At 35.9% G+C, this 72,089-nt stretch overlaps 2 protein-coding genes and 1 long non-coding RNA gene across 7 annotated transcripts in view; 2 read left to right on the top strand and 1 right to left on the bottom strand.

Moving 5' to 3' along the window:
• Window positions 1-31,474: 31,474 nt before the first annotated feature.
• On the top strand, window positions 31,475-56,917 carry LOC127853267 (uncharacterized). Its single transcript, XR_008036543.1, has 7 exons — window positions 31,475-31,594; window positions 33,842-34,012; window positions 37,746-37,825; window positions 40,823-40,871; window positions 43,521-43,612; window positions 43,835-43,930; window positions 56,385-56,917. It is a non-coding gene; the product is annotated as an uncharacterized LOC127853267 (long non-coding RNA).
• On the bottom strand, window positions 51,417-64,927 carry LOC127853266 (uncharacterized). Of its 5 annotated transcripts, none has more exons than XM_052387619.1 (8): window positions 64,902-64,927; window positions 62,556-62,711; window positions 61,296-61,447; window positions 57,375-57,408; window positions 56,344-56,481; window positions 55,224-55,308; window positions 53,340-53,530; window positions 51,417-52,483 (listed from the first exon to the last, which is right to left on the bottom strand). In XM_052387619.1, the coding sequence occupies exons 3-8, from the start codon at window positions 61,364-61,366 to the stop codon at window positions 52,160-52,162; spliced, it is 843 nt and encodes a 280-aa protein (XP_052243579.1). In that variant the 5' UTR covers window positions 61,367-61,447; window positions 62,556-62,711; window positions 64,902-64,927; the 3' UTR covers window positions 51,417-52,159. The 5 variants fall into 5 exon arrangements, with proteins under 5 accessions (XP_052243579.1, XP_052243580.1, XP_052243577.1 ...); XM_052387620.1 differs by having other exon boundaries at window positions 61,296-61,422; XM_052387617.1 differs by having other exon boundaries at window positions 62,582-62,711.
• Window positions 64,928-71,399: 6,472 nt separating this feature from the next.
• The window catches only part of LOC127852644 (tryptophan 5-hydroxylase 1-like), a 14,053-nt gene continuing 13,363 nt past the window's right edge, over window positions 71,400-72,089 (top strand). The window contains 1 exon segment of the mRNA XM_052386596.1: window positions 71,400-71,467. Within this exon segment, the coding sequence (XP_052242556.1) occupies window positions 71,400-71,467 (68 nt within the window).

The following is a 72,089-nucleotide window of genomic DNA, read 5'->3' as shown; positions in this document are numbered from 1 at the left end:
GTAACACTGAATAGTAGAAGTCATAAAGAAATGCCGTTTAAATGAGTTCATGTAAACCGGTTACACATATTAAGATATCTTAAAAAAAAGTGATGACTGAATAAAATTATATGCGCGAAAGAATAATAAAGTGCATTGAGTTGAGCAACAAGTTACTGGTGAAGGACCAAAATAAATGTCCATCGCCAAGTGAATTGGAAATGCTTATCATAAAATAAATCTACTAAATATTAAACACACACTCTTATGGTCTGTTAGGAAGCTGTAATGTGAAGCCTTTTTTTCAAATGATTAATTGATCACAGTCTTTTGAAAATAAGAACGGTTATAGTAAATAGGAGCACTACAATCGTTAAAAGCGGAAGAGTGAATGATAACCGTGATATTGTTTAGCAGCAATAAGGTAATGTTTTCATAACGGCTAATTAGCGCAGCGCTGAACTAGAACTCTCCTGTTAACATGTTTCGCCACTATGCCCATTTCTAGGCCAATAAGTGCATAATGCCCTTTACAAATTGTTTATATTGTTCATAACAGGGGCAAATGTGTTTACATTTGATTCAATACTATTTAGTGAAAAACTGATAAGATCAGCTGCCTCCCGAAGCCAATTAGTCCAAAATCTAACATTATTTTTTCTCATTATTAAAAAATCATCTTATTATCAGTACGCAACATAATCTGAAAATTAATACAAAATTGTCTTTTCTTGATTATTTCTTGCACGATATCATAATTTGAAAAAATTTGAAATATTATGGCATTTTGAATTTAAAATAATAATTTGGACTTCTAAATTACAATTAGTGTGACAGCTAGTGTATGATTGCTCAATTCACTAAATTCACACATTGCAAAAACTTAATTTTTATTTAAAGCAATAAAGATATTTAATCGCTCATCTTTATGAAAAACGAAGCATTCATAAGAAACAAACATACAAAAATGAATAAGCCAGTTATACTATACGACTTAAAACAATGACTTGAGTAAATAACCAGTATTTTATTTAATATAACCTTTTCATAACACTCACGGCGCAGAAAATACCCTTTATAAGTCAAACACCATGCCCCTAGGTAAGACCTCCGAGATTGAACACTAACCAAGGTAAAGTACACGTGTTAGGCCTTGCATGTATATAACACAAGAATAGTATTATTGCTTCTTTCATGCGAAGAGAGACAGCTAAAAACAAATAAGGATTCTGTTAAAAATCTGCTTACAGCTTCCCAAGTCTCATGCAGCAATAGTGGCAACATGAAGTCCACGGTGTATTCCTTGTAGCTCTGGTAACGCCTCAAAAGTGGGAACAATGCTTGGTTGCTACTGGTAACTGGCGGTGCTGCAACTCTCTTTGATTTTCCATCATTTTCAAATTTCACTGAAAAATTCAACAACTTCATGCCAAACAAGCAGACGAGAATGTGAATTTAAAACTGGAGCTTGAAGCAATAGTGATGAAGAAAATGCCTTTTGTAATATGTACAAAGTTAATAAAAACTATAATAATTTTATAACAAGAAACCGTCGGAGATGGGTGATGCTCCCCAAAGTGTTTTTTGTCACAATATTGCACTATATATTCAGATAAAAGGAAACGTCTTGAGGGCATAGTAGTTGGGGGGACAAGAATTTTTTATAGAAAATTTCCAAGGGCCATTACTCTGTGAAAATCATCCGACCAGAACCCGCTGATAATATGCACATCTCCTGTTGATAGTGAAGCTTCCCATAAAGTTTTCCGGTCATTAGTTGCTGAGAAATAGCCCGGACAAGAATTGCACTTTATGTACAGTTAATGGAAAATTTCCAAAATTTCAAAGGGCCATAACTCTGTAAAAATCATCCGACCAGAACCCACTGACAATATGCACATCTCCTGTTGATAATGAAACTTCCCATAAAGTTACATTGAATTCCGGTCATTAGTTGCTGAGAAATAGCCCGGACAAAAATTGTGGACGGACGGACAGATGAAGCAGCGACTATATGCTCCCCCCAAAATAAATTTTGGGGGAGCATAAAAGTAAGAACAAGGGGCACCCACATTTTTTTTTGAGTCGGAATAAAATGAAACATAATATGGAAAAGCCCAGGTTCACGCAGTGGTTACCATATTTCAACACACTTGCAGCACAAAAATGACATTTTCCCCCTAAAAAAAGTCTAATAAACTTCAGTTGTGCAGAAAACATAAGAACCAAAATATGGGGGTGTGCATCTACACATTCTGTTAAATTGCTTTTTATATGTTTGTAAAGCTTCAGCCCTATGGCAGCAATACATTTTGACAAGACTGCAAGAGGACTAAGGTCACTCTTATGAGAACTTCAGCATCTTAATTAATCTAAGCAATTTTTGTGATGTTTGCATAGTAAGTGAGTCTTCTGATATTGCTTTTACCTTGACCCATGTTTCAATACGTCTAAGATACCCTTAGAACAAATTCAAACTAAAGTTCCATGCTGATTGAGCAAAAACCATGTGACTTTTAAGGTTTTAACAAGGTTTTGCAATAGAACTTTAAGGAAACTGCCCCATAAACTTGTAGCTATGTTTTTGAGCCGACTGGAACCATTTTAAAACTTGGTAAATATATCATTAAACAAGTGTTCTGAGAAAGTTTTATGATGTTTGGATAAAAAATGAGACTTACTTCACTATAGCAATATAAGACAAGGGACAAAATTGTCACAAAACCAGGTTTTCAACTTGAAAATAAGTCTGATAAAAGGAGACAATTCAAAATGTGCATTGTATAACCTTTTGTGTAAGATTCAATCTATTTTTACTCGTGGCGACCTTGATTTCAATTTGAAAAAAAAATCTGATAAAGGGAGACCAACTCAAAATGGGCATTGTTACTGATTGTTGTTCAAAGTTACCCCACTTGTTTCAAAATCAATCTATTTTTAGTCGTGGCGACCTTGACCTTGGAGATATTGACGTAATTCTGTCGCGCGACACACCGTCCAATGATGCTGAACAAATGTGCCAAATGATTTTTAAATCTCACAATGAAAGACATAGTTATGGCTTGGACAAGCTCATTTTTGACCTTTGAACACAAAGTGAGACCTTGACCTTGGAGATATTGACATCATTATTTCGCGCGACACACCGTCTAATGATGGTGAACAAATGGGCCAAATGATTTTTATATCTCACAATGAACGACAAAGTTATGTCCCGGACAAGCTTTTTCTGCCGGACCTCCCGCCAGCCTACCAGCCCGCCGACATTCGCCAATCTAATAACCAGTTTTTTCCTTCGGAAAACCTGGTTAAAAGTCTGCCAAGCCCAAGGGTGGCCATGCTTTCTGTAGGACCTGAACCATTTTCAAACTCAGCAGATATATCATTATAATGCAAGTTCTGGGTAAATTTGAGAATTATGTCAAGGATCACAATTGCAATATAAGGAACACTTCCCCAACCTATGGCCAGCATGTTTATCAACTGACTGAAACCATTTTCAAACTCTGATATATCATTAGAAACAAATATTATAAGCACATTTCATGAAAATTGGACTAACATGTGGCAACTACATGTACTAGAAGTTTCCACAAGGTTTCACCCTAGCCATGTAAGGAAAACTGCCACAACCCTAAGCGGCCATGTTCCCCAATGAACCTGAACCATTTTTGAAATTAACTAAAAACTCGCGACTTTAAGCGTGCTCACAGGGAGTGTCGGTTTAGAGTTAACACAGATGCTCTGGCGTAACATATAAGTAACACAAGTAAAATAAAAGCATAATATAATGTCTTACATTTTTCATCAAACCATTCTGGATTCCACCTCAAGATATCCTTCAAGAAGTCGTCCCAGTGTAACATCAGATTTTTGTCCACCATATTGAGAGGCATCATCTCCCTATTGGTCGACGAGAAAGTCGCTATATGTGTCGTGCTTTGCTGAAGAGGCTGAAAGGGTTGTCTCCCTTGTGGTTGCCCTGTACTACTAATCAGATGACAGTCGCTTGATGAATTGATGTTGTAGTTGGCAACAGAGCTGGGGGGCATGGCTGCTGGTTGAACATAACTTGATTTCTGCCAAAGGAAATTGCATAAATAAAAAATGAAAAATGCATGTATTAATACATCATTTTTTTAATTACTTCACCGCATAAAATGGGCTAGAAAAAAGCAAGCACAATTGGTGATACATTAATAGAAACATACTAAATTAAACATAATAACAAACTTTGAAGAGTAAATTAAATTGTTAATTATAGGTAGGTCAGTCAGTTTGACGGCAAGTTTATTCCTAGTGTAACTGTTAGTTCAGAAGCCAATAACAAATGCCATACATCTTTTTGTGATAAGATTTTAACTGACGTTTTTGCTTTTTGGACTTCTTTTCTTTTGTCTGTAGAAGGCAATTATTCTTCTTATATGAAGATTTAACCTTTCTTTGTTGATAATCATGTTGTTATGGACATAAAGTTTCTAAGCTATGCATACACAGAAACACAGGGCACAATAGTGGTTCATTACCTTAAGTAGAAGCTCTGAAGGCACATGTGTAGACGTACTATGACTAATCTGAGGTCTACTTCTTGGCCTATCAGTTGGCACAGAAGGCACTGACGTTGCGTTTGTAACAGCCCCTGATCTAAAAGCACTACTGACCCGAGAAATATCATTTGAAATTAGTCTATAAGGCATTTGAATATTCGTTGAAGTAATACTGCTCGTAATTGCACTGTCGTTTGAAATTGGAACGCTGGGCACTTGAAGATCCTGTGAAGTTTTAGTAGTGGGCACTTGAATATCAGTTGAAGTTCTAACACTTTTCACTCTGTTTTCTTTAGAATTTTGACTACCAGAAACTCTGATATGCGAATCAGTTTTGTGTCTTTGCCTACCAACAGTTTCATGATTCTTAGGATCCTCTGATTCAAATCTTACTCTTTTTGTTTTAACTTCAGTCGAGTCATCTTTGTTTTTTCCAAATGAAGTCAGTTCATGGGCTCTTTGCTGATCAGGAATGCCAATCATTAAGTCAGCACGAGATATTTTTGGTTTGGGTACTGTATCTGAAACTGTGGTCCTGGGTAAACTAACAACTGATGTGGTTGCTATAGGGACACTTGAGATTGTTGTGCTTGCAATAGATATATCTGCTGTGGCTGTTCTTGTATAAGTGCATAAATCTGAAGAGCTCAAAACTTCTGCTGAAAATTTAAATCAAATTAAAACAAAACAGTTTGAAGTCAACAATACCAAGCTTAATGGACTTGAAAGTTAAAACTTGTTTCAAAAGCCATTAAGTATATTTCAAAGTCCCAAGAACATTCATAATTGGGAACTAGATATTCTACTTTTATAAGTATGTATATATTTCATATTGTAAAGGATTTGTGGTACCTTGATTATAAACAATTACATGTGTAATTAACTGAAAAACATGGCAATTATAATGATGTTATCATAGTTTAGTAAATACAATTCTTTAGTATATACACATAGGTTACAAAAATATGTAAACTAAAGAGTTTGAAGTTTGAAGAAAACCCATAATTAGACATATTAATAGCATAGGAATGAAAATTTTAATGACATAGCCAACTGCTCAGCCCAATAAACGCTTTATAATAATCTAGGTTGTACCCGAAGAATGGCGTTTTCTAGTAAGCAGGCCTGTGGAGTTAAGAATTGGTAGGCCCTTTTCTACTATCTGGCTGCATGTGGGCAAGTTAACATCATCCACATCAGTAGCTGCAAAGCAACAGTATTTAATATAAGCAACATGGGCGGCTTTTAAAATATTTGAGAACAAGCAGATGTTACAAGATAGTTTATTGATAAATTAGGGTCCAAATTTCACCAGTGTTGACTTTAAAAGAAGGTAAACATTGTAACCACTTAAACCTTTCTAATTGGAAGTTTGTGCAAATTACATTATGAATGGATGTTAATAAAATTATTGTTCAAATGGTCAACCTTGGATATGTTTATTTTCCTATAAATATTATTGAGTAGGCATTTTTTTATATATTAAATATGCTTATTATACTTACTTACGTGACATGCAAAAGTTCAATGCTTTAAAGCATACAATACATGTTATAAGTACAACAAATTTGGACCTATTTGCTTTAGGAAAAGCATAAAATAAAATGCTTTATAGCATCCAATACAATTGGCAAGTACCACACATTTTGACCTATTTGCTTTATTTTATTCTGTTGTTTAAGAAAGCTTATTATAATGATATATTTAATTTGCACTAAGTAGCCACTCAAAAAGAAAATACTCCTATCAAACAAACAATCGTACCTGTAGTGGGAATCTCTCGGCGTCTGTGTTTATCGGGAATAATTCCAGGGTTGACTTTAGTATGAATGCTGCGTTCTTTCAACTTGCTTTTGGCTTCTGCCATTTTCGCCTTCAGTTTATCTTCCGCACTCTCTCCACGCTTTCTCCTTTTTTCTTTACCTTTACCAGTCTTGAAGCCTTTTTTTGTTAAAATCACCTTATTTGACAGCCACAAGTCAGCCTTTGTTGCATCTAGCATGCCCACATCATTTCCTGCAGTAGTTTTTGTAGTTCCACCTGTACTTGTCGAATTAAGGCTACTTCCAGACTTACCAACAAGTACTCCAGAGGCCCGCTTGTCTGCAATAGATTGGATTTTATTTGGTTCTGTGAAACACACTGATTGCTTTGATGATAAAGAAAGCCTATGCTTCTTAGCTGTAGCAGGACTTTGCTCTGTAGATTCAGATTGAATTTCACTTCTTGGGCGTTTTAGCTGGCTAGCTGAAGATGGGCCTACATCAGAAGTTGGCTCAACTTGTTTATCAATAACTGCCTCTGTTGTTACAGCGTGTGTAGCTATTTGGTATGGGTTCATTCCATCCCCCAAGTCAGGTAAGTCATCAAGGTCTAAATCATCTAGTTGAATTCCCACGCAGCCATCAGCACTGCTCTCACTTTTGCTGTCACTTATGTTTTTAACCTGATCTTCCATTCCATACGCATAATAATCGTCGTCATTCATAGTATTGTTATCTTCTTCAGAGTCAATCTGAGAGGCATCATCATTATCACTTTTGACCACATTAATTTTATCACCATCTGAGTCTATCTGAGTTGCATTAAAATAATTTTCGTCATTATCTTCATCAGGCAAATCATGCTCAGTTACATCAATTTGTGTAGCAGCACTATACGGATCATCATCTTCATAATCACTTGTATTTTGAACTTGAGTAGCCGTAACGTTTTTGCCACCAATAGCAAGTTTACTGAAAGTCTGTTTACCTGGCTTAGAGGCATCACTTTCTCTTTGGTTCTCATCTGAAGAAAGCACATGGTCATCCATCTGTTTTCGGGCATTATATGCTTTTTTAACATATTTTTTTCTGGGTGCATTGGTGATCCGATCACTTTGCTTTGAGGCCGCACTTCCCCTTCTGTCCTCATCAGGAGCAGAAACAAGATCATCCATAAGCGTCGGTGTTTTATATGCCTTTTTAAGATCTCGTTTTCTCGAGTCAAAACCAGTTAAAATATTGTCAGATGCATCAAGATTTTTGTTAATCTGAGTTGCAATTTTATAAGCATTGTTCTCTTTCAATGAATCGCTTTTTATCTGACTGCAATATTTGTCTGCTTTGAAATTATGTTCATCCGTATCAGTAAAAGGTCTCAATCTATGTGAATACTTTTTGCCCTTCCAAGATGAATCAACTTGTGTTTGCACATTTACATTGTCAACAGCATAATTATCCTTACCACTTAATGTTTCAGGGATGACCTGAGTAGTTTCACTATATAAATCCTTATTTTCTTCATCAGAAAAGCTGGAGAATGAGATTTCTATGTTCCCAGACAAAGATCTTCGTTTAGATTCTACTTGTGTACACTGTATATATTCAGCTTCTTGTGGATCATCAAATTCAAAATCAGACAGTTCTGTATCTGACAGTTTATGTTCTGGGGTGCCTGACATCTTATTCTTATTTTCTTCTTCCTGTACCATTTCCTTCCTCTGGGAAAGATCATTGATATGATCAATATTTTGGTTGGTAAGAGTGCAAGCCATTTCGCCAGAATTACCGTTTTTATCAGATTTATTCTCAGCAGTAGTTCTATTTAATTCATTTATATCAACTCCAGTTATTTCCTCTTCATCGCAATTTTTGATAGTATCTGATTGAAAGAAAAGTTCAAAATGTTCATAATTAGGCATGTCTAGGCACGGCTCTTCATTTTTTAGCTCATTCTCGACAGCCTCACTTTCTTTTGAATCTTGTGACAAAAAGATATCCTCATCTGAAGAAATATTTGATTCACTATCATTATCAGTAATCCAGTCATCTGGATCAAAATCATTTCCCTTATCAGACCAGTCATCAGAAAAGTTTTCGGAGTCATCCACATTTTCACCATGAGTTTTCCTAGTTTGTGAGTCTCCATTAAGGCCGTCTTTCTCCTGCTTCACTTTAACAACAAAGCCTTGTGACTCTTTAGCATTATTTGTGCTTCTCGTTCCATTTTCTGATTCTTCATCACTGGACACTAAGTTAATCACAGGATGTGAAATGGACATTATAAGGTCATCATCGCTGTCGATCAGAAAGATAGTATCAGGCTCTTGTGTGTAACCGAATTTTAACCAAACTGGCTCGTCTTTTACTTCAATATCAATCGGGCCTGCTGCAACTTTATGCATGTTCTGATCAGTTTCTGGAGTGTTATTCCCAGCATAGAACTTCTTCACATTATCATTGATGATTCTTATTGGATAACCTGCAATACCTTGCTCCAAAGGGTTGCCATCATAATTGTGGTTTGGTCGTTCATCATTCTGTGTTTGTAATTCCGTTTTTGATGTATCAGCACTAGACTGTTTAACTTTAATGTCATCTTTAGATGTTTGAATGTTTTCTATGTCTTTGTTAAAAGGTTTTTCTATATCAGTAAAGAGATCTTGAGATTGACTGAAATCTTCATCATCAGGCAAAGGCTTTACAAGATTTAGTATCGGAACGTTGTCCTCAATGTCACCCTCATCTCCTGACTCATCCAGTAGAATTGATGAAGAGTCTCTCATTTTAGCATTTCGGTTTAAATCACACTGCAATTCTTCATCTTTCATTTCAAAATGCTCACAATGAGCATTTTCCAAAGCACCCAGTACTGTCTCATCCTGTTCTACGTTATTATATTCCAAGCCCATTTCAACGCTGGAATCAATATCTGTTTCAGCATAGCCAGCATCATCGCTTGTTTCAGAAATTGTGGTTGCATTTGAATCAACCCTGTTTAGTTGTGGCTTTGTGATTATTACATCAGCATCACTATTTCGAAAATTGTCCGCCATATTGATTGTTTTAATTGTATCCTCCAAATGTATTGCATCATTAGAAATCGATGGCAATGAAACAAGATTTGTTTCAGACAAAGTTTCGCTTGTTTTATTTGTTTTTGTCTTTCTGCCTTGCATATCAAAAGTGTCATTATTTGCTATTATTTGAATGCAAACTTTTAACGTAGACGCATCATTTAAACCAGTTTTACCACTGTTAGCTGGAGCAGTGGCACTTTCATTTTCTGCGGTGATAGAAACAGCAGTGTAACATTGAAGACTTACATTTCCATTTTGATACACATCAACTGTTGTTTTTGGTTCTGTAAAGTCAATTTCTGACCCAGTAAACACAGGAATTTCAGGTGGATTTATAAAAGATATTTCTGAACTTGTTGAAACATGTTTACTGGACTTACTTTTAGCATCCACTGAGACATTAACCTCGTCAGAATGATCACTTTCTTCAACTATATTCATTTCATTATTTTTGTCACTTTCTTTGTGTTCAACAAATGTATGAGCAGATATTTGTGTGTGCATTACATTATTTTCGTCCTTCTGTTTTATTGTGTGCCCTTTCTGACTGTTTAAATAAGCCGTATTGTTGACATTTTGTACAGAGAGTATTTGTTCCTGCTTTGAATTTGAAATACATTTCTTTAAGAAAGACAGTTTGTCTTGAAACTGTTTATTGGCTTTTAAGTCATCAAACTTAACTATTAATTTCTTAGCTAAATCAGACATATTTTCAGTTTTAACCTCAACCTCAGATTTTGAAATACGCCTGTTCAATTGTTTGGACAATGTTGATGTTTTCAAATCAAAGTCATTTAAACTTAAACCACTGTCATTGCTACGTGTGTCTGAATGTTATTCTGCCATGGTTTGTGGTCTCTGTGGACAGAATCATGGCCTGTTGCACATTTTTTTCAACATCTGGTAGCTTTATGCTTAGCTTGGCTTGCTTCAGCAAACGTCCCTGAAAATAAATGAGTACCATACATATAAATCACACAAATTGCATCTTTATTAAAGCACTTAAATGTACAGGAATGGTTTCATTTGTTTCTTTGTGTACTTGGATTTTACTGGAATCCTATGTTGGGGAAGAATGGTCTTAGAAAGGATTTCGTTACCAATACCAACACAGGTAATAAGGATGGGCCAGATCTGAAACCAGCAATCCTCAGATGTATACTTTTGTGCTCTACCAACTGTGCCAGACATCCCATTTAACACATTCCCCCTTCAATACCTATTTTGACGCATTTGTAGTCCCTTAGAAAGTTAAGTTTAATTCAATACCTTTCTCACTAGGTTCAAGTTTTAAAGGCTTCATGTCCAACCCTTATAAACTGATGAGCAGCAAACAGCATAAAACATGAACAGACTGCAAACTACTCTCAGGCTGTTCTGGTTGTATGCTGTTTGTACATAGCCATTTTCTTTTTGCTTCTGAGAGGGAAAGGGTTAATAAATGGTTTCACTTTAATTTCAGCATTCAGTTCTGTAGTGTCATGATGTCAACAAAACAAGAGGGCTGTGATGGAGTTCAAGGCACACCAATCGCTGAAGACTTAATCTGCTGACTAAGCTTTGGTCTTGACATAGTCAAGATAAACCTTTTGACCATGTTTTTTTCATGATTAAATCAGCATGTAGCTTCTAGAACACGAACAAGGTTTTTCTAAGATTTCACCTAATGACCTAGTAGTTGGACATACTTGACAAAGGTACAAACTCAACCTAGGTATTGTCAAAATAAACATTCTAACTGAGTTCCATCAACAGTGAGTAATACATGTGGCTTTCAGAAAGGTTACAGAGATTTGTGAATTTTAATTGGTGGCCTAAATTTTGGCTACACATGAACCACATTCAAACATGTCCTATATATTGTTAAGATAACAAGTTTAACAACAATTTTATCATAAATAAGACCTCTTCAGTGGTAATAAGCTAATAATATCCAAAACAAGTTTTTTTTAAAGATTTTACCTGTTGACCTTGTTTTTGAGACATTGTCAAAATGAACATCCTGGCCTAAATTCATCAGTGAGTCAGTATTGAGTCATAAATGCAACTTGTAGAGTTGTAAAAAGGTAAAGGTAAATCCCCAACCCGTTGGCGGCAAATGAAACAATGATTTGCCTACTAGTTTAAGAATGAATCAATATAGCTTTTATGACCTTGGTAGAGGGACACCTCAGGATAATTTCTGTGAAAACTTTGAATTTTGAGTCTAGAAATTCGCCATTACTTCATTAGAAGTTTTATGATATATTCATTTGAATTGAAGGAATCCCTTAAAGGATCACAACATGAACATTGTTGCCAAGTCTACTCAAAGTCCAACACGTTGTTCCAGGGAAGAGGTTATTTTAAGGAAAATATTGACGTGGGACAACCAATGAAATGATGAATGAAGATGTTGACAAGAGTCAAGAGTTACATTTTAGTACTTCTTGCACAAGATTTATTTCAGTATATAAAATACATATGGCATGGTACACAACATAATTAAAAATTACTGCATAACACGAAATACAAATATCAAGTGAGCTAAAACAATTAATTGTATACAGTTTTTACACAATATATCAAAGGTTGTAGGCTTGAAACATTTTTTAAACTAAGATGGATAACTGGGCATCAAAAGAGGCAAACGTACAAGACATGTTTGTTGCCTTTCTTTTATATCAGATTAAGCAAGCCAGGTATCGATTTTGCGATTAATAAGTCACCTTCAAAAGATTACAAAAAGATATGTCGTGTAACATCTGAGTAAATGAAGGCACCAAGAAAATGCAGATACCCTCATAAAACAGGTTATGACAGAGAATTTTCGATTTAAGCCCGGTACCTTATGGTACCTAAAACTGACCTAACGGACAGTTGAGCATTACGGTCAATTGAAGACAATGGGCAGTCTGGATTCCCCCCCCCCCCCCCCGACGAAAATCACTCTATAATACATTTGAGAATAACGGTCAATTGTCAAAATGGCAAACGGTCAGTATAATTCAAATCGCAAGGAATGTTTGAACTGAAAACAACGGTCACGCGTCAGTCGTTTCGAGTTGCGAAAATTAAAAACGCAAACAAAACAGGTGAACGTAACAGAAAGAATGTGTATTAGAAGCTATTAGTGGCTGCATTCATAACGACTAAGCATGAGCGCGTGACAAAGTCAGTAGATCTTTATCGCTGATAAGGTGTTAAAAACAACACTAAGCTGGCAAGTGTTGTTATAAGAAATCGATAAAAGGATTAGTGATGGTCTGATCAGGAAAAATACACATTGAATTGCAACTTTTATATGAACTAAATATTGTTTAACACGATTTTGGCGTCTTTTTCTTTGAATTATAACGATACAGGGCGACTTCGATCGCAAACCATAGTTTCCATGGTCTGACTAAACTGAGATCGAATTCACTTTGGTTCGACTAATCTGGTCACATTGGATGAACTAGACAAAAAACGGCCATTCCTCTGGTTCAAAGATGGCGGCAAATGGTAAGATGTGTGAACGCTATTTTTATTTTCGTTGGAATTTGTTCATATACTTGCATCCCGAGATAATTAAGCTGTCCATATTTCTTTATCGATGTTTTTATGCTATATACATGTAATATAAATAAATATTTGGTGACAAAATGCCTTATTTAAGTGGATTAATCTGTTTATGTACAGCACCTATATTGTTTCTAAGCACGAACTCGGAAGCGTTAGAAATAAAGTTATGAAATAAACTCAAATGTACACTCAAAAGAATTATTGACTATTCGCTTATGCTTTGACAGCGTTTGCAGAAGCTGGCTATAGCTATCAAAACTTATTAGCCAGGGCACTTAATTATCATGATATGAAATATAATTGTTCAGTATAGTATATAACGGTTACCTCAATTTAAAACCAATGTTGTTGTTTGTTTAATGTACGTAATATATATGCTTGATTTGATATTTTGTCGGTCCATTAAGACAATCTTTCTTTTTAGCTCAAGGCGTGCCATCCCAACAGTTGCACGTTTGAATGTTCAGCATGTTCGAAAAGCATGCTCTACACATATTTACGGTCATCAGCCCCACCAGATTCTAGTCTGTCTTGTTTGTCGCAAGGACGTAATTACACACCTGGTCACCTGTCAGGAAGTAGAGAGAATACATCTGACTTAGAGTATGCATACTACCCTGTTTTATAAGATTTTAGTTGATCACACAATAAATGTTTGTATTTAAAGAAGATACTATGTGCTTCCTTGGTTATATAATTGATTAATATTTTTTATGAAAATCAGAGGATATCCGATAGCGTTTTTTTCCTGGAGTATTCACATAACTAAAAGTGATTGGTCGTGAACTTATTTCAACACCAATCTCTAGTAGTACAGTTACTGTCAGTTACTGACTTACAGTTACTAATGTGTCAGTTACTACACATGCATCCCATGCTTGCATGTCCAGGATTTGAAATGAGTACATGGAGATCAACAGTAAAATTCCCTCCACCTGAAGTTCCTTGTTGATCCAGCTTTTCCAAATCTATGGCCTTTACAATAACCCACCATCCATCGTCCGCAACTGTGGAGCTGCTAGTATCCAAGAGGTCAGAAATCAATGGCAAGCAAGCCGGAAACATTTTTTAGATTATCTCATAGAAATTGGTACATTGTGTATGTTGTTTAAACTTACATAACATCATTATGAAATTAAAACTTGTCAAAGCTGAAATTAATGATAACTGACTATGCATTTGTTATATATTTTATGAATTTGGCAGCATGGTTTTATAGGATATATTTAACCCTGGCTATTGGTTTTGTACTGTCAGTAGATGACCTTATTATTTGAAATATTGCTTGAATTTATTTGTGTCAGTCACTGAGTGTGGAGGCGTGACCAAATGTGTTCCCTTATGGTACTGTTGTCATAATGTAATACTTGTGCTAATACATACTTACTAATTGTATACAATTTATTAAATGTTAATACGTGAACTGCTTATAAACAAAGCGCTGAAATATCAGCGTAAAAATACTCGTGAACTTCAAGTGACATGAGATGCCTTGAAATTGTTTTTTTAGTTTTAAGTGTGTAAGTTATATTTTTTTATTGGAGACATGTGATGAACTATGGCGATTCAATAGTTTTGTCATTACAAAAGAGGATACAAAGTATGTGATTATAGGTCACTCCAAACCAGAATAATTGGTGAAAACAATATCCTTCAAATAACTGCATAAACATTGGGATATGCATTTTCTAGATTTTTCATCACGAGTCAATAACATGAACAGGAATTGTTAACTGTTTTAGGTATTATCTGTCAAAGTTGAGTGCGAGCTGCACATCATAATTATGATATTGGGTCTTTTTTCATGAACTATGAAATCTTAGCACGATGCTCTATAATCTGTAGATAAGTTAACCTTTTCCATTGTTTATCAGTCTATTAACAATTATTTATTGAAATAGTCTTACATATAGATGATACAAGTGTTGTTTATTCATAGAGAAATAACTGATGGAACTTGAAAATAATTTGATATGGAAAAATTTGATTATAAAGAACCTTGATTTTGAATTTTATTATAGTTTTGTTCCGTTAATATAGAGTATTATGTTCTGCGTTCATTATGTTATGGATTTTGTTGTTGTTCTGGTTTCAAATACATAAATAAATCACATGAAGAAAAGAGAATCTAGTAGTTAAAATTTTATTTATTATTACATAATTCTATAACACGGCAAAACATAATTGCAAGAATGTTGAGTGAACACATTTATTCAAATAAAAGTTTCGTTCAACCCAATACAATAAAATATGCATCATTTAAAATGGACAAATAATAAATTATTACATATAACTGTATCATGAATCACAAGTTATAGAGCATTTAGACGGCTATACTCTTATAAGTTGAGCCTTGCTCTGTGAAAATAGGGTTTAATGCATCTGCGTAAATTGTTTTACCAGATTGCCTGTTCAGTCCACACTAATCAGGGAGACACTTTCCGCTTTTATCGTATTTTTCTTTGAGCGAAAAGTTAGTAAAGGCACATGATAAGCCTGTGCGGACTACACAGCCTAACACTATGTACATGCATTAAAACCCCTTTTTACAGAGCGATACTCAAGTATTTATTAAATGATTTATTAAGTCTTCTTACATTATAATATGTTTTCAAGAAAAACTAAGTCAGCACTCAGTAAAACATGTTTATTTGATAGAAAACGCAGGAAAATGAGTTGTACTTGAAGTAAAATTATTCAGGAAATGAACATGAGGTTCCAAGCTTAACTAAATAGCACTGTCATTTCAAGCAATATATCGAATAAATGTCTTGCTACTCGATAGTGTGCACGAAAATCGTCGATATGTTTTTCGTATACGCATGTAATTTGGTACTGTATGATATTCTTGTTTTGAGAGAGTATACCCAAAATAGTTAGTATACTGTAACCTTTAATAACCTAATCAAACTAAAGCACATTCGATCATTTATCCTACCAGACATGCGTATAACAACTTCCGTTTCCAGACTAAAGTTCGCGATCGAAGTCGCCCACAGTTATACCACGGTTTATGACAGCGAATTCGCTTTTATATTCGGTCGGACGTGACGTAAATTACATTTGACAATCTTTACTTAAACATACATCCTTATAAATGTAATATGAACTCTGAGATTTACTGGATGAACGAGATGCATGTGTTAACAACAATTCTATTGTTTATAAAGTCATAGATTCATTTTAAAAATAGTTATGAAATTTAATCAATTTAGAAGACATTTTCTGTACTATTTATTATAAATAATTAATGTTATTATGCTTAGGGCTTAGTTATCGGCAATGAGCCTTTGTTTTACACTGTGTGCGAACGAATGGGTGGGGTGACGACGTGGCAATACTACCAACTGACCAACCATCTAAAAAGTATGGTGTACTGACTGGTCCAAAAATATTCTAAACCGTCCCGAACGGTTTATAAACTGTCCCGGACAGTAGGAAAGTTTTGGACCGTTTGCGCGCCGTTTGCGCGCATAAACCTTCCGGGACGGTTTAAACTGTCCGATACGGTATTATTACTGGAGTAACGACGCTATTTTTCTCGGACAAAACATGCATTTCAAAATATTCAATCAATCATTGCTGCCAAACACGTCAGAGTTAAATATGAATATTTTAAGAACTCGAAATAAATGTATTTGCCAACAAAGTATTTCTGATATATGTAACGAATTTCATCTTTTACAGTGAATTTTTGATACATAAAAGGAAGCAGCTTTAAAACCGAACAGGTTTAATAGACTGAATAATACTTTTTCAAGTAAGCAATTGACAAAAATACCACAAGCAAAGCCGGAGATTGAAAATGTTCTAAATTATTTACAGGAATACTGTTTTTTTTATTGACCCCTCTTCAAAACCTATGCCGAACTATAATTTACGCCAGGAAACCGTTTCCTAAACTGTATCGGACGGTTTGTTATTCACAAAATAAATCGCCCGGTACGGTTAACAGACGCACGAGCGGTTCAAAATTATGTAACTGTCCGATACAGTTTAATTAACATTCCAAGACGGTTTAGAATAGTTTTGGACCAGTTCGTACAACATAAAAAAGTGGTGATCAAAGAATAGCGGTCTCTCGTCAACAGCGGTCACTTTTGCCATTTCCCTTGACGACCGCTATTCTCAGTTTTGACTGTACAAAGCCCTCAGCCTTGCTGTTTAACAAGAGACGTGTTTGTCAGAAATACAATGCCCCCTACTGCGTCGCTTTGAAGCCATATTTTTGGCATTTGATCTTGAAGGATGACCTTGACCTTTCACCACATGCATGCAAAATATCAAGTTGCTATCTTCAATAACGCAAAAGTTATGGGCAATGTTAAAGTTTTCAGACGGACGGACAGACTGACTGACGGACAGTTCAACTGCTATGTGCCACCCTTCCGGGGGCATAATACAAACAAGTTATTGTCACAAGTCTAAATACCATATGATATCCTTGGTGTGGCCAGTTTTGAGGGTGGAAACAACAATGTAGGACACTATTCAAAACAGTCAAAACTAGTCAAAACAGCTGTGGTTTGTTTTATTGATATGTCGTATGTCTAAAACACATGCATGTTGAGGAAACTCAACATTACATGTATTACACTATCATGATTTATTTTAATAAACTTCACTTGTTTGGGCTATCACAGCTCACTTTGATAACATCGTCATATACGTAGCTATAGTTTATTTATCTACATAAAATGGAAAATTAGTTTATTCCTTGTTGTATTTACCTTTGTTCGAAAAACAAAGAAGGCGCTCACACGGATATGTTCTCAAAAAATATGGAAAATAATATAAGGCAAATTATTTAAGTATTTACCTTCGAAAATACCAATGTGAATAGCTTTCTTCCAGGTATTGTTATACTAATTAAATATTGACACACGTGTAACTGTATTTAAGAGCAATGTAAAACAAATAAACTATCATGCTTAAAAAATAATTACATGCCCAAATAAACATATAAACATTTGGTAGAATTGATTCTACCAGTGTTGTTATGAACATATTAATCAGTTATCAAATATCAAACATCATTGAAAACATGTTTAAATCCTCTTATGGGGAAATATATGATCGTCAACCGACAAAATCACATTAATTAGCAGTTATATATTCACTTAATCACAATAAGATGTAACATAACACTTCATCTCACATCTCACTGCTTTACACGAAAACATCTCTTTCTATGAATAACTATTTCTTTTAAATAATAATAGAGCATTAATCACCATATTATTGCATTTATTTTACTTACATTCAAATCACAGTTAATTTTATAAGAAAATGTGAAAAAAACAAGAACTGTAGCAAGATTTTAATTGATCTTATAGTACAACCTGAGAACAGCGGTCAGGCAAAGGAAATGACCAAAGTGGCCGTTTTCCACAGGTGACCGTTGTTTTCGGATCACAATTGTTAGATGGTTGGTCAGTTTGTAGTATTTCTACGTCGTTACCCACCCAGTCTTTTGCATATAGTGTGAAACAAAGGCTCATTGCCGATAACGAAGCAAAATTAAATAATTAAATTACATTGAATTATACAGAATAATATCTTATAAATTGATTTAATTTCATATTTTTAAACAAAATCAATTTTTTATGAACGCTAGTATAATTGTTTACTCATGCATCTCGTTCATTCGTAAATAAAGCTTGTCACGTGCCATTGACGTCACGACCGAACAAGTCTAAAAGCGGATTTGCTGTCATAAACCGATAGTACGTTCATCCAATGAATGCGACAGTTCGTATTTCATTCATTTGAATGTATTTAAAAAAAATGATTGACGCGTGTCATTGACGTCACGTCCGAACAGTTATAAATGCAGATTCGCTGTCATAAACCGACAGTACAGTATAACCGTATCGTTCCAATTCAACGAAAAGGAAGCAAACATCTTGTTAACAATATTTAGTTTGTTATAAAAGTTGCAATTCAGCGTGCATTTTTCCTGAATAGCCGATTACTAATTCTTTTATTGCCTTCTTATAATAACTTTCGCTAGCTAAGAGTTGTTTTTAACACCTTATCAGCTATAAAGATTTATTGACTTCGTCACGCGCTCATGCTTTGTCGTTGATAATGCAGCCGATAATTGCTACTTAAACACATTTTCATTGTTACGTGCACCTGTTTCGTTTTTGTTCTTGATTTTTGCGACTCGAAACGACTGAAGCGTGAACGTTAATTTCAGTTCAAACATGACTTTCGTTCATATAACTATCACAGGCAATAACCGCTACAAGATGATTTACCGCAAAATAGACGGACAAATGATTGTTTTTTTTATTTTCGCGACTCGAAAACGACTGTCGCGTGACCGTTGTTTTAAATTCAAACATGAATTTCCGAGTGGAATATAGTGGCCGTTGGCCGTAATGGACAGATGACCGTTACTCTCAATGTTAATAGAGAGTGATTTTCGTCGGGGGAAATAAAGACTGACCGTTGTCTGCATGTGCCCGTTATTCTCAGGTGACCGTTAGGTCAGATTCGACTGACTGTATTTTTGTTTGGATTGTATTTCATTCACTCGCATCATTGGTTTCATTTATAGCATTTTTTGAAAATATTCTTGATCTTTATCATTCCTTTTTCTATTAGTATGTATTTTTTACTTTATCACTAGTTTCAAAATATATTCCAAATTAAACAGTTTTTTTCCTTTTCCACATAATTGTTGTTCTTTCCTTAGTCTTAGCCTAACATGTAACGGTTGTTACCTAATTACAGGTCAAAATTCAACTGGTCCTAAAATCCTTAAAAACTGAGAATTTCTGAAGAACATGGTGTCTGTAATTTTTTTAGAGATATAATGCATTGACATGTTGTCTGATTTAACTTAAGAGATGGCTTAGAAATGAAAACATAACCACTAGCTTTGAACTAATTAATAAAGCCAATTAATCCAAGTTTTCAAGACTATCATGGGGTCTGCTAAATTTCTGGTGAATTACTCGCATTTCGCTTCGCGACAAGACCTTAACACATGGCAGAGAAATACTTTTAAAAAGGTACCAGTATGGTCAGATTGAAAAAATAAGCATCAATTTCAATCAAAAAGAAGATTGTCATTTTTCTTCAAAAGTTACCAAAATGCAATAAAAAATACAACCTTTCCTAAGAGTTACCATAAACTAGACTCATATACACATACAGGTTATTTTATGAGATCCTTTTTGAATAATTCTCCTCAAATTTGAAATTTCTTCATTTTAAAATGAGAAAAATGTGTAGGATTTTGACTGTAAAGTTGCAGCGAAACCCTTTAAAACCGGACTCTACCGGGACCAGGGGAAAATTCTGTTAAAGAGGAGATTCCAGTTTAGAGGGGAAATCAACTTTCCAATATTTAGAGGGTCATTATCATATACATAGCCTAAAGCGGACAAACACATTACTTCAACCTTGTTATTGAGTTTATTAACAACAATCAACCATTTTAATTGTATAACACAACAAAGTACTTTGTCATCTGTCGATACAAAATCAATATCTTTACTTATGTTTTATATATTTTTTAAACATAAATTATTTATCATCTAGATTAATCAAAGCACTGAAGGCACTGAAGTTGTTTGCTATTGTTTAATCTTAGACGCAACTCCGTTTTCTAAATTATGTCTTAGCTTTTTATGCCCCCGGTAGGGTGACATATAGCAGTTGAACTGTCAGTCCGTCTGTCTGTCTGTCAGTCTGTGTGTCCGTCCGAAAACTTTAACGTTGGCCATAACTTTTGCAATATTGAAGTGATATATGGCATGCATGTGTATCTCATGGAGCTGCACATTTTGAGTTTTGAAAGGTCAAGGTCATCCTTCAAGGTCAAAGGTCAAAAAAACAAATCGAAGGGAAGTAATAAGCTTCAAAGGAAGATATTTATATGTACCTGCCAAATGATAAAAAAAATAAAAAATAAATCAAAGCGGCGCAGTAGGGGGCATTGTGTTTCTGACAAACACATCTCTTGTTATATCGTTAGTTTGAAATGAACACAACCCATTCAAATTTATAAAGAGTGTGTCTGAAAGCACAGGTCGAGATGTTTTTTAAATCATTAATAAAAAGACAATTTAAGCTTCATTTTTAGGTTATTTTACATTAACTTCTTCATTTCTACACCAATTTACTTCAAATTGATACTGAACCTCTCTATGACAATACGGTCGATCTCAACTATGCATGGCCCCATTACCAACCCTGGGGCGCCCCGCCCACTTAGACCACACCCACCCAAAATTGCCTTTTACTATAATTTCTTCATTTCTACACAGATTCACTTTAAATTGATACTGAACCTCTCTTATGACAATACGGTCAATCTCAACTATGCATGGCCCCATTACCAACCCTGGGGCGCCCCGCCCACATAGGCCACACCCACCCAAAATTGCCTTTTACTATAATTTCTTCATATCAACACCGATTAACTACTAATTGATACTGAACTTCTCTTATGACAATACGGTCAATCTCAACTATGCATGGCCCCATTACCAACCCTGGGGCGCCCCGCCCACGTAGGCCACACCCACCCAAAATTGCATTTTACTATAACATCTTCATTTCTACACCGATTCACTTCTAATTAATACTGAACTTCTCTTATGACAATACGGTCAATCTCAACTATGCATGGCCCCATTTCCAACCCTGGGGCGCCCCTGGGTCAAACATGCGGCGTGGGGATACGCGTCGGCCTCTGCCGCGCAATTTCTAGTTTTACTATATAAATATAAGGAAAATGACCCCCCTTGAGGTCATGTATTTTTACCGATCCGAACCATTTTCGAACTCAACCGTCATATCCCAAAAACACATGTTCTGACCAAATTTTATGAAGATTGGACCAAAAATGTGACTTCTAGAGTGTACACATGTTTTCACTTTATACATATAAAGAAAACTGACCCGCCCCCTGGCGGCCATTTTTTCACCGATCTGGACCATTTTCGAACATGTCCGAGATATCAAAACCAATGTTTTGACGAAGTTTCATGATGATTGGGCAAAAATTGTGACTTCTAGAGTGTTCACAAGGTTTCTCTATAGCCATATAAGGAATACTGCGCCGCCCCCCTGGCGGCCATGTTTTTCAACGGACCGGAACCATTTTTCAACTCAACCAACATACCATTTAGACAAACGTTTTGACAAAGTAACATGAAGATTGGGCATCAATTGTGACTTTTACAGTGTTCACAATGTTTTTCTTTTTTTGACCTAGTGACCTAGTTTTTCGAAATCAGTCGAGGTATCAATGGGACAAATGTTCTGACCAAGTTTCATGAAGATCGGACAATAAATGTGGCCTCTAGAGTGTTCACAAGGCAAAATGTTGACGACGCACAACGGACGACGGACAAAAGGCGATCACAAAAGCTCACCATGAGCACGTTGTTCTCAGGTGAGCTAAAAAGCGTCTAGTGTAAAAATCATGCCATGTGCGAAAAAATTGAGCAGCATGCCGTTTCGTTTTTTAAAATTCTCTTTTTATAGACTTTTCCCCTATACGGGTTTGTAGCAAAAAAACTCGAAGGATTTTTTTATTCGTTGCACCGGCGAAATACAAACCAACTTACCTCGGAGAGAGATTTCCGAATTAAGTGGCATCCGGGTCGTGAGGTAAAAACAAAAGCTTTTACAGATCTTGTATCTCCCCCAGACGGCGGTTTCGTTGGAAGCGAGGATGAGATCGTCAAAAAAAGATTCTGAGAGAGCCGGATTAAGGTAATTCGTGTCACCGTACGATAAATACCATGGGTGTCGCACAGTAAATGCGCGGTTTGCGTGGTAACACGCGGTGCGCATCTACTATTCCCTTTTCATCAAGCGCCTGTATTGCCCGATCAATAAGGGAATTGCCAGATACGTGCCGAAAGTGTTTCACGATCGTCACGGGGACAAGTTGCTTTATAGCGCCTCATTTCGTATTGACTTGCAACCTCGCCCTAGACCGTTACGCACACACTGGCCAGGACTCCTTTCCGACTATCAACCTCAGCGGTCCAAAATAAAGAATAACGGAGAAAACGGTCAGTATTATGTCGAACCTCATCGCCTCGCCCAAACGAGTCCGCCGTTCAAAAACAGGGAACAAAATCGGAAAAGCTTAGGTGGTAAAACAAGTGCATTTATCAATGCTCCCTACTGCGCCGCTTTGAAGCCATATATTTTACCTTTGAACTTGAGGGATGACCTTGACCTTTCATCACTCAAAATGTGCAGTTCCATGAGATGCACATGCAGGCCAAATATCAAGTTGCTATCTTCAATAGTGCAAAAGTTATTGCAAAAGTTTAACTAGGGTTAAAGTTTGTGACAGACACATACAATGACAGACAAACACATACAATGACAGGCAGACAGGCCAAAAACAATATACCCCCGATCATTCAATCCGGGGGCATAAAAGAAAAACAGGCACGCTAACCTAAAGTGTCCACGCAACCTTTTTTCCGCGACAAAGCTCGTGCGCCGGTGCGAACCGTATTGAATTCCCCTTTTTTGCGATACTTGCGGTATACGTTTATGAAACCGCCTTCTCGCCGAGGTCTCGCTTCCCCCCCCCCCCCCGCCCTCCCCCGCCCCCGTGAAAAATCTTAAAATTGAATGGTCGAATACCAATGTCACTATTTTTAATATTAAACTTAATTTTTATGAAAAAACGTGATGCATGTTTCCCCTTTAAAAAAGATAATAACTAGAATGACTCATGTGACCAAAATGTTATCATTTTATATAGCCGCAGCGTTCCAAAATTGGTCACTGTGACCAAATATTGGTCACCGTGTGACTGAAAACGGCTACAATAACGGCTGTGACCAATTATGGAACGCTCGAATGCTTAACACATATAAATCATAAAATAGACTTTCAATGACTGAACAATTTGAAACAGACTATTGAACTTAAAATTAACCTAACGTATGCTAAAAATAGTTCAGCTGTCTTATCTGATGCTTAAATATAGAAAATATAGTTTATGTAAACACCGGGCATAGTGCCGTTTCCTATTTGTGAAACCTGACGTTTAACTGACCCAGCACTCACTCTGTAATTGTAACTGAAAAATGATCCTTTCTTGTAAGAAAAACTGTAAACAACTAGTCTAGAGTCTAAAAACAGTAGAGAAGTATGGTTGACTAGAAATGACAAATATAAATTTGATTGAAACTTTTTGTAACAGTGTAAAACATTACTTTAACAAACACACACACACATATATATATTTATACAAATTAAAGTGATTTTATTAAAATGTTTTCAATATTTCTGTATCTCTCATATATATTTTTTAATTATAATTTCTGGCCCACCATACTTTTTCAAGTGTACTATATTTTGACTCGAGTTGTTTACATGTTTTTCTTGCACAAAAGTGTCCTTTTTTCAGTGTTTCTATTGTGTTATATTTAATAATACTCTAGCATTATCATCTACGGTATTGTAGGTTCCCGCTGGTGTCAATGGATTTATGAACAAAATAAGAAAATACGGACTACAATGCCCAAACAGAAAGTGGTTTGTAAGGTTAAACATGAGATTATTTACTCTTTTTGAAAGATTTCATTAGAACTGGTTCATTTATCACTGAAGTATATGATGTTTTAATTGTGCACATTGTTCAAAACTTTATATAGAATGTTAATATAAGGAATTATTGTTTTACATTACCCCACCCACTTCTGACCATTTCAGAAAGTGATATGTCCTTAATAATGTAAATAATCGTTGCTTACCTTAGACTAGATTGTAAACCGACAGTAATCACGACCGTACTCTGCGTTTTCCGGTTTATCTGACGCTTTTAAGAAGCACAAAACCAATATCTATTATCTGTGGGTTTTTTGTCCGTAAAGCGATCGATGTCTTGAGATATACGCCCCAATCGCACATTCTCGGCCCTTTCCGTCAAACATCGGATAAGTCCGATTATGATAATCTGCGAGGGGTACCGAATGATATACGCCCGTCATTTAACTTCTCACTCTGGATCAGCAGACGATTTATTTCATAAATCAATCTCTGGGTTAATAGTCGCCATCTTTCGAACTACTTTCAAAAGTACAACAACAACAATAACAGTAGAAGACAATTTTAATTGCGAAAAGTTGAAAAATTGAGTACATGTGTCACGGTTGTTGAGTGGAATAGTATTATTTTCAACTGTGTACGAAGCATGTGAACTGGTAGTGGAATAACCGAATTGTTGGTGGAAATGGAATTTAGAAATATATCTAATAATTCATCATTTTTCATGTCATGATCGTGTAGAATTATCATCAGCATCATTTCTGTGGAACATTGCAATATTCAAAATACAAGTGTTTCATAGCTATGGTGCTTTTGACATAGTTCACTAACCATCAAGACTGAAATGATTCATGCACACAGGTAAAGTAAATAATTGGATTTGTGCAGAATGTTTATTTTTTACAAATTATTATTTAATTTAACCAATTTATTTTAGATAGATTGCACTGAAACTCATAGTCTAAAGCTTAGTAAGACACTTAAGCCAGTTTTCTGAGAAGAAACAATACTTGTTCAGAGTATAGCAGGCTCATGCGGACTCTGGTTTATTTATTTGGCCTCGGCCTTTAACCTGGGTCGCTTTGATTTCAGGTGTTTAGCCCCCATATCAACAAGGCTTTCTCGACCCTATATGTACTTATTCATATTGTTTAAAGATTTTGAGAACCCTCGCTCAGTGCCAGTGGGGATAAAACAGGGACCTTCTTATAGCTAGATGAATGCATCAAATATGCCAGCAACACTTTATAATCAATAACTTTATAATTGATGATTCTGTTCTTTTAACTACATTACTAATTTACCAAAACAATGTGATGTAACGTAACATAGATTAATACATAAATTAATTATGTATCCATATATAACATAAACATTATATTATATTTAATTACAGATAGACATTAGGTTGATTTCTTGCATGTAGAAACTGGTTCAAATTGCCGGGTCAGTTTATCAAGAGAAAGTAAACATGACCTATCCCTGCACTCATTGTACAGTTCAATAAGTCAACATGGTGAAAGATCAAAGATAATTTATATCTTAAGTCTGTATGTTTAACGAGGCATTTATTTGATGGAGTGACCAACACTGTTGACATAAGGGATTTAGGGTGATGCTTTGTTTGCATTTAAGACTTTATATTACCATGTTTGATAAGCGTGTAAAAACCTGAATATTAGTCTCTCAGTACAGTACATTAAGATAGTCAGTTAAGGAGACTTGGTTTGGGTTTCGAGGAGAACGGATCGGTAAAGATCCAATCATGTAGCTATCAGACTGTATTTGTATAACCAAAAATATTAAGTATGTTAGACATTAAATTGGACTAAAAACTGATACGTGGTGTTGTTGAATATTTTATCCTACATTATGCAGAGACATGCGTGACACGAGAAAATGGTAGTTAATGCAAATCTCGTCATCTTGGCAAAACGCGCATGACGAGATATCGAATGATATGCTACACACCGGTAATTAAAGAGTAATGAACATTGTTAGTAACTATGTGTCGTCCATGAACTATGAACGATTACGTGACAGTGAAACACATTTTTATGCTCCCAAAGGAGGGCATATAGTGATCGCACTGTCCGTCTGTCTATCCGTCACACTTTGCATTTAGGTTTCGAAAAAATGCTCATAACTTCTATGTCGCTTCAGATGTAACATTCATATTTGGTATGCATGTGTATATGGACAAGGCCTTCCCATACACACACAAATTTTGACCCCTTTGACCTTGAACTTAGGGTCGGCGTTTAGGTTTTGAAAAATGCTCATAACTTCTATCAAAGCGTTTATCGGGGGCGTATGTCATCCTACGGAGACAGCTCTTGTTTTTGCTACTGTCCTCTGCACAAACCATGATATATCTGCATATATGCATCCAACCAAATCAGTAAAACTATTTGTCACTTAATTACAGTAAACCTATTGCATGTTAACTTTTCAACAATATATATATATATATATATATATATATATATATATATATATATATATATATATATATATATATATATATATAATTATATATAACAGATCTTGAAAAAAACACACATCAAACTTCAAATTGTTTTAGTAAATTATAGGCTTTAATTGGTATTGTGACATTGACAACACTCATGCATGCAACTATACGATTATACAACTATGGAACACATTATTCATGAGAAATTCCAATACATCAACATCAGGGCTTTTTTTCCTTCTTTAGGACACGCCGAAAAACGGCCCTTTCCCCTCGGATTTTTTTTCCCCCTCAGCTGGTTAATTTTCCCCCAGACTTCATTTTTTTCCCCTTTAAAAAAAATGTGTTTTTTTAACTTTAAATACATAAGTTAACCTGATCCAGTGTAGAAAAAATAACATATTGCATAATTAAATTATCTGTTGCCTTGAATTTGTTTTAAAAACAGCAAAATATGTTAAATTGATAATTTAAGACTTTCCTTATTTTCCCCAAAATCTGGAATTTAGCGTGATTTTTTCCCCAAAATCCGGAATTTCGCGCAATTTTTTTCCCTCAAAAAAGGCCAGGCTCTTTCCCCTAAATCAGATAAAATCCCCTGAACATAACGTCTCAGATTTAAGGCAGATAATCTAGTGCTTTTTTGCTGCCATTTTTACTATTACACATTTTTTCATTTTATGTTATGTTGCATTGATCTTGTTTCTAAATTAACCAAGCAATCATGTTAAACTTTTGAAGAAAGATGTTGTCTGATAAATATTGAAAATATAATCACTACAACATGAACAAAATTCAGTTGAATACTGTGACCAAGGAAGATTTGCCAAAGAGCAATTCAGATCATGATTTAAATTAAATACAAGTAATATGAAAGTCTGCCTATTGGATCCCAGTTATGACTTATTTGTCAAATCTGCACATTAATTTGCCCTTGGCCATGTAGAATTGGGGACTAAATACCATCAAGTCATGTAAAAAGGAGCAGGGTATAGCACGCTGCTATTGGTCTCTTGAGCTTTCACATGAATTTTACGGGTAATTTTCATACAACAAATGATATTATACAGTGTAATGATAAAGCATTATGAGCACAAATTATATCTCTTACTAGTGGTGCAAAAATCAATTAAGTGTCACATTTCAAAAGAAAATTTATATAAAAAGGTATTATTAATTGTTAAAACGTTATAAAAGGTTATTTCAATTCACTAAAGCATTTAATTACAAGAACAAGTGCATTTTATGTCCATTACAATACATGTAACAGTATTGGCATTGTATTTATCTGCATTTGATGTGCATTTAATACACTTAAAAATGCAGACCAGGCACACTTCTAACAGAAACAAATGTATTTTTTTCTGCATTTTTCCAGCATTAATACTCTTCAAGTGTATTTTTTATCATCCCAAATACACTTTACCAGGAAAAAGGTATGTTAAAATGCATTTTTAGTTTGTTTTAAGTATATTTTCAAATGCATTAAGACACTCTTTTGCAAAAAATGTTGAACAAAAACTTGAAAATATTTAATATACTAAAGTGAAGTAATAATTAAAGTTTTGTATGAGCATCAAAAACAGTGTCAAATTCATACCAGTGCCTATTTAGTAGCAGTAGGCCTTATATGGTCTACTTGTGGTAGAAATAATGCATTTTGTATAATACAACATACATAAATTAAAAAATATAGCTGCCCATACAGTTCAATACAATGTTCAATTAACTACACTATGCAAAGTTGAAATATGACATCAAGCTTGGAATGATCTTTTCAATAATGTATAATATGCTGTTTTAATTTATAAGTGAAATAGACACTTGCATATAAAAACTGATTTTACATCAAAACTAAATGTTTAATTTGATTTTTAGCTCCACTGGCCAAAGGTCCTGTGTCCATCGTGCGTCCGTGCATTAACTTTTCCTTTAAACATCTTCTCCTAAACTACTGGTCCAATTCTGATGAAATTTCTTAGGAATGTTCCTGGGGTGAACCTCTTTCAAATTTGTTCAAATTATGCCCCTGGGGTCAAATTTGACTTTGCCCCGGGGGTCACAAAATTGAAAACTTGCTTATATAAGGCCTATTTTGTGAAAACTTTCAAAATCTCCCGTCCATAACCATTGGGCCAAGGGCTATCAAATTTGGTATGTAGAGACATCTAATAGTCCTCTACCAAATTTGTTCAAATTATGCCCCTGGGGTCAAATTTGACCCTGCCCCAGGGGTCACAAAATTGAACATATGCTTATATAGGGTATATTTTGTGAAAATTTTACAAATCTTCTCGTCCATAACCATTGGCCGAAACTACACCAGTTGTGGACATTAACTACATGCTTAAATGCAAGGTCGCTTTCCGCGGATTCCAGTGAATTACTGTGATTACTTGTAAAAATTGAATAAAATGTATTAGTTACCAAACCAATGTGTTGTCATGGCAATAAGCGGCCATTAAGGCCAAGATAATCGTGTAATCAACACGCACTATATGCCCGCCGAGCTCTTCTCTCGGAACTGCGATAGCACGATACTTCATGCCACAGAGCGCTCTGCAATAGCGCCGCTGAAAGGCGATAATATGATCGTTCCATAAGAACGAAATCAATAGGCTATAAAAGCCGCATTTTATGTACTTAGTCAATTTTTATGCTGACTGGCGTGTAACCTACAAATTTGGTATGTAGTGGCATCTTATAGTCCTCTACCAAGTTTTTTCAAATTATGCCCCTGGGATCAAGTTTGACCCTGCCCCGAGGGTCACAAAATTGAACATATGCTTATATAGTGCCTATTTTGTGAAAACTTCAAAAATCTTCTTGTCCATAACCATCCGGCCTAGGGCTATCAAATTTGGTATATAGTGACATCTAATAGTCCTCTACCAAATTTGTTCAAATTTAATCCCTAGGGTCAAATTTGACCCGGCCCCGGGGGTCACAAAATTGAACATATGCTTATATAATGCCTATTTTGTGAAAACTTTAAAAAAATCTTGTCCATAACCATTAGGCCTAGGGCTACACAATTTGGTATGTAGTGACATTGTATAGTCCTCTACTTAGTTTGTTCAAATTATGCCCCAGGGGTCAAATTTGACCCTGCCCCGGGGGCCACAAAATCAATTATATGCTTATATAGTGCCTATTTTGTGAAAATTTTAAAACTCTTCTTGTCCTTAACCATAAGGCATAGGGCTACCAAATTTGGTATGTAGTGACATGTAATAGTTCTCTACCAAGTTTGTTCAAATTATGCCCCTTGGGTCAAATTTGACCCTGCCCGGGGTCACAAAACTGAACATACGCTTATATGGGGCCTATTTTGTGCAAACTTTTAAAATCTTCTTGTTCTTAATTATAGAGCCTAGGGCTACTAAATTTGGTATGTAGTGACATCTAATAAACCTCTACCAAATTTGTTCAAATAATGCCTCTCTTACGGAGGAATCCGAGATAGCCGATGTATCACGATTGTTAACTTCTTCCTATTCCAGATTAGAAAAGAAAGAAAGAGCCGTGCGGGGCTGTTTTACTGTAGGTGGATGGTCCACGGCCGTCCACAAGCTCAAATGACCATATATGGAGAAAAAGGCGGGACCAAACCAAATAGGCTTGCAATGGGCATGCCCAAGCAAAACCGATTGTAAGCCATGTTGAATTGTTAGCGTGAAAAGAAATATATCCCGGTGTGACCCAAATTCGACGATATAACGGATACATAAAGCAATATTTAGCGAATAATAAAAAAACTTATATAGCTTAAAATAATAATTTTTAACTCGGCTGTAATTCTTTGAAATGATTCCAAGACAATAATCATCCATTTAAATTTAAACCGATAAAAATAGAACATCGTCGAATTTAGGTGTCGTCGAATTTGGGTTACGGTAGGATACTACATTTATTGGATATTTTAATATGATGAATATTCTAGGTAGAGAATATGGATAGTATTACCATTATTAGTATTACGTCAACATTAACTCAACAATTGTATTGTTGACATGAAGAAAAAGCTTGTTGACATGAAGAAAAAGCTATTTCGAGGTTGTTTTGACCATTGATTGCTAAGTAGGTCAAACTCAAAGTTTTAACTTTTATTGATATTTTATTTAGTTAAGGAATCTTCGAGTTATAGTTAAAAAAATCTTTCGCATTCTAATTCTATAGCTAAATCATGTGTTGTTGCTATATTATAAACTTTCGTGCATGAGCCATTTAAATCCGTTCGCATTACTTTTTTAGTTGTTTCCCCAGTAAAATTCTCTTCTTGCTAGCCTTCGCTGAGTTATTCAACAACATCGCTATATTGCTGATTTTTGCTGTTGTTTTTTGGTTAAAGCTGCATGCTTTTGTTGGATAATGTTTAATTTATCATTCAAGTTTTACATATGATTCTGTTTAAACCATATTTAATCGATGTTTTGGTGAATTTCGCGCATGCTTAACTTGCCCGATTTCGGACGTAATTTACTTTCGGATACATGCTCCTCTTGTGTTTTTTTTCGATGTTTTCTTATGTATGCAGATTAAAAAAACAGCTCATGCTTAAATGTGTTATTGAGCAAGTGACTTCTTAATACTGTGGCAGGAATAAAACACTGTTATAAAATTATAAAGGAAGTTTAGTTACATGTATAAACTCACAGTCACAAGTGTGTCTTCGCGAGCATTTTTTAGAATAAAAATACCCAGAAATAGAAATTATTTCATAATAAATTTAATTTAATGAACGAACACAAATAAGGATGAAAACAAACAACCAATAAATTTTAAATATATGCAACATATAGTATAGCTGATTTGAACCTCTATATTTGTTACCTTATTACCTTGTTACGTATTAAATAAATTCTCATGATAAATGTTATTGTTTTTATTTAATTCACACCAATTTCAACTCTTTGTTTCTGCATGTTAGGCATTTGAATGCCCCTTTCTTCATCACAAACCGATTATCTCGTTATGATCGGATACTGTCCAGACAAAGAAAACACGGTGTCATAAAGCTAGCTGGGGACCTATACTTGGGGCTCTGCATAAACCACATGTGGTCATTAAACACAATTTATGATACCTATATGTCATCTCTTATGATACTGAGCAGTCATTTAAGCCAAATTTTTAATGCCGAAATAATTGAATATACAGTTGCTTTATAAAACACGTTGACACCTTAAATAAACATTTAATTAAATTAAATGCAATATTTTTCATTTGATTGTTTGCATCAGTCTTAAAATCGTGTAAGCTTTTGTATTCTGGTGTTTAATTGCCCCTTTGTTTTGCATAATCCGATTATCTCGTTTTGATCAAATATTGTCCAAACTTAACTGACAAGAAGGTGTCATAAACCACACTGGGTGGTCCAGACAGTGTCATTTAACACGATAGATGCCACCATGTCTCCTCTTTCTGGTAGTATTAAGCAGTCATTTGGATGAATAATTAACGCCGATGTACTTAACAGTTGCTTAAATTAGATATGTGACATATGGTCAAATATAAAATCGTGTCCAATTTGAAATTTACACCGTAAAGATACAAGCCCGATTAATTTATTAAAGTATTTAATAATTATAAAATTTACGTAAAAAAAAAAGTAATGTATTTAGCGTGTATCAGTTAATTAAAAAGACGTCATTCCGTATTAAGATTTTATGTTACGACAATAAACGATCGACATCATAAAAAAGAAATTACGTTTGACAGCAACGGGGGTAAATAATGTTTGAAAAACAAATATTTATACAGATGCATGTGTGTTAATTTTATTATTTGTCACTCGTACTCATTACAATGAACACAACTAAGGCTTTCAGTAAGTCATGTACCAGATGTCCCTACGTATTTTACAGCTTCACATTAGCATGATAAATTGACATTGTAGAAATATAATTATAATGTTCGAAGATAAATGAACCCTGAAAAGAACGACACTACTCATTACATCAACATCTACAAGGATACTCCCATTATTACAGAATAAACGAATTTACCCGGTGTCTCAGTGAGAAAGTTAATCATGAATGTCGCCGTACTCGATCGTCGCCCACTTGGTCGGGTCATTTTTCCAACATCCAGCTTGCAATTTGAACGGACATTCATTAAGTCCAATTAGTTTTATTTTCTGATCATATCGGGCTTTCGAAGTGCAATCTAACCCTTCATAATAGTCAAAAGACATTTAAACACCAAATACAGGACATTTAATTACCTATCGACTTCCCAATAGGAATGCAATTGACGAAATATCAGCAGAGGTGCTCAATCAGCGTAGTAAATCGACCGTATCTAGGGCATTGTTTTCACCGTCGCTAAGGGACTGCCCCTTTTGTGACGTCATCGCGATAAGGTCAATTACTGTTACATTTATTTATATTTACTAAAAGTAAATATATGCTCACATATCAGTAAGTATTGTACAGCCCTAAATTATATTTAATACACCCATCTAGGCAGTTAATTCATATATGTGCTGGCTTTAATTTACATTCATGTTATTATCACCCTGCAATAGGCGGAGGGATATTGTTTTGGCCTTGTCCGCCCGTCTTTCCGTCCATCCGGCACTTTTGTGTTGGGAGCCATATCTTGGAAGTGCTTTGGTGGATTTCATTGAAACTTGGTATGAGTATATGTATAGATAAGAGGATGATGCATGCCAAATGGCATTGTACACTATCTGTTAATAACGGAGTTATGGCCCTTCGAACCTAAAAAAATGCTTTTTTACCTGAGTGTCAAATATAACACTTTTGTGTCCAGAAGCTAATTAGCGGGGGATATCAATTCAATGAATTTGCTTGTTATTAATTGAAGGGAAATAAACCTGTTATTTTGTCTGTCTTTATGGTGTTTAAAGTCACATTTAATGGCATCCAACCTACTTTATTTCAAATACAGTAACACCTGGCGCCGTGACCTGGATGCAGATTCTAAGCAGATGGGCCAAAATGGGGGCAGCTAGAGAGACTCGCCTGGAACTGACAAGCCTGGAGGGAGCTGGTTGACTGTTGGCGAGATGGGACAACAGACGAAGAATAAACGAACCTACTTGATTTGATAAACATTTTTGTAAGTCATTCAAGAATCGAGCAAACTTTTTGTTTCCAATAAGCAGTCCTGTATATATCCGAAATAAAATAAAATGTTTCACTCAGGTTCCTTGATACTCATCTTGGTATTTAATGGACCTTATAACAGATTATGGCATGTATTGAAGTTTGTCATTAAATGCGTTATATTTATAAATGTAAACATTAAATCTAAAAAGCTCAATTAAAAAACAAGAACAAATTAAAAGAAAAAGTAATCCTCATCTGGGCTCGAACCACTGACCTCTGGAGTAAAAGTCTAACGCTAAGACGGCCATCCATGCTCATACAATATTTTATACTTTTAGTTTCTATAAGCAAAGCTCGTAGTGTCACAAAAAACGACAACAGAACTCCAAATTATTCAATTGTTTTGCTTTGCAACGATTTATCAATTTCAGGTTGTTAATGTTAAGTATAACTGTTTTCTCACAAATATCATAACTGCAACAAAAATGTGCAAGTCTGAAACAATTTTTATGCCCCCTTTCAAAGAAAAGGGGGCATATAGTTATCAGACTGTCCGTCTGTCGGTCCGTATTTCTGTCACACTTTGCGTTTAGGTTTCGAAAAATGCTCATAACTTCTATTTCCCTTGAGATATAACCTTCATATTTGGTATGCATGTGCATATGGACAAAGCCTTTCCATACGAACACAAATTTTTACCCCTGTGACCTTGACCTTGAACTTAAGGTCCGTGTTTAGGTTTCAAAATCTGCGTTTAGGTTTTGAAAAATGCTCATAACTTCTATGTCCCTTGAGATATAACCTTCATATTTGGTATGCATGTGTATATGGACAAGGCCTTTCCATACGCACGAAAAATTGTTACCCCTGTGACCTTGAACTTGGGGTCCGCGTTTAGGTTTCGAAATCTGCGTTTAGGTTTTGAAAAATGCTCATAACTTCTATGTTTTGAGATATAACCTTCATATTTGGTATGCATGTGTATATGAACAAGGCCTTTCCATACGCACAAAAAATTTTACCCCTGTGACCTTGACCTTGAAGTTAGGGTCCGCGTTTAGGTTTCGAAATCTGCGTTTAGATATTGAAAAATGCTCATAACTTCTATGTCCCTTGAGATATAACCTTCATATTTGGTATGCATGTGTATATGGACAATGCCTTTCCATACGCACACAAATTTTGACCCCTGTGACCTTGAACTTAGGGTCCGCGTTTAGGTTTCGAAATCTGTGTTTAGGTTTCGAAAAAAGCTCATAACTTCTATCAAGCATTTATAGGGGGCATAAGTCATCCTATGGTGACAGCTGCTCTTGTTTTATTTTGTCAATTTACCAAAACATGCAAAGGCCCCTTAAAATACATGAAGTAATGTTTACAGTTGTCCATAACCACATATTGAAAAAGAATGTGCAAGCTCTATCTATTGGCATACAAACAAAGCCAATCTGTTGGATTATTACTCATTGCAAGCAATATGATCTTAGGTATACCTTCTATAATCAGGTGTTTGCACTTTAATCACATTAAAATTTGAAAAACTATAGAAGTACAAAAAGGTCAGAATGATAACAAACAGGTTTGTAATGGACATCATCTTGCAATTGCTATTTATGTGAGTGGGATGGTACACAAATTCTGAATTTGTTATATGTAGGACATTTAGTAACTTAGCAACCCATGCATGTTGCAAGGGTGTTAATTGTCCGGATTATTTGGAAATCCCGATTTGAGCCATTCAGGATTGAATTTTAGATCAGTGTAAATCTGATGATTTGTTTTAAGGGGGTGTGAACAAATATTGTAATTGCTTCATTGGCATGCCGGGCATGTGCGCTTAGTATGGATTTTTCCTGGTCTTTTTAACAAGGTTTTCCAAAGAAAAAAACGGGTTATTCAATTTGGCAAATGCCGGCTGGCGGGCGGACGGAACAAGCTTGTCCGGGCCATAACGTTGTGGTTCTTGGTGAGAATTTAAAATCATTTGGCACATTTGTTCACCATCATTAGACGGTTGTCGCTCAAAAGAATACCGTCAATATATCCAAGGTCAAGGTCACACTTTGAGTTCAAAGGTCAAAAATGGCCATAAAAGAGCTTGTCCGGGCCAAAACTATGTCATTCATTGTGAGACTTAAAAATGATTTGGCATATTTGTTCACCATCGTGGGACGTTGTATCGCACTTTAGAATTACGTCAATATCTCCAAGGTCAAGGTCGCCACAACTAAAAATATATTTATTTTGAAACAAAGGGGGTTAATTATAAACAGTTCAGTTTGAGTTGTCTCCCTCTATCAGACTTTTTTCTACATTGAAAACCTGGTTTTGTGACAATTTTGTCCCTTGTTTTACTATTGTCTGATTGGTTATCCGCTGACACGGACATAAAAGGTAACTGACCTAACCTCTTGGCTACTTTCCAGAAATCTTACATACTACAAAATGTAGCATATGTCCCCCATCATTAAATTTACATTTTCTGCTGTCAAACTAAGTGCATATATTATTTCATTTGCAAAAGACATATCTGGATATATTTTTGGACAGTTGTTTTACTGTATGGTTAGTGGATTAACATTTATTATGCCCCTCTTCGAAGAAGAGGGGGTATATTGCTTTGCACATGTCGGTTGGTCGGTCTGTCGGTCCGTCCACTAGGTGGTGTCCGGATGATAACTCAAGAACGCTTAGGCCTAGGATCATGAAACTTCATAGGAAGATAGATCATGACTCGCAGATGATCCCTATTCATTTAGAGGTCACTAGGTCAAAGCTCTAGGTCATGGTGACCCGAAATAGTAAAATGGTTTCTGGATGATAACTCAAGAACGCATATGCCAAGGATCATGAAACTTCATAGGTAGATTGATCATGACTTGCAGATGACCCCTATTGATTTTGAGGTCACTAGGTCAAGGTCACGGTGACCCGAAATAGTAAAATGGTTTCCGGTTGATAACTCAAAAACGCATACGCCTAGGATCATGAAACTACATAGGTAGATTGATCATGACTCGCAGATGACCCGTATTAATTTTGAGGTAACTATGTCAAAGGTCAAATTCACGGTGACCCGAAATAGTTAAATGGTTTCCGATGATAACTCAAGAACGCTTACGCCTAGGATCATGAAACTTCATGGGTACATTTATCATGACATGCAGATGACCCATATTGATTTTCAGGTCACTAGGTCAAAGGTCAAGGTCACAGTGACAAAAAACGTATTAACATAATGGCTGCCACTACAACGGACAGCCCATATGGGGGGCATGCATGTTTTACAAACAGCCCTTGTTATCGATGTTCTTTATAACATTTATATAAAATGACAATTACACATCGAGTGTTACTGGTGGTCTGGCTTATAATAGTTTGCATTTTACTCACCAGAAATAGCAACTAAGACTATAAAAAGAACAATGAACTATGGCTTTGGGGGGCTCTACCTGTAAGGGACCTACAGGCTCAGACTCCAGACTTTATCATTAGGATTTCAAATTTGGGACATTTGACACCCCTGATGTTGTGCCATGTATCAAAACCGTCTATATATAAACATTAATTTTATTAATTGGATATGTTGAAGATTTGGTGATGCAATCATTGGATTTCATTTTGTGTTTTGTTGACCTACTTTTAATTTTTAGGCTCAGCAGAACTATGGCTGTCAAAACACAATTGTATTAAAATGAATAGTGCTTCAAATTATACAAGAAGTCACTTTCTTTTTGTTTTAGATGTTTTTCAGTTTCGTCGGAAGACATTTCCCACCAACCATCCTGTCTTGAAAGAAATAACTTTTCAACCCGATTATCTGGTAATACTATTTTTTTTACATACAGTTATTAGTGAATTATGAACATTTCATAAGGATCTCAAGGGTCACAACAGGTATATATATATAATATATATATAATCAAGATTTTCCATAGGCAGTTAGAGCACAGCCGGCCCGAATAGCATGGACAAGTTAACAATTTTTTTTTTTAAATATCTAGTGTGTAAAAATTACTTTGCATTGCAGAGAACTTTAAGATCATTTTATTTCTGTAAAAAATGTTCAAAGTTATATCCTGAATGATTTTAGGGCCTTAAATTATATATGGAAACAAGCATATTTAATAATAAAAAAGGCCTGTTGAGTTTTTAATTTGTTCTCTTAAAGATTTACAGAAAGACCCTTTTTAGCTCGACTATTATATATGAAATCTATATAGTGGAGCAATTCTACTCACCCGGCGTTTGCGTTAGCCTTAGCATTGGCGTTAGTGTGAGCATGCAAATGTTTAAAGTTTGCGTACTACCCCAAATATTTTCAATGTCCCTTGGCATATTTCTTTCATATTTTGCATACTTCTTAACAAACATGACCCCAACCTATAAACAAGAGCAGACAACTCTATCAAGCATTTTGTAATAATTATGGCCCCTATTCCACTTAGAAAATGTAGCAAATGTTTAAGTTTGTTTACTACCCCAAATATTTTCAATGTCCCTTGACATATTGCTTTCATATTTTGCATTTTTCTTTACCAACATGACCCCAACCTATAAACAAGAGCAGACAACTCTATCAAGCATTTTGTAATAATTATGGCTCCTTTACAATTTTGAATATTCATATTATTGATAAATCTATGTTAAAGTTGGCGTACCACCTAAAATATTTTCAACGTCCCTTGACATATTGCTTTCATATTTTGCAAACTTATTACCAACATGACCCCAATCTATAAAGAAGAGCAGACAACTGTATCAAGCATTTTGTAAGAATAATGGCCCTTTTTCCATTATTATATGCATATTACTTAAGATTCAACCCAATAATATCTTTGACAAGTTTTAAAATGACGCCGGTTGGTTGAAAAACATGGCATTTATGAGGTGGGGCATTTTCCTTATATGGCTATAGTAAACCTTGTTATCACTCTAGAGGCCACATTTATTGTCAGATTTTCATGAAACTTGGTCAGAACATTTTTCCAATGATATCTTGGATGAGTTTGAAAATGGTTTTGGTTGCTTTAAAAACATGGCCACCAGGGGGCGGGGCATTTTTCCTTATATGGTTATTTATATATGGTCCATATATGGTTATATATGGCTTTAGTAAAACCGTGTGAACACTCTAGAGGCCGCATTGTCCAATCTTCGTGAAATTTGGTCAGAAGATTGGTCTCAATGATATCTTGGATGAGTTTGAAAATGGTTATGTTTGCTTGAAAAACATGGCTGCCAAGGGGCGGGGCATTTTTCCTAATATGGCTATAAATGGCTATAGTAAAATCTTGTTAACACCCTAGAGGCCACATTTATTGTCGGATCTTAATGAAACATGGTCAGAAGATTCATCCCAATAATATCTTGGACGAGTTTAAAAATGATGCTGATTGGTTGAAAAACATGGCTGCCAGGGGGCAGAGCATTTTTCCTTCTATGGCTATAGTAAAACCTTGTTAACATTCTAGAGGCCACATTTATTGTCTGATCTTTATGAAACTTGGTCAGAAGATTTGTCCCAATGATGTCTTGAATGAGTTCGAAAATGGGTATGGTTGCTATAAAAACATGGCCACCAGGGGGCGGGGCATTTTTCCTTATAGGGCTTTAGTAAAACCTTGTTAACACTTTAGAGGCCACATTTATTGTCAAGCTTCATGAAATTTGGTCAGAAGATTGGTCTCAATGATATCTTAAAAGAGTTTGAAAATGGGTACATTTGCTTGGAAAACACGACTTCCAGGGGGCGGGGCATTTTTTTCATTATATGGCTATAGTAAAGTCTTGTTAACACTTTAGAGGCCACTTTTATTTCCGATGTTCATGAAAAATGGTCAGAAGATTCATCCCAATAATATCTTGGACGAGTTCAAACATGATGCTGATTGGTTGAAAAACATGGCTGCCAGTGGGCTCTGCATTTTTTCTTTTATGGCTATATAGTAAAACCTTGTTAACACTCTAGAGGCCACATTTATTGTCTGATCATCATGAAACTTTGTCCGAAGATTTGTCCCAATGATATCTTGGATGAGGTCAAAAATGGTACAAATACGTACAGACTTTAATGATAAACACTAGTCTGGCCAATGTCGTCTTACAAGCTGGTATATACACTCACTGCTAGAGCAGAATCATTTGTCATCTGTTGCAGACAGGCAGTGGTGATCGTTCTAAGCAAATTGAGTTGCGGTTCTTTCCGTAGCTAAAGCTTCTAAGCACACACTGATTTGCAAAATATGCTCTGTAAATTCTAAAATGCGACCAACTAAAAACAAACCCTTTGCCAACTTCTAGGTCAAAGGTTAAGTTTGAACATCATGATTCCTTTTAAATGGCAAATGATATTCGCGTACGATCTTACAACTGTAACTCCCTATTCCCAACTCGGCATTTTCATCAAAGGGCATGAAGGGTGTCCAAGGTTGACAGGTTGGAATCTTTGAATGGCAGGGTGCTGGGCCCTTCCATTCATGCCAAGCTGGAGCACTGGTTTTGATGGTGTTTCACTTGTAACACACCAAGCAGTATGACCCATTATATTTATCAACATGGCTAAAATGAGGCCAAAATAATTGTTAAATGCCCTTTGTTTATTTCCAAAGACATGGATGGATCATCTTTGTCTCTGAATATATTATAAATACTCGTGTTGTTGATTTTGTCCTGTTTGCTTATTGCAGGAAAACTGTTAACGCATTATGTTGTGAAGACTCTGTAATCAGACAGCTAGCAGTATTATGATTATCAAATATTAAAATTTGACTTAACAATATAGCGCTTCAAATTATATAAGACTTTATTTTTGTTTCAGATATTTTCCAGTTTCCCCTCACAACAATTTGCATCAAACCTCTTGTCTGGTAAGAAATTTCCATTAAAACCAACTGCTGGGAATACTATCTTTTTGGTAATGGGGGCTATATAGGAACCACTTTGTCGGTCCGTCAGTCTGTCCCGAAATTTTATCAGATCTTCACCCAAACTTGGTCACAAATTGTATCTAGATGATGTATAGGTCAAGTTTGAATATGGATCATGCCCGGTCAGAAACTAGATCATGGGGTCACTTATTGTGTTTTAAACCTGAAGTTTGTCTGGGCCATAACTTTGTCATTTATTTCATACAGTATTTTAAATGATGGAACAGTTCATAATGATTTCAAGACATCTTCTGATCCCTGGAAGATAAACTAGGGATTGATCTGTCTGTATATAACAGTTCAGAGACTTCTAATCTAGCGTGAGAAGATGTAATGATAATGTTAAATGGAAATTACATATAACCATACATGACCGGGACTTTTGCCGATTTTCCGGGACATGTATAAAATGTAGCGATATTTATAGACATATGCATTTTTGGTACGTTTTGTTTTGTTTCGCATCGTTAATTGCAAAAGTTCGAAAGCCTATCCGAAATATACTTGATCTATTAACGTCAAATTAAACATTACTAGTTCCTTTACTAGATACAGGCCATGTGTTTTCAGTGTAATCCTTCTAAACATAGATGGTGACGTCACTGCGTTATTGTTATTAAGACCGGTGTGTAACGCGTAGTTAATGATACACCTTTATTCATTTATAACATTTATATAATAAAAAATACAACAATACAGTACCGTTAGATTGTCAACTCAAATCAATTCACAATACATACAACCAATCACATAAAACAAATACAACAAAACAGTACCGGTAGATCGTCAACTTAAAATCCGTACAGTCACACATTAGTTACACTCTTGTTTCGATGTAGATATAAGTCAATTAACAACCAAAACAATGCCGCCTTTTCGGTTTGACAGCGAACGTGAGACAATCAATATGATAACAGGACCCCTGTTAATTGATCGATTTTGACACGTAGCGTAGTCTGCCTATTCGGGTAGGCATTGTCATGGAGACGCTGCATATATACACAGATTCGAGGTGCAGTTAAGCCTAAGATAAGGTACATGTATATATGGATTTTGTAAAATTGGGGACATTTGACAGATTTCCGGGACAGCGGGACAAGTTCTTCATTTCCGGGACTGTCCCGGAAAATCCGGGACGTATGGCATGTATGATATAACAGTTCATACAGTTTAAGAAATACAATACATTTTATACAATGTCGTTTTATGCCCCCGAACCAGCGATTTTGAGGGCATATTAAAATCGCTCCGTCCTTTAGTTTGTTAGTCCATCCGTCCGTCTGTAAGTTAGTAAGTCCGTCTGTCAGTCCGTCCGGATTATTTTCCGTTCAATAAGTCAAGCAATTGTCATCAGATCTTCACCAAACTTCATGAAAATGTGTAAGGCAATAACATCTAGGTCAAGTTAGATAATGGGCCAAATAGACCCAGACACCCCTGAGTTATGGCCCTTGAATCATAGTAAAATAGGGTTTTTAGCTCGACTATTATATATGAAATATATATAGTGGAGCTTTCCTACTCTCCCCGGGGTTCCAGTGTCCGTGAGCGTTGGAATGAACTATAGTGGGGGACATATTGTTTTCGCCCTGTCTGTTGGTCTGTCTGTTGGTTTGTTTGCTCCAACTTTAATATTTTGCCATAACTTTTGCAATATTGAAGAAAGCAACTTCATATTTGGCATGCATGTGTATCTCATGGAGCTGCACATTTTGAGTGGTGAAAGGTCAAGGTCATCCTTCAAGGTCAAAGGTCAAAATATACCTAGAAAGGTGCAGATTTGCTTCAGTTTTGTGTTTAGGTTCATTTTATTCCTAAAATATCACAGCTATTACACTATGCCTCCAAACAATATACGAAAGCTTTACCCAAACCAAGACACTCTTGATGTTAGTAATGGTAGGTGAACGTAAGAATTAAATGCTGGCAATTCACATGAAATTGACATGAGGGTTTATTAATTATCCATGGTCCTGACCCCTTTAATATCTGAAATCCCTGTTTGTGCATATAACATAATGATAACACCCTTTGGGCGACCTAACTTTGTATTTCAATCAGTTTCTTGTTTTGACCATTATTTTTACATTATTATCAAAACTTGTTAGTTTCCTACCCTTGAAAAAGGAGAGGGACTTACGGTTTGCGCTCTGTGTCTGTCAGTCTGACACTTTTCTGGATCCTTCGATAACTTTAAAAGTTCTTCACCCATTTACTTCAAATTAATACTGAACCTCTCTTATGACAATACGGTCAATCTCAACTATGTATGGCACCATTACCAACCCTGGGGTGCCCCTCCCACATAGGCCACGCCCACCCAAAATTGCCTTTTACTATAATTTCTTCATTTCTACACCGATTCACTTCTAATTGATACTGAACTTCTCTTATGACAATACGGTCAACTATGCATGGCCCCATTACAAACCCTAGGGCGCCCCTGGGTCAAACATGCGGCGTGGGGATGTGCGTCGGTCTCTGCCGCGCCATTTCTAGTAAACATTGGAAACATTGGCATCTTAAAGGAATAAATTATGTATGAGCCCAAATTTTGCAGAACTATGGCCCTTGCTCATTTTTGTTTAGCTCCTCAGCTGAAATCATCATCTAGCAGTCACAATAGTTGAGCGGTTGGAGAGGCATGCATTGCGTCCTACTACTGCTCAGACTATATCATGGTAATGCCTTAGCCAAATAACACAAGTATTCACCATGTGCAAATGTCTTGTTGTCTGTATAACTCTCTCTATTAGCTCAAAGTAAAAAGCATTTGAATTTGCACACTTTGGTATTTTAGTTTAATTTTGTTTGGACATTACAATTGTTTTGAAACTAAAGATTAGTGTTGGGGCATAACACTTCTCTTTAAAATGTTTATTTGTGATTATTATTTTTTTCAGTTTGGCAGACAAAACATGCTGATCAAAAAGAATGTGTACCACAGGGGCCAGTGTTTCCATTTGAGTGATTGACAAGAAGAAGAAGAGATGAGAAATGTTATCATCATATTTTAGTCCCTACATTTATAGTGTACAGCTCAATGTATTGAACCGGTGTTGTAGAATATAATTGTGATACATGCGAACATTATAACATTATATATAAGATGATATTTCAAAAGCAATAAGAAATAAAAAGTATAAAAAGGTCAAAACAGTAAACCTTGTGTTTACAGTGGACAGGTTTAAAGTGGAAGTGACTAGTTAACTGTTGATCATAAGCTGCACTGATGGAAAAAATAGTGGGAAATTACTATCTAGAAAACTGTTTAACGTACGACAACAGTTGTGGAACTTCATAAATGACCGTATGTAACAGGGCTGTGCAGTTTTCCTTATATAGCTATAGTGAAACCTTTTGAACACTAGTGAAGTCACTGTTTTTTTTTCCAATCTTCATGCATTTTGGTCGAATATTTGTTCAAATGATGGCTCAGTCCAGTTTCGAAATTTTTATGTCTAGTTAAAAAACATATCCACTAGAGCACGAGGCAATTGTCTTTTTATGGCTATAATGAAACCTTGTAAATTCTCTAGAAGTGACATTTTTAGCCATATCTCCATAAATTTTGGTCAGAATATTTATTCTAATGATAGCTCAGTTGTCGAGTTTGTAACTGGTTTCGGTTTGTAGACTAACATGGCTGCCAGTGGACATGACAGTTTTTCTTAAAGTGCTAGAGTAGAACCTTGTTAACACACAATTGGGCTTTTTTATGTGCATTTTTCATGAAAGATGATCAGAGCATTTGGCCCAATGTAATCTCAGCTGACTTTGAAACTGGATCACATAACGTCAAAAAGTGGGTCAAAATGTCAAATTAAAAAAAGCTTGTAAACACTGGAAGTTGCATTTAAAATTGTGTTCCTTTTTTATGTCCCCCACTATAGTAGTGGGGGACATATTGTTTTTGCCCTGTCTGTTGGTTGGTTGGTTTGCGCCAACTTTAACATTTGCAATAACTTTTGCAATATTGAAGATAGGAACTTGATATTTTGCATGCATATGTATCTCATGGAGCTGCACATTTTGAGTGGTGAAAGGTCAAGGTCATCCTTCAAGGTCAAAGGTCAAATATATGGGTCAAAATCGCTCATTTAATGTACACTTTTGCAGTATTTCAATATTCAAGATAGCAACTTGATATTTGGCATGCATGTGTATCTCATGGAGCTGCATACTTTGAGTGGTGAAATGTTAAGTTCATCCTTCAAGGTCAGATGTCAAATATATGTGTCCAAAATCGCTCATTTTATTATACTTTTGCAATATTGAAGATAGCAACTTGATATTTGGCATGCATGTGTATCTCGTGGATCTGCACATTTTGAGTGGTGAAAGGTCAAGGTCATCCTTCAAGGTCAGAGGTCAAATATATGTGGCCCAAATCGCTAATTTTATGAATACTTTTTCTATATTGAAGATAGCAACTTGATATTTGGCATGCATGTGTATCTCATGGAGCTGCACATTTTTAGTGGTGAAAGGTCAAGGTCATCCTTCAAGGTCAAATATATGGGTCAAAATTGATCATGTAATGTCACTTCTGCAATATTGAAGCTAGCAATTTTATATTTGAAATGCATGTGTATCTCATGGAGCTGCACATTTTGAGTGGTGAAGGGTCAAGGTCATCCTACAAGGTCAAACGTCATATAGGGGGACATTGTGTTTCACAAACACATCTTGTTTAAAGTTTGTCAAAACATTTGCTGTAATGATAAGCAAAGTCAAGTTTATAAATGATTATTTGCCTACAAATTACATATTTTTCATCAAGTTCATTTATTATTCTAAACTACACCCTCTCAGAATAGTTTAGTTACTTCTGGTCACAGTTGAGCACCTTAGGGCTCTTGTTCTATAATTTGATTGTTTTGGAAAATTGTCATTTTGCCAAAATGTGAGCAAGTCCAAATTTAATTAATGTATAAAGTGGAAAATTATCTATGAATCTGACTGCATAGATATTTGGTATTCAGCAAAGCATCGTGTAAATGTAGTAAAACTAAACACAATTGTGTTAGCATAAAACTGGCCATGTCATGGGGGTCAAATGGTTAATACAGACTTGTAGGAAAAAGACTTCTAAAATTTTATCCATTAAATATATTTTGTGTACATAATGATTAGCTTTTTCCTTCAACTTATCGCTTTCATGGTGTAAAGAAAACATGCCGACTTACTAAGTAAGTCGGAGATCTGGGTTTGATTCCCAGTGAAAGTCAAGTCACAAGGAAAAATGCTTATTGTTGGAAGGATTTATTAGTTATTCAAAACGTAAGATTTTTTTCTTTGCTCGTTCAGTTACAAATAACAGCAAATGATCTGAAAGTTTTTGTTTATAACGTAGAAGTTAGTGTCATGAATAGTAAATTGGAATAATGCACTTAATAGAAACTATACATATTGTATATAAGACTAAAATACGCAGAAATGAAATACCAGTAGCATTATTAATACACTTTTATACCCCCACAAACGAAGTTTGTCGGTCCGTCTGCCTGTCTTGTCTGTCGGTCCGTATTAAGTGTCCGCTCTCTAATTCAAGTTGTTTTTACCCGATCTTCACCAAACTTGGTCAGATGTTGTATCTATATGATGTCTAGGTCAAGTTCGAATATGGGTAATGCCGGGTCAAAATCTAGGCCAAGGGGTCACTTAGTGCGTTTTAAACTTTGAGCATGGTGTCCGCTCTCTAATTATGCACCCCTTCGAAGAAGAGGGGGTATATTGTTTTCCACATGTCGGTCGGTCCGTCCATCAGATGGTTTCCGGATGATAACTTGAGAACGCTAAGGCCTAGGATCATGAAACTTCATTGGTACATTGATCATGACTGGCAGATGACCCATCTTGATTTTCAGGTTACTAGGTCAAGGTCACAGTTATTCCAAATAATAAAATGGTTTCAAGATGGTAACTCAAGAATGCTTAGGCCTAGGATCATGAAACTAAGGATCATGAAACTTCATAGGAACATTGATCATGACTGGCAGATGACCCCAATTGATTTTCAGGTCACTAGGTCAAAGGTCACAGTGACAAAAACGTATTCACACAATGGCTGCCACTACAACTGACAGCCCATATGGGGGGCATGCATGTTTTACAAACAGCCATTGTATATACTACTACCCCATGCTCGTATATAAGTAATGCCGTATCAAGCCAGTACTATACTAGCGAGTCATGTATCGGATATATCCTACTACCCATGCTCGTATATAAGTAATGCCGTATCAAGCCAGTACTATACTAGCGAGTTATGTACCGGGTATATCCTACTACCCTTGCTGGTAAACGAGTCTTATACCGGGTATATCCAACTACCCCATGCTCGTATAAGTAATGCCGTATCAAGCCAGTACTATACTAGCGAGTTATATACCGGGTGTATCCTACTACACCATGCTCGTATATAAGTAATGCCGTATCAAGCCGGTACTATACTAGCGAGTTATATAGCGGGTATATCCTACTACCCCATGCTCGTATATAAGTAATGCCGTTTCAAGCCAGTACTAAACTAGCGAGTTATAGAGCGGGTATATCCTACTACCCCATGCTCGTATATAAGTAATGCCGTATCAAGCCAGTACTATACTAGCGAGTCATATACCGGGTATATCATACTACCCCATGCCTTTACATAAGTAATGCCGTATCAAGCCGGTACTAAACTAGCGAGTTATATAGCGGGTATATCCTACTACCCCATGCTCGTATATAAGTAATGTCGTTTCAAGCCAGTACTATACTAGCGAGTTATATACCGGGTATAACCTACTACCCCATGCTGGTATAAAAGTAATGCCGTATCAAGCCGGTACTATACTAGCGAGTTATATAACGGGTATATCCTACTACCCCATACTCGTATATAAGTAATGCCGTATCAAGCCAGTACTTTACTAGCGAGTCATATACCGGATATATCCTACTACCCCATGCTCGTATACCCGGTATAAGTAATGCCGTATCAAGCCAGTACTATACTAGCGAGTCATAGCGGGTATATACTACTACCCCATGCTCGTATATAAGTAATGCCGTTTCAAGCCAGTACTATACTAGCGAGTCATATACCGGGTATACCCTACTACCCCATGCTCGTATATAAGTAATGCCGTATCAAGCCAGTACTATACTAACGAGTCATATACCGGGTATATCCTACTACCCCATGCTCGTATAAAAGTAATGCCGTATCAAGCCAGTACTATACTAGCGAGCCATAGCGGGTATATACTTCTACCCCATGCTCGTATGTAAGTAATGCCGTACCAACCCAGGACTATACTAGCGAGTCATATACCGGGTATATCCTAATACCCCATGCCTTTATATAAGTAATGCCGTATCAAGCCAGTACCATACTAGCGAGTTGTATACCGGGTATATTCTACAACCTCATGCTGGTATATAAGTAATGCCGTATCAAACCAGTACTATACTAGCGAGTTATATAGCGGGTATATCCTACTACCCCATGCTCATTATAAGTAATGCCGTATCAAGCCAGTACTATATTAGCGAGTTATATAGCGGGTATATTCTACTACCCCATGCTCGTATATAAGTAATGCCGTATCAAACCGGTACTATACTAGAGAGTCATAGCGGGTATATACTACTACCCCATGCTCGTATATAAGTAATGCCGTATCCAGCCGGTACTAATACTTGCAAGCTATATACCGGATATATCCTACTACCCAATGCTGGTATATAAGTAATGCCGTATCAAGCCGGTACTACACTAACGAGTTAAATACCGGGTATATCCTACTACCCCATGCTCGTATATAAGTAATGCCGTTTCAAGCCAGTACTATACTAGCGAGTTATATACCGGGTATATCCTACTACCCATGCTCGTATATAAGTAATGCCGTATCAAGCCAGTACTATACTAGCGAGTCATGTACCGGATATATACTACTACCCCATGCTCGTATATAAGTAATGCCGTACCAAGCCAGTACTATACTAGCGAGTTATATAGCGGGTATATCCTACTACCCCATGCTCGTATATAAGTAATGCCGTATCAAGCCAGTACTTTACTAGCGAGCAATATACCGGATATATCCTACTACCCAATGCTCGTATATAAGTAATGCCGTATCAAGCCTGTACTATACTAGCGAGTTATATAGCGGTATATACTACTACCCCATGCTGTTATAAGTAATACCGTATTAGTTACACTGTTTGTAACTGATGGTGTATGAGAGCGAAGCTCGAGAAGGGAACTGAGGGTGTATATCCTATACACAATCAGTTACTAACTGTGTATCCATTATATCTCAACCGATTACTCGGGGTGTATGGAAATTTCTCAGGGTGTATGGAAAATACACAATGGGCACATGGCCTCTCAAAGCAAATCGAATCAGGTCATTTTTGTAGGAGGCGAGTTATACCTTACTACCCTATGCTCGTATAAGTAATGCCGTATCACATCAGTTGTATTTTTGACGTCATTTAGTTATATACAGGATAGTTATATAGCGGGTATTTCCTATAACCCCCAAGTACGTACTGTTAATGCTATATCAAACCTGTTATATTCCTAATTTCACAAAGCTGGTATAACCGACTATCCCAGGCTCAAGTTTGCCAAGCGGTATCTACCCAGTAATATTCTATATGTCATTATGCGGGGATACCTGACTATCGTATGTTCGTATTTAAGTGATGCTGTAGCACATTAGTTCAACACTCACAAGTAATACCAAGGGTATATAGGGTTAGGGCAACTAAACCTAATCATATTGTTCACTGCTCGCCTGCATGGTCTGTTCTTCTAAAAGCCATGTAAGAAACACAATCATTCTGCTGTGTGCATATTTTGATCAAATTAATGAATGCTAGTTCGGTTGTTCGGCGTAGCTGTCTTACCAAGCTTTTCACATAAAATACCCTTTATCAACAAACAATTAAATGGGGAAATTTCACGCCTGTAGACCCGAATGAATGAATCAGAATATTTTAATTATTGATTTCAGAGAAATCACCCACAGCATTGGCCAAATCACTGCGGAAATCCGGACTTTCTCATTGCGATGGCGATAAAATAAATTCATAATAAGCCTTGTGAGGCCACATATGATCACATGTAGTATATTTTTATCTAAGGACAAAATTGTTCGGTTTGAATATACGTGCACTTTATAAGAAACACATCATGCGGTGGATATGCGACAATTAAACCTTTATTTTCTATTTAAATATTTATAAACGTGAATATACGACTTGCTTTAACGATACAAGCGTTAATTCGTTACTGATAGGATCATGCAGCAGCAATGAATAGGACACTCCTCGTGTAAGTAATCATCATAGTCTAGGGACCCTTCAGATTTTGCATCGTAAAAAGTGTGAACCAGTAATATTGCTTAAAATGGTTGAGCTAACTTAATTTTCATCTTTTCTCGTGCTCTTTAATTACCCACATATTTAGGTCTGGTTGATAGTACTTATACTTCCCACAGAGCAATTCGGTTCAAATTACTAATAACAACAATACACATTTTTAGCTTTATTTCAAATGTGAACATATTTATTTAACGCAGACGTGTACATAATTTTAACACAGAACAAGGGCTGTTTGTAAAACATGCATGCCCCCCCCCTATGGGCTGTCAGTTGTAGTTGCAGCCATTGTGAATACGTTTTTGTCACTGTGAACTTGACTTTTGACCTAGTGACCTGAAAATCAATAGGGGTCATCTGCCAGTCATGATCAATGTACTTGAGAAGTTTCATGATCATAGACCTAAGTATTCTTGAGCTATCAACAGGAAACCATTAAACTGTTTTGAGTCACTATGACCTTACTCTTTGACCTAGTGACCTGAAAATCAATAAGGGTCTTCTGCCAGTCATTATCAATGTACCTATGAAGGGGGTCATCTGCCAGTCATTATCAATGTACCAATGATTTTTTTATTTTATGATCCTAGGCGTAAGCATTTATGAGTTATCATCCGGAAACCATTTTTCTATTTCGAGTCACTGTGACCTTGACCTTTGACTTAGTGACCTGAAAATCAATAGATGTCATCTCCGAGTCATCATCAATGTACCTATGAAGTTTCATGATCCTAGGCGTAAGCGTTCTTGAGTTATCATCCGGAAACAATTTTACTATTTCGAGATCAATAAACCTATGAAGTTTCATGATCCTAGGCCAAAGCGTTCTTGAGTTATCATCAGGAAACCATCTGGTGGACCAACCAACTGACATGTGCAAAACAATATACCCCTCTTCTTCCAAGGGGGGCATAAATATAATATTAATTTTTAGTAATCTAAATTAAATAAAAATTGCTAGATTGTATTTTCCGAGAAATTATCGGAAAACATCGTTAAAGTTAAAGGGTATCTGCCAGCTTATGCCATTATAACACAAATGTTAAATGACAAAAGCTGTTGCCCGGTTCACGGCACGCGGAGCCTACCCTATTGTGAACCAAAATCTTTTTGTGTATTTCATCCTAGTAGTTACCTTGACATAGAACAGACACATTGGTTACTTTTATGAAACAATTCTTATAAAACTTGGTATACAAATTGCGACATTGTTGCCCATTTGTCCGTCAGTCCATGTCCGAATAGTAGCTAAAATTGAGAAAACTCAGTAAGATTTCATGAAACTTAATATTCACATAATTTTTAAATACACAAAATAATACATTGACCATTTTAATTTTGTGATAAAACTTGGTTTTCAAATGAACTCAGAAGAGCAATGTGATATTTATTTTGTCCCTACCGTTTTCACATGAAGGGATTTACGGTTGACCCACTGTCCATCGGTCTGTCAGTCAAATAAACCTGGATCTGGTTACAATGTTTTCCTAAGATTTCACCAGGTTACCTACTTTTTGGAAACACTCAACCCAGGCTTACTCAACCAAGATGAGCATGTCGATCAGGTTTCATCAACATTGAGTCGAAAAAAGCCTGGTTTCTTCCATCACCTGATGATCCTCTAACACAGCAAGTCAATCCTCGAATGTCCGAAATATGTTCTGGTTCTTATAGTGGCAGACAAAAACAAGACCTATGATTTTAAGTAAATTTGTTATGTTCATATAAACATTAATTATTCCAACTATTTTTTTAGCTCATATATGTTGTTATACAATTGTATTAAACATGGCCATTTAAGTCTTTCATAAGATTCTAACTAAACAAATGAGTTTTAATTTCTTTTAAAACTCTTGATGCAAGCAAACGATGAACGGCAGTATTGGGGGAAAAAAACTGGCAGACAATATGTATTTGACCATCAAAACTAGAGAAGACTGAGATAAAGATATGCAGAAAATGAAGCAACACCAGTTCATACACAGTGCTAAACTCACATCATAGAGATGTTTAAGTTCATGGTTTTCAAGACTATTAAAGCTCAGGACGTTGGTACAGTCTAACCATCTACAGCATTTCTCTTGAACCACATGAGAGATGATATGTGCATCTTGCTGTCCTATGGAGTGGAAGTCTTCCTTGCAGGATATCCATTTGCACGAATACTCCTATAACAAGCAACTTTGTAAACTGCAGATTGGAAGCCAAAGTCAATTAACTTACAGTGTCCACATTTTTAACTTTAGTTATAATCATTGACTAAGTTTTTCACAAATGTTATTTTTGATTGAAAATGTTAATGAAAAGGCAAAAAAAAGAGATTTACTGTGAAATAAGTCAATGGAGATAAGCCTACTAATAGCTCTTGGTGTGTATTGTGGATTTCACCATGATTTGTTTAACTCTATTTTTGTTTTATTTATCTATATATTGATATTTTCTATGAGTTCTTTACGCAGATACACATCTAATCAGAGCCTCTGTTAATGTAATAAAAGTATGTTACTGTTCTGTTCTTCTGTTAATAACTAATCTAAAAAGAAAGAAAAAAAGTAAATTTGCACTATTGTATGAATATGGCATACACTTATTTTTCCATGTTGAAATCTTATTAAATTCATGATATGAAGCCCTAAAATGTTTGTAACAAACAGATGGATGGACTGACAGACTGACCGATGGAAAACGCCAACACTATATCTCTCTGGCTTTGGAAAGGATAATGATTCAACAGAAAGTAGAAATCATCAATAAAAACTTGATGCATCTAAGTTAACTTAGCAATTAGTGAGTTCAATATGTCCTTTAACTGAACAAAAAACAGATGTTTCAAAAACTTAACATGATTTGTCATTTGTTGCAAATATTAAGAAGCACTTACAGGTCCTGGGTTTCAATCACCAACATATGATAAAATAGTTCTCAGTAACAAAAGGCACAAAAATGCAAGAAAAAAATCACTTTAATGTTAAAATAAATACATATAGTTATTCAATAAACAATGTATATTTTGTCATAAAGTACCGGTCCTGGATTTTTCTCAACATCATTTAAGAGATTTAAGAGCATCAACATCCGCTGGGACAGGTTAACATGTTGTTGAATACACAGCTGCATCATGATGTAATGAAGACCACCTTGTCCACACATACGACCCAGAATCATCAGCCCAAACATCTTGATCCACATGGTGGGTGGGAAATGTTTGTATGTTCCTAAAGAACAAAACATGTTAATGATTTATCATTTCAAGTATAAAAGGCAAGCCTTAAAATTCTTAGAAAGCTTTAACATCTGAAGGTTAATATCACCCTGGCTGTGCAGATCTTGGTAATATACCCATTTAAAAAACATTCCTTAAAGCCACACACCTTGAAATGAAATATCTGGCATAGTAAATTTGGATATAAATAAGAAACATATTTTATCTTTGCCAATTAGAATATATCTGGTGGTTGCAAGGTAGAAATCCGTCTTTCTTGTGCTTTAAAACTTAAAAATAATTGTGTTTCTCGAATTGAACATGTACGTATACAAATCATACATTCAGTTTTAAAATAAAAAAAATAAATTACTTGCTAACTAGGCTATAGATTTAATGACAATTTTGCACACTTTCAAATTGCATCTATATGTACTGAGTAACATGTATTTCATTTCAATGTGTGTGGCTTTAATGTAATAAACAAGAGTGCTAAACTGTCACAAGATACACCCGTTTGAAGGTTTTGGACACCATGCTAAACGCTGGAAATGCACTAAGTGACCTAGTTTTCGACCCGGCATGACCTATATCTGAACTTGACTTAGATATCATTAAGACACAACTTCTGCCCAAATTTGGTGAAGATCGGATGAAAACTCTTTCAATTAAAGAGCTTACACCATGCTAAATCCTTGAAATGCACCCTGTGAACTAGTTTTTGACCCAGCATGACCCATATTTGAACTTGAACTAGATATTGTCTAGATACAACTTCTGACCACATTTGGTGAAGATCAGATGAAAACTACTTCAATAAGAGAGTGGACACCGTGCTAAATGCTTGAAATGCACTTAGTAACCTCGTGACCTAGTTTTTGACCTGGCGTGACCCATATTTGAACTTGACCTAGATAACATTTTGACACAATTTCTGACCAAATTTGGTGAAGATCGGATGATAACTACTTCAATTTGAGAGCGGACACCATGCTTAATCCTTGAAATGTACTAAGTAAACCCCTGACCTTGTTTTTGACCCGGCATGACCCATAATTGAACTTGACTTAGATATTGTCTAGACAAAACTTCTGACCAAAGTTTGTGAAGATTGGATGAAAACTACTTCAATTAGAGAGCAGACACCATGCGAAATGCATGAAATGCTCTAAGTGACCTCGCGACCTAGTTTTTGACCCGGCATAACCCATATTTGAACTTGACCTATATATCATTTACACACAACTTATGACCAAATTTGGTAAAGATCAGATGAAAACTACTCCAATTAGAGAGCCACCAATGCTAAATCCTTCAAATGCACTACGTGACCCCGTGACCTAGTTTTTGACCTGGCATGACCCATATTCAAACTTGACCTAGATATTGTCTAGATACAACTTCTGACCAAGTTTGGTGAAGATCGGATGAAAACTATTTGAATTAGAGAGTGGACACTGTTATGGACGCCGCCGCCCGCCAAGGGTGAAACTATAATACGTCCCGTTTTTTCAAAACCGGCGTATAAAAATAAGTAATATCCCTCACAGGGTTCAGGTCACACAATTAACTTATAGACAATAGGCAATACTTAATTCATTCGCTTCAAACTGTTTCTCTTGACAGATAACAAATGTTCAATCAAATTTTCATTCAAGATCTTGTCACTTCATTTGGTTACAAATTTGAAATATACTAAAATTTGCCTTCATAATGGAAACTTCTATTTTCCAAGCATGCCTTCCACTTCCTTGAGCTGACTTCGTTGAGTTCATGATTAGCAGATGCAATCTGTAAGATTTACTTATAAATAACTCTAAAATAAGTGATTGTTACCAAAAAAATAAAAAAATATAAATTCTTTTGTCTAATTACACACTTTCACATACATAAATGTGACACACGCATAAAGGCCCATAACCATCCAATCAAAATATTCAGAAATAGAGGTGCTCATTATACTAACAGTAATGACTAAGTTTGTATACATGTATGTTTTTTCAACTATGTTTTGCAAAATATTCTCATGCAAACCAGGGTTTCCAATTTAATAAGCCACATGTACATTGCATGTAACAGGGGTAAAACAATGCTAACAAGAAATGTGGTTGTCAGAAACACAATGCCCCCTAATGCGCCACTTTGATTATTTTTTTACCTTTGACCTTTAAGGATGACCTTGATCTTTCACCACTCAAAATGTGCAGCTCCATGAGATACACATGCATGCCAAATATCAAGTTGCTACGTTCAATATTGCAAAAGTTATGAAGAAGGTTAAAGTTTTGGTTAAAGTTTTTAAATTATTTTTTTTGACCTTTGACCTTGAAGGATGACCTTGACTTTGACCTTTCACCACTCAAAATGTGCAGCTCCATGAGATACACATGCATGCCAAAAATCAAGTTGCTATGTTCAATATTGCAAAAGTTATGATGAAGGTTAAAGTTTTGGTTAAAGTTTTGGGACACACACACACACACACACACACACATGGACACATACAATGACAGACAGGCCAAAAACAATATACCCCCGATCTTTCGATCCGGGGGCATAAAAATAATCCTGGTTGTGTTTTTCAAGCAATCTAGCTAAAACAAACAGGTTTAATAAAATAGAAAGATTAACTAAAATGAACATACCAGTTATATAGGGCTATAACTTTCATATTGAGTATGTCAACACAAAATCGTGTCATTAGTTGCTAAAAGATACAGAAAGCATTATATGGGAAAGTGCATGTGTTGACCTCCTTTTTTTGTTACTTTATTTGTACATAAAATGCTTGTCAAGCATACACAAGTTAGTGATTTAAAGTCATACCATTGGTGAGCCTATCAGCTTAATTTTACTCTCTTTTCCAGTCTCTGGTTGCTTGATGTGGCGACTGCAGAAGTGGCTCAGCAAAGCGTCTTCGTTGGAGCAAACAACCCTGCATTCTGGACACCGATTGTGCGCCTCCTTTAAATATAAAACTTTGTGAAACATAAAAATATATTTAACATTTATTTTTCATCATTTTAACCAATAAATACCTACTAAACAAGAACTTTGACATTAACTTAGATAAGAAAACATATATATTATTTTCAATTAAATTGTTAAACAAGAGCTGTCTCCATAGGATGACGTATGCCCCCAATAAATGCTTTGATAGAAATTATGAGCATTTTTCGAACCCTAAACGCGGACCCTAAGGTCAAGGTCATGGGGTAAAAATTTGTGTGGGTATGGAAAGGCCTTGTCCATATACACATGCATATCAAATATGAATGTTACATCTGAAGCGACAAAAGAAGTTATGAGCATTTTTCGAAACCTAAACACAAAGTGTGACGGACAGACAGACATCAGACAAACAGACAGAAGGACAGTTCGATCACTATATGCCCTCCTTTCGGCGGCATTAAAAAAGTTAATCCAGAAATGCAAAATAAGTCCCAAACTAGAGAGCGGACACCATACTTAATCCTTGAAATGCACGTAATGTAAGCAAGTTAGTTCAAATAACAATGTACACAATTTCAATACTTTCTTAAAGTTAGTTCAAATAACAATGAACACAATTTCAATATTTTCTTATCACTTAATCAATAATTATTATTTTAAAAAAAAACATCCTGACAGTCCCCTCACATTTATGTGACTGAACTATCAGTCAAAAAAACGTTTGTTAGCTAACAGGGAGATATCTGTTATGGGAGAAGGTTCAAAATATTTTTGCCATTTCTTATATCACACTGCAAGTGTCAGTGCTACTGGCTCTGGGCATTTTCTATTTTTATCAAACCACTAAATTCAATGTATTTTATTCAGAAAACTTTGCAAAAGACAACCTCAGTGTCTGGACTGACCTGATGCACCAAATCGCACAAGTCAGCTACATCTCTGAAATTATTTCAATACAATCATTTTCATTAATAAAAATAGATAACAAGAGCTGTCAGAGGACAGCGCGCTCGACTATTCGAGTGCTTGACAGTATAACGTAAGCCATCATGGGGAAATTGTTCATATTTAATAATTTATTAGATGATCTTTCAAAAATAAAAAAAGGAAAAAAAAATAAAAATTTGGGGAGGGGGTAGGGGGGTTGAGAGGGGGGTATAACGTGGGGTGTGGTCATTTATTAGACGATCTGACGATCTTTCAAAAATAAAAAAAGGAAAACAAAAAATTGGGGGGGGGTGTGGGGGGGGGGGGGGCAGGGATTCTGGGTTGGGGGGTGGGGGTATTGCAGTGCTGCAGCTAGGATTTGAAAAAGGCAGGGGGATTTTTTGTCAAAAGGGCACTTTGGACGCGCAGTATTTTGTCAAAAGGGCACTTTCGAGCGCGCGGGTGTTTCTAGAATGCTTCCTCATGCATGTTAATTTATGTGTTATCAATAATTGTAAGAATAAATAATTCCCATTGTCATTAAACAATTCAAATTTAATTACTACAATGAGGAATAAATTAATTACAATGTATTTTAATAAGAGATTTATTAATCATCATATGTAACAAAATATAAAAAAAAATTATTTTTTTTAAGGGCAGGGGGGGCCCTAGGAAGGTCAGGGCGGAGGTTCGGGAGGGCAGGGCGGGGCGCCCTTCGATTTAGGCCTAGCTGGAGCACTGGTATTGCACGGGTGGAATCCATTGTGGTATTCAGGTAAGTGTTGTTTTGTCAAAGTATTAATAAAATCTTATCACAAATAAAGAAGTTATGTGAATTTAACTTTAAGCAAAATGTCCAATTCTCAAAGTAAAAAAGGGGCCATAATTCTATCAAAATGCTTGACTCAGTGGTCTAATCTTGTTTATAGGTTGGGGTCATGTTGGAAAACAAGTATGCAAAATATAATAGCAATATGTCAAAGAACATAGGAAATATTTGGGGTAGTACGCAAACTTTAACATAGATTTATCAATAATATGCATATTCTGAGTATAAAAGGGGCAGTAATTCTATCAAAATGCTTGATTAAGTGGTCTGCTCTTGTTTGTAGGTTAAAGGTCATGTTGGTAAACAAGTATGCAATATAACAAAGCAATATGTTAAAGGACATAGGAAATATTTGGGGTAGTACGCACAATTTAACATAGATTTATCAATAATATGCATATTCTAAGTATAAAAGGGGCAATAATTCTGTCAAAATGCTTGATACAGTGGTCTGCTCTTGTTTATAGGTTGGGATCATGTTGGTAAACAAGTATGCAAAATATGAAAGCAATATGTCAATGGACATTGAAAATATTTGAAGTAGTACGCAAACTTTAACATTGGCACGCTCACGGAAACGCCAACGCCGGGGTGAGTAGGATAGCTCCACTATATATATTTCATATATAATAGTCCAGCTAAAATACAGTCAACAATTAAAGAGTTGTTGTCACTGGGAATGTGATCTTGCATATATACACTTCATGTTGACAACATATTATTTTCAATTAAATTGTTAAACAAGATCTGTCTCCATAGGATGACGTATGCCCCCAATAAATGCTTTGATAGAAATTATGAGCATTTTTCGAAATCTAAATGCATTTTTTAAACCCTAAACACGGACCCTAAGGTCAAGGTCATGGGGTAAAAATTTGTGTGCATATGGAAAGGCCTTGTCCATGTACACATGCATATCAAATATGAATGTTACATCTGAAGCGACAAAAGAAGTTGAGCATTTTTCGAAACCTAAACACAAAGTGTGACGGACGGACAGACAGACATCAGATAAACAGACGGAAGGACAGTGCGATCACTATATGCCCTCCTTCGGCGGCATAAAAAACGTTAATTTAGAAATGCAAAATAAGTCCCAAACTAGAGAGCGGACACCATACTTAATCCTTGAAATGCACTAAGTGACCCTGTGACCTAGTTTTTGACCCGGCATGACCCATATTCGAACATGACCTAGATGTTGTCTTGATACAACTTCTGACTAAGTTTGGTAAAGATCAGATGAAAACTACTTCAATTAGAGAGCAGACACCATGCTTAAACCTTAAAATGCACTAAGTGACCCCATGGTCTAGTTTTTGACCCGGCATGGCCCATATTCGAGCTTGACCTAGATATTGCCTAGATACAACTTCTGACCAAGTTTGGTAAAGATCAGATGAAAACTATTTGAATTAGAGAGCGGACAAGAAAAGTGTGACAGACAGACAGACAGTGAGAAAATATATACCCACTTTTCTTCGAAAGGGGGCATAAAAAATGTGGAGTAAAATATATACAAATGTGTTCTTTTTCTTTGCAGACTGACTTACCTATCAAAATAGTTACATAAACAAATATGTATAATTATATTGTTAATATTATGCGCATAAATAAAACATTTGCTATTTCATGTAAAATTAATTGTAGACAGCAAATAATGAAACAAGAAACCGTTTGAGACGGGTGATGCTCCAAAAAGGTTTTTTTGTCACAATATTGCACTATATATTCAGATAAAAGGAAACGTCTTGAGGGGCATAACTTTGGACAAATTAATACAATGGATGGTTTAGTAACTTAAAAATTTCAAAGGGCCATAACTCTGTAAATAAATCATCTAACCAGAACCCACTAATAACATGCGCATCTCCTCAAGGTAGTTAAGCTTCCCATAAAGCTTCATTGTATTCCAGTCAGTAGTTGGGGAGAAATAGCCCGGACAAGAATTGCACTATATGTACAGTTTATAGAAAATTTCAAAGGGCCATAACTCTGTGAAAAATCATCCGACCATAACCGGCTTATAATATGCACATCTCCTGTTGGTAGCGAAGCTTCCCATAAAATTTCATTGAATTCATGTAATAAGTTGCTGAGAAATAGCTCGGACAAGAATTGCACTATATGTACAATGGAAAATTTCAAATGGCCATAACTCTGTGGAAAATCATCCGACAAGAACCAGCTGATAATATGCACATCTCCTGTTGGTAGTGAAGCTTCCCATAAAGTTTCATTGAATTCCCGTAATAAGTTGCTGAGAAATTGCTCGGACAAGAATTGCACTATATGTACAATGGAAAATTTCAAAGGGCCATAACTCTGTGAAAAATCATCCGACCAGAACCCGCTGATAATACGCACATCTCTTCTTGGTAGTGATGCTTTCCATAAAGTTTCATTGAATTCCAGTCATTAGTTGCTGAGAAATAGCCCGGACAAGAATTGCACTATATGTACAGTAAATGGAAAATTTCAAAGGGCCATAACTCTGTGAAAAATCATCGGACCAGAACCCGCTGATAATATGCACATCTCCTCTTGGTAGTAAATCTTCCCATAAAGTTTCATTGAATTCCGGTCATTAATTGCTGAGAAATAGCCCTGACAAGAATTGCACTATATGTACAGTTAATAGAAAATTTAAAAGGGCCATAACTCTGTGACAAATCATCCGACCAGAACCCGCTGATAATATGCACATTTCCTCTTAATAGTGAAGCTTCCCATTAAGTTTCATTTAATTCCGGCCTTTAGTTGCTGAGAATCCAAAAATTGTTCACGGACGGACAGACGGACTGACGAAGCGGCGACTATATGCTCCCCCCCCCAAATTTTTTTGGGGGAGCATAAAATGTCAAATTAACATGGATAATAGAAAATATTGTGAAATGCTTTATTTATTAATTAGAAACTAGATAACACTTCTAAAATGATTGCAAGTTTCCATGACTCATTGAGGAATAAACCATGTAAAATGTTTAGTTTTGCAAATTTATATAGTTATGGGAAACAACTACATTAAATTTAAATATCAAAGCTTTTTTTTAAATTGTATATGTACCGGTAAAACACCGCTTCATTCGTAAGAATGTCATTTGAGCCTAGATGAAGATACAGCTGTTGAACATCCATCTTCCGCAAGTCTCTCAACAATGCATGGCGAAAACGATCACAAGAAAATTTGGCACCTTTGAAAACAGAGTTGGCGAATGTCTGTGTAAATAAATCACAAATATACATGAATGAATACACAAGGAAAATTCATGCTTTGCCTCAAGATTAAAATGAAAAGTTTGCAATTACAATTCCCTACAATCTGTAAAATATTCCACACGCTTAAATAAAATATATAACCATGCAAATTAGTTAGAAAACGCAATGATGCCAATCATTGCACATGATGACATCAGCATAATAAGTTTAACTTTATATTGATGACAAATACTGTAATCATACGAAGCTTAGGACTTGACATTTGAACTGTTTAAGTATAAAGAAATGAAATAATTACATCATTTATAGAAACTATGAGTATCACGTTTAAATGGTGGCATTTCGTGTTTTCTCAAAAATGTTTACAAAAACAGTAAACATTTAAACGACTGTTGATATCAACATAATCCATTTTAGTTCATTACGTTACAATGTTGCAAAACTTATTAAAAGCTGTTAAAAAAAAGACTGGTATACATTTGTATCATGTGTGCCAGATGGCCCTTATTCACAACAGCGTAAACATAACAAAACACCATGTACGACCTAGACGTCTTGAATATTTGACACACGTCGGCACAAAGTGCTCGGGAAAATTTTCCAGCTATTTGTTGCATGATCATTCCCCGAATTGTCTTGAACATTTGACGCGCGTCAGCACAACGTGCATGAGGACATTTTTTCCGACATTTATTCATCCGCATTCATTTTTAATTTAATAAACAGATACTCGTTTTTATGTACATCTTGTTAGGTAGAAAACAATAAAAAATTTACACAGGTGTAGTCTTATTGAAGAAATGTGGGATCAATATTTATTTGTCTTTGTTATAAAATACTACGGCATGTAAGTAGAAAATGTGTACCCAATGACTCAACAACGGCAAGAACAGTTGGTTTTAATATGACGTCATTGCCCAATGGGTAATGATCTGAATATAACTTCTGGAAATAATCATTACTTTCAGTTTGGAAATGCGATGTCAATGACGCTTTTATAACTGACATATGGATACCGTTTAAACGGTAACCTTTTGTTTATTTCATTAATCATTTTGTTTTAACGTTAGAAAAATGTGTACATGTGATACCATTAATAGAAACAAACCTGAAACTGTAATTACTGTTCTATACCATTGTCATTACATATTCTCATCAGAGATTGGCAGGCATTTGACAGCTATATCGTCAGGAAGAATATCCTTAATCCGATGAGCATTGGAGTCCCCAGCAATACGGTTCACTTTTCTCCTGTCTTGGGCACCTGAAAAAATAAAAGGAAAATGCTTCCTGACACAACACTGCATCCTGTTCAAAAGAGTCTGCGTAATAAATCTACTAATTATAAAAAGACAAGTCTTAACAACCCAAATACTACCTTAACAATACTATTGCAACAAGACTAATAAGGACGACTAAACTTGTCTTATGTGTATCTAACTACACAAAAAGAATATAAACAAAACAGATCAATCACGCTTTAATAAAAATAAAGGTCACACAAGTTAAAAAGCACTAGTTTTCAATAATCAATAAGTGTCAAAATTGCAATACACTGGTCAGTGTTCAGTGCAAATATCACTATGAACATGATAAAAGTGTCAATTATTGCACTACAGTCCAACCTGTCAATAAAGACCACTCAAGGGATTTGATCGTTGTGGTCTTTGTTCACAGGTGGTCTTTATTCGCAGGGTCGATCAAAACTTTGCAAAATATGCTAGTAGTTTTTTAACAGGTACCTTATCTATGTATGTGCTCTATTGTTTAAATGTTTGAAGACTTATGCATGTATAATGAAATAAAGGATTGAAAACACAGTTTTGTTTTACATGTGTATATTTATTACATGTTGTATTTCTATTCCATTATGTTTTTTATTTTTATTTAATTTATCATATACATGTACTGTATAAATAACTATTGACATACATGTATACGTATATGTACATGTAATTCTACAAAGTACAAAATACACATAACATAGCAAACAATTTATACATGACATATATGAATCATTACTACACAACCAATAAAGTTGACAATAATGGGCAATAAATGACATCTGATATTTATATAAGACTGAATACATCCGTCAACAAAACACTTATGCACTAAGTCATTCACTGACGCGAATTCCGACTCACGCTTAGGTCGTTTACTTTCACAGTTTACGTTCTCCTCGAATTCGTCCATAATCTCATGTTTACGCTTTATAATGCTCTGAATTTGAGTTTTTCCTACACCAAGATCACTAGCCACTCGTCTACAACTGTGTTCTTTATCTAACAAACTAATGACCTTAACGCGTTCTTCCAACGTCAAGAACTTACGCTTGGAAAGCCATGATGGTTAACTTGAACTGACAATTAACTTTTCTATAATCTATGAACGTCTTATTACGGAGACATTTAAGAAGAGAATGACTATCAAAATGTTTGTCTTTAATAGGCATCGTAAATGATATGAAACCGTTAATATCCTTAATGAGTTTATGAAAGCCCCAAATTTGTCTTTGATATTTTCGGCAATTAGTACATTAATCGCGAGTCACTTAAATACAAAGGCAAATTTTTACACTTTTGACAAACTGTCAAATGCATAAAAGAAGCAGGCGAACTACCAATTAGCAATGAAGTTAAATAAACAAACAACTGCTGTCGAGTGCAATAACTGTCACTTGCCAATATCTCCATAGCGACCGACGAGTCCACTAGTAAGATGTGTATCACGTGACTACGCAGCGTCCCTGGCGGTCTTTTGTTTTTGAAAGTTGCGAAATCGTTGATTTTTATGATTGCAGTGGTCGTTTTAAGATATCAAAATAGAGATTTGGGAATGTAAAAGGGTGGTCGTTGGTCTTTGTTCACAGGTGGGCTTTATTCGCAGGTTCAATATATAGTGAAATCGTTCGGGAGGAAATCGGTGTGGTCGTTATTGACTGTTGGTCGCTATTAACAGGCGGTCGCTCGGGCAGGTTGGACTGTAGTGTGTAACACACTGAATGTGTCCAAATGCGCGAAGCACCGGTTTTTTATAATTAGTATTAAAGTGTCACTCAAAATTGTCAATCCACTGGTAAGTGTTCAATCAATGCAAATATCACAGTCACTATAAACACATCAAGTGTCCAATTATTGCAACTAGTGTAAAACACACTGTAAGTGTCCAAATGCGCGAAGCACGTGTTTTTAATAGATCACAAAATGGGTAATAAACGCACAGTTGAACTTAAGGTGAAAGTAAACACAAATCCTTCGTTCACTCACACCGAGTTACTAGGACTAGGTCGTGAAAATGAATGCCACTTTGAATTATACACTTTACAACGTCGAAATACACCAAATCACAATTAAAAGATAGCTATTGCAAGTTCAAAAACAAAACTGAAACTATATAACGCGCCGAAATGGACTGTCTTGATCTCAAACAATGTCACAAACGTATACAATACCGGATCTCAACCGTTTGAAAAGCTCGTGTGCAAGTCAAAAGGGGAGATATTCCAACGATGTTTTTTCTTGTTTCTCCATTCGGTACCCCTCGCACGTTATTGATTACGCTTTCTTCATATATGGTCATATTACACTCATTCGATAACGTTTATTTATAGATGTTTGTGTTGTGACATATATGGTTATGATTACCATATAAGGTAAAGACGGCCAGGGACCAGAGTCGCTCTGTTTTATACCCCTCGGTCCATGTAAGAGGTGACGTTGCCCCTTTACGATTGGTCGCTAGATCACATGACTTTGCACGACGCGTTCGCAACCAAAACATCACAAATATATTGTTGGAATCCAGTTATTCTTATTATGTTGGGATTCCAGTGTTTCTTCATCCTCACTTATGTGATCTGTTAATAACTTGTGCTGTGCGCGTTGGGACACATAGTATAGCAAATACTCACCATAAAATAGAATAACTGGGATTCCAACAGTTCATATATTACACAATAACTGGTTTCCTACAAATCACACCATACTAAGCAATCTCTTGCACGACGGTCACAGTACATTCACCTCTGTGGTGGGCTCAGAACGGACTATTGTTATGAAAGCGTCCTCATTCATGTCATGATCATTCCAAGCGTTCATCATTGAGGTTAACAGTATACTAAACAATCTCTTGCCGAGCGGTTACATTGCATTCAACTGCATTAAAGAAAACCATCTCATACCATGATATCTTATATCACGTCTTAATTCTTATTATATAAAATTGATATGTTTTTTATGTTAAGAACCAACATACATACACACGTCGAAGCAATTCCTAACGTCACTCAATAAAAAAAGTATGTTCAATTGTTACATTTGTGAAGTGCCATGGAATAATTCCATCTGCGTAAATGGGCGATAAATAGTTTCCAGAGAGTTGCATTAAAACTCGCAAGTTTTTTTGCACGAATTATCGTACATTTAAAAGTCATATTTCTTAATTTAATGCATGCGATCTTAAATATCCACTCATATATACATTGAATGCGTTTGTTCGGTTTTAGCTATTTGGTAGACAAATGGCGTGCTGAGCCTTACGCAGAGTTGTATGTGATAGCAAAGGAACGACAACTCTGCGTGGAGATTGCATACTAAGTTGTTATTGAACGCTTCTGTCTGTTTTTTTCTGATATTTGAGCACGCGCAGTAGGTACAAACAAAGGCAGACTAGCATATTTTAAAAAGAGAGTGATCAATAATTTCTCTTTTGAATAGTAAACACCACTTTTTCTGCTCAAAACGTTCGTTATAGTTGATAAAAATACCATGATTTTATCATGTTTTCTTTAGATGAACTTATCTCGATCGTGTTTAATAATTTGGTGTAAGAATACTATGTAACACGATAAAATGCTGCATGTACATTTAAACAGCTCGGTCACGTAACTCTGTCATTGCATATACTGTGCTAGGCCTGGACAATTAGTTTTAATGGAGTTTTGTCAACGAACTACCAAGACATTGAATATATCATATATATATCTTATATATATCTATATATATATATATATATATATATATTATATATATATATAATATATCAATCATATAACAAGTACCAAACAACAAAAACCTTACTACCTCAGACCATTTGTAGTACAAGAATAAATATATCGTTCCATATCATTGATATTTCAGTCTATTGATATCTCTTTGTTTAATATAGGTATTATATATACACATATTATATTATTATAAGACCTATACGAGGGTTTTTTTCAAACTGTGTATTTTTGTCAATTTCGTTGTTGAAAAGTCAAACCATCACAATAGGTGTACTTTAACAATCTGGAACCCCTGGGTTTAGCTCGGGGGGGGGGGGGGGGTAGGTGTCAAAGAAATAGGGTTGTTTTTTGTGTGTGTGTGTGTGTGTAAATGTTATATAGTTTAATTAGAATAGCAAGTATAAATGTTACAATAAAGCGGCTGCGGATAACCATCCAAGAGTACTGAAAGCCCTGAAATCATCAATCATACGTCAAATCTAATGGAAATTTAGGTCAGGTCTGGGGTATGGGGATACTTTTGTTTATTCAAGGAAGCTGGTTAGTGTATGGAGAGTTCGAGAGTTTTCTGTCTGTTTTCTGAGTCAGTTGAATTTGGGCTTAAGACCAGAGCGTTTGTTGTTGGGAAGGAGGTGCCATCAGAATTTTTGATCGTCGGCCAATTGTGGAGGCATCTAGAGTGTTGTGTATATAGAAGGATAAAAGATTGAATAAATAAATAAATTAAGAAGGATAAGTTTAGAACAAATGGGTATGTTATTTAACATTAATCTTTCTTGCCCAACATATGCATTATTGTAGTATCATTCTGTTTGTTTGTTTTTCTTGTAAACTTGTAGTACTTGATGTTTACGGAAATATTATGTTATTGCAAGTGATTTTGATAACTAGTAAAATGTGGTATATTAAAAGCTGTTATAAGGGATTAATCATAAGCATAATGTTTGAATGGATATTCTTATATCCTTGTAGATCCCATTTTTGTTGGTGTGGTAAGAATTACGATGAAGAAAATTGATGGATAATAGGATAGAAGATAGAAGTTTAAAGACGTATGATCTTACTAGAACTAGTTGAATATTGGCCATCAGTTTCATGAAGACAACTACGAATAAATTATACAGAGAAAACCACTGACAGGAGAAAGCATTCATATCATAGTAAACCTCAAAACGTGTAGCATGATGTGTACTGTGTAGTTCCAATCGGGTAACTGAAAGAATGGACCTGAAAACTGAATTATTTTATGACGTACACAGCGGAGCACAGCAAGACATTTGTTTTTAACATTTGACATTCGATCATCATGGATAATCTAAACAGAAATTTCTTATTTGTTTTTAAATGTGCATGATTTTAGAATAGAAATTAAAGCATGAAAATTAAATAGATAATAGATAAATAAACTTTGTAATCCCCTTTGCAGTATTGTGATTTTCATAGACCCCAAAATTTCAAGTCCTTTCCTTCTATCTGAGGGACATTGGGTGGACTTTTGTTTACATTCAAAGTTTATAGTTAGTTCGCTCAACTATACTATCAAAATCTTTGACAGTAGGGTCCCTGGGGGGGGGGGGGCAAAATTTATGATACTGCTGCCTGTGATATATGTTTCATATGTTCGATGTTATGCGTAGTTGTTATTTCACTCATTGAATCATCATAGTAATAACAAACACTTATGTGCGCTATACTATTTAATGATGTTCTACTTTGGTGGCTCAAGTGAGACTGGCTTATCAGCTCACTGTACAATGTAATAGTCAGGTTATTCAATCATGCTGCTATCTATAGTCTTATCTAGTTCACACTATGCAACATCCCCTTTGGTTTGTTAAGAGGGAAATTTTTCTTCAATAAAATATGTTATAACATATTAACAATCAATAATATTATGTTTATATTAATAAGCACATAAAACGACCAGCAATAACACACATATACAAATTGAACTTGTTAATACTAATAATTTGATGTGTTGATCAATGTAACATAACCAAACATAAACAACATTCTGAACATTTATTTAGTCCATTCATTTTCTGCGTATGGCTGACTCGGCTGCACTATTCTACCTGATCGTGTCTGATGAGGGGAAATGGGCTTATCTACAGGTACAGAGGGATGTTGAATATTCAATGCACTATTGTGTTGGTTATTTGACCTGTTTATCAGTGCTCGAGTGATTTCTTGCCAAAACATCAGGTGTAAAATCTGATATCTCTGGGAAATCTTTATTGGTTCTGATGAGGTAGCGGCGATATCTCCTGTAAACCTGACCAGAAGGTGTTTGTATGATGTAAGAGTTAGCATTGTGTATTTCGATAACTTAGCTGTTTCCAGAGTTTCCTATCTGCCTCACAGATTCATTCAAATGTAATCTGGGGAGCGGTTTTGCGGTTTGTCATAATGTTTTTCTGTTTATTTTTTGGAAGTTTGAATTGAAGATCGGACAAAGTCTGGGTAAACGACTTTTGGCAGAAGCTGGGTAATCGTTGTAGGCATAATTGACCTAGTTCTCCTACGCATCAGCAACTGCACGGGTGACTGATTGCAATCTGAGAGTGGAGTGTTCTTATACTCTAGCAAGGCTAAGTATGGTTCATGGCCACTGTCTTATGCTTTTTGTAGCAGTCTTTTTACAGTCTGTACTGTCCGTTCAGCAAGTCCGTTTGACTTTGGATGATGTGGACTAGATGTGACATGCTCAATATGCCATGATTTGACAAAATTTCGAAATACGTCCGATGTATACTGAGGTCCGTTGTCACTGAAAACGCATCGGAATGCCATGGGTACTGAAGCGTGACTTCAGTTTTCTGACAACTGTTGTGGGACAGCATGTCCGGAGTTTGTCTATTTCAAAGTATCTGCTGTAGTATCAACTACGAGCAAATAGTCATTTTCATCGAAATGGAATATGTCTGGTGCAACCTCCTGCCATGGACCCTGCGGAATGTCATTGGGTGTTAACGGTTCTTTTTTGTTGAGTTTCTATGCGATAAGCAAATTGTACAGCTCATTATGTATCAGTAATTTGCTTGCACATTCCTGGTCAGAATATAACGTCTTTGGCTCTTTGTGTGCTTTTTTTTTCAATGCCCTGTGACCTAAATCAACTTTTTCTAACATGTGTAGTCGGAGTCGCTTGGGAATGACCAGTGTCTGCACTCTAACAATTAGGTCATCGGCTTGTCGAAACTTCGTCCCTGTGATTGAAATACTCGCGTATCATGTCAGGGCAATCTGACCTAGAACTTGGCCATCCTCTAACTATAGTCTGTTTCAGGGCTATCATCTGTAGGGTCAGTTCTTGTCTCGTTTCTCACGTTTTCAAGACTTCGGTCAGTATAGGTCATGCTCGAGAGCACCGTGTGAACGTGTAGGCCAAGATCTTCGATTTCAGACAGTCTGACATTGGCTGTCGTGATAGGAAATCGCCGATGGGAACTGCTTTTCCCGCTCACATGTCTTACATCAAGGTCATATTTTGCAAACTAGCATCATCCTTTGCAAACGAGGTGGTGCTGCATGTAATGGCTTCTTCATGATCGCAGATAAGGGCTTATGGTCAGAATGAACCATTATATACGTGTCTGCCATATATGTACTGGTGAAAACGCTGACATGCGAACACTATAGCTAGCATTTCACGTTCAATGTTTGCATTATTTCGTTCTGTCTGTGTCAATGTCTTAGATGCATATGCAACTGGCTGACCATCTTGCATGATCGCTGCACCTACACCGTTCATTGAAGCGTCACATTCAATGTAAACCGGCTTCTTGGGTCAAAGTAAGCTAACACCCGGCTTCGTGTTATGACCTGCTTAACTTTGGAAAAGGCATCTAATGTGACTGATCCCATTCAAATTCAACGTTTTTTTTTCGAAGCATTCTCAATGGGCTTGTTATTTCAGCCAATTTGGGCAAATTTCTGCAGATAAATAACCATACCCAAAAATGTTTTCAAGTTCGCCGCGTGTCTTTGGCGCTGCTACTTGACACATGCTCAATCTTAGTACGTTGGTTTCAGTCCAGAGACGTGATCACGTGACCAAAAAATGGTACTTCGGACAATCCAATACGACATTTGTCGGGATTAAATTTTATGTCATTTTCACGTGCACGTTGAAGCGTAGCAGTGAGATTTCTGTCAGGCTCAATTCTTGTACGTCCACACTTATTAATATGTCGTCAACTATTGTGCGGTACACCTGTCAGGTCCCCGAATATCTCATCAATCAATTTCTGTACAAAAATGTCCTGAGATGATTTTATCCCAAAAGGAAGTCGGAGATAAAGATATCTGCCAACTGGGGTACTGAATGTTTGTCAGGTAAGATGACTCTTCGTCAGTCTTATACTCCAGTAAGCATGTGTAATGTCTAATAGACTGAAATAATTTGCATTCAGCTAAATTGACGTCACGTCGCCTAGTGTTGGCATAGAATAATGTGGTCTACGAATAGCGTCATTCAGTGCTTTTGGGTCAAGACATATTCTTAACTGCCCAGTGTTCGGCTTTTCAACCACTACAAATGAATTTACCCAGTCTGTGGTGTATTGACCGTAGCAATTATGTCATTGTTTTCCATTATGTCCAGCTCTTCGTGTAGTGTATTGCGTAAAGCCTCCAGAACTCTCCTGGGAGGATTAACGACTGGTACAGCAGCTGGCTTCAAATGAAGCTTGCAAATGCCAGGGATGACCCCGATACCTTCAAAGAGGTCTTTGTAATCTGATAACACACTTTTTTATTTAACTCTTGGGATGGGCTATCAACAGTAATGTCACTGAATTAATCCTAGATCGGTTGATGTTCTCAGGCTTAATTGAGGTACGACGGGTAATCTACAACATAAAACCACGTGTTCACACAGTTTGGTCTTGTGTGACATCGCAATTTGATTTTCCTACAACTGGAAGTCTGTTACCCGTCAAAATGTCAGTAGGGGTTCCAATGGGAATGAATGTTCAGACCATTAACTCGTTCTTCGGCAGAATGTTACTGTACTTCCAGTATCAACAATTTTAAAACCAAATCCGACATTGATTATGGCCAATGGGGAGACGAACCATTGCACGATCGTAGAACAAAAGGTGCTTACCGTGTCAATATTGAATCCATGTACATCCGCTTTACTCATGACTTGTTGTTCATTGTCCACAGTGTGTATTTTATTGTTTTTAGAACGGCAACACTTGTGAAATGGATAAGTTTGTTGCACTTGCGGCACTGCTTTACTTTTGCTGGACATTGTCCAAAGTTGTGAAATGTACCACAGTTGAAACACGGCATGTGTTTTATGTCGACTTGGATCTGCATCAGTAGCTGTTGTACGATGTTGTTGTCGTTGGCGATGGGTTGCATCGGTCTCTGGTTCACTGGCCTGGATCGGCACGCGTCTACTTCGTTCGTTGTTCATAGAGCGCAGCTGCTCCCTTGAGTAATCCAGACTTTGCGCTGTCTACACGGCTACATCGAGTGTCAACCTGGCACCGATATTGATAAGCTTCTCGCGTAACTTGCGAATTGTGCCAAAACGATCCTATCTCGAATCATTTCGTCCGTCTTTTCGGCATAGTTGCAGTCTTGTGCACAAATTTGCAAGCGTGTAATATATGCATCGAT

The sequence above is a fragment of the Dreissena polymorpha genome, chromosome 12, assembly GCF_020536995.1.
Source record: "Dreissena polymorpha isolate Duluth1 chromosome 12, UMN_Dpol_1.0, whole genome shotgun sequence".
NCBI lineage: Eukaryota > Metazoa > Mollusca > Bivalvia > Myida > Dreissenidae > Dreissena > Dreissena polymorpha.
Note: the sequence above shows the minus strand (reverse complement) of the source record. Positions and strands in the feature narration are given on the sequence as shown.

What these genes read in the sequence shown, in the direction of transcription:
- LOC127853266 (XM_052387616.1), bottom strand. Translation starts at nt 61,474, where the DNA reads ATGTATATTTGTGATTTATTTACACAGACATTCGCCAACTCTGTTTTC. An exon ending in AGCTGATAGGCTCACCAATG is followed by an intron (nt 55,309 to 56,343) that starts GTATGACTTTAA and finishes TAAATCTTACAG; the next exon opens with ATTGCATCTGCTAATCATGA. An exon ending in TAGAAGTTTCCATTATGAAG is followed by an intron (nt 53,531 to 55,223) that starts GCAAATTTTAGT and finishes TTTGTTCTTTAG; the next exon opens with GAACATACAAACATTTCCCA.